General features: G+C 44.6%; 1 protein-coding gene across 3 annotated transcripts; it reads left to right on the top strand.

Moving 5' to 3' along the window:
- Nucleotides 1-40,458: 40,458 nt before the first annotated feature.
- Nucleotides 40,459-71,644, top strand: HOPX (HOP homeobox). Of its 3 annotated transcripts, none has more exons than XM_036084287.2 (3): nucleotides 40,459-40,826; nucleotides 64,246-64,402; nucleotides 70,860-71,644. In XM_036084287.2, exons 2-3 carry the CDS (start codon nucleotides 64,259-64,261, stop codon nucleotides 70,935-70,937), a joined length of 222 nt encoding a protein of 73 aa, XP_035940180.1. In that variant the 5' UTR covers nucleotides 40,459-40,826; nucleotides 64,246-64,258; the 3' UTR covers nucleotides 70,938-71,644. The 3 variants fall into 3 exon arrangements, with proteins under 3 accessions (XP_035940180.1, XP_035940177.1, XP_035940179.1); XM_036084284.2 differs by lacking the exon at nucleotides 40,459-40,826 and adding an exon at nucleotides 63,501-63,789; XM_036084286.2 differs by lacking the exon at nucleotides 40,459-40,826 and adding an exon at nucleotides 63,504-63,683.
- Nucleotides 71,645-71,932: the final 288 nt, after the last annotated feature.

Here is a 71,932-nt window from a genome sequence, read left to right as displayed (position 1 = left end):
AGAATATGGCAACAATGATGGGATGCCACCCCTGTGATTAGGTTACAAAAGGTTGTGACTTGGGTTTTGCTAGCAGACTCTCTCTTACTGTTTTTGATGATGTCAGATGCCTTGTTGGAGAGGCATATACAGCAAGTAACTGAGGGAAGCCTATGGCCCACAGCCGGTAAGGACCTGAGGCCCTCAATCCAGAAGCCTGTGAGGAACGGCCAATACCCACTGAGTGAGTTGGAAATGGATCCTGACTCATTTGAAACTTGATTGTAGCTTTTTGAGATCCTGAAACAAAGATCCCAGCTCAGCTATGTCCAGATTCATAACCGCAGAAACTGTGAGATAATATGTGTTGTTTTAAACCGCTAAGTCTTAGAGTGATTTGTTACATAGCAATCGATAACTAACACAGTCATGTGCTAAAGTAGGAACTTGGGAACTGAGCCAAGGGCAGCGATCCAGCTGTAGGACATCAGGTGGTTGGGGAGGGCTTGGGGAGGACAGTCACGATAGAAGGAGCATCCTATGGTCAGCACTGGAGAAACCATACCCCAGGTCTATGTGCAGGGGAGTGACTCAGGCTGAGCCCTTGGGGTTGGGGTAGCTGGGGCTGTCCTAATGCTTCCCGCTTCAGGTGCACAGCAGTCTGGGAACACGTAGTTCTCATCTTGCATCAGTGACCTCTTCAGAGCACTTGCAGGTAGATTCTTCTGGAAATGCCTCCTTATCTTTATGGAACCACTCCATTTGTTTATTAATTCATGCAACAACTATGAGCTGGAAACTTCTATGTGGTACGGATACACCAGGAACAAGAAGAAATGGTCCGCACACACTTTGCAGTTTCTTTTAGCTTTATTCCTATCTTTTATTTTTTTAAAGATTTTCTTTATTTGACAGAGAGAGACCTCAGCAAGATAGGGAACACAAGCAGGGGGAGTGGGAGAGGGAGAAGCAGGCTTCCCGCTGAGCAGGGAGCCCGATGCGGGGCTCGATCCCAAGACCCTGGGATCATGACCTGAGCAGCTGAACAGGCAGACGCTTAATGACTGAGCCACCCAGGTGTCCCTATTCCTATCTTTTAAACTGCTCCTCTGTCTCCTTCACTGGCGGGGGGCGGGGGGGGGCGCATTTGATCACATTCCTCTTAAAGTCTGGTGCTCTCCATGGCATAGTCCTCTCTTTTCTTCTCATTTTACATGTCTCTCTGAATGGACTCCAGGCTTTCTCTAGCACTTATGTGTTGATGATCCTAAATCTACATATCTAGCTCAGAACTCCGAATGCCAGATTGGACATCCGACTATATGTGTTATTTCTATCCCATAGATACTTCAAGTACAAAAATGACCAAAATTAATTTTCTCTACCCCTTCCCTCTCCTGCCCAAACCTTCCTTTTCTCCAACATGTCCTCTCCTAAATAACAGCCCCATCATCCACCCAGACGGAATATGGACGTCCTCCCAATTCTTTCCTCCTGGCCTTCCCCTTCCTCCTCCAATCTCACTAAGTCTTATAGATTTTTACCTCCTCAAGAGCCATTTCCTGTTCTCCATCATGTCTGGGATGGGCCCATTTTAAGCTTGTATCTTTTAATTTTTTTTCCCAAAGATTTTATTTATTTATTTGACAGAGAGATAGAGAACACAAGTAGGCAGAGAGAGAGGGAGAAGCAGACTCCCTGCCGAGCAAGGAGCCCAACGTGGGGCTCGATCCCAGGACCCTGGGATCATGACCTGAGCCGAAGGCAGACGCTTAATGACTGAGCCACCCAGGCGCCCCTAAGCTTGTATCTTCTTTTAGTGGGTCTGATGCAATAATGCTTACATTGATTTCCTGTCTCTATGCTCACTCCTTCTGCCTCACCTTTCACACTAGTGCCAGCATGAGGTTCCAATGAGTAATAATCACGCCTCAGATAAACCTCATCGGCTACAGTACTGCCAGCACAAAGCTTCAGGGTGAGCTTTCTAAATGCTGGACTATGTAGTTCTGGCTCAAACCCTACAATGATTCCCCATTGTCCACAGGGTGAAGTCCATATTCATTAGCTTGCCGTTTGCAGCCCTTCACAGTCTCAGCCTCATCTCCAGCTACTTCCGCACATAAACTCTGTGCGCTAGCCACACCATTTGCTGTCTTCCTCACATGCTGTGGCTCACTCTCTCTCGCTTGAGAGGCCATCCCCTGATCTTGTCTATCAGGTGAGTTCCAAGTCATCCTTCAAGACTCAGGTTCAAATATTTCTTGGACTTCTTCAGGTAGAATTGATGTCCCCTACTATCCTCTACATTATCTTTATTATAGCCTTTTTCATATCTTATTTGCGTTCAATTATTTCATGTCAGTGTTCCCTGCTTGTGAGCTCCTTGAAGGCAGAAACCCTGTGTTTTCATCTTCAACTCCAGTACTGGTCTTTTACTAGGCATCTAGTGAAAGATTGCTAAATGAATAAGTGAATGAATGAACAAATGAATCAACTGATCAGTGCAGGCCTGGGTCTGCAGGTGGGGAGATAAATGGGCCCAGCCATGGGGAGTTCTAGAAGGAGAGCAGAGGAAGTGGAGCTATTCCTCTCCATTCTCAGGGCCCATAGCCCAGACTTGTGTTCACTCCCTTATACAAATACACCTGCCACAAGCCTTCTAATCTAGTGAATTCAGCCCATATGGTATGAATCACATAAAGTCAAAATTAGCCTCTAGAGAATCCCTTAAAATGCCTCTAAAGTACATTGTGTGGTTATACCATTTCTCAATCCAGTACATCTGGTTTTTTCCCTAGCACAGGAACAGATCTATCTCTTCAGTTGAGAACCAAATGAAGAAGTTGGCTTACATTCAGGGGCCTTGTTGAAAGATAAATGATTATCCTCCTCATCATGGTAAGATGCTCCTCACTGCAAGAAGTAGGAGAAAACGAGAGACTGAATGAGACCAGTTGACCCTCATCCCACATACCTTGCTTCCTCTCAGGACTGCATGTACTAGGTTAACACCCTACTCGCCTCCCTACTTCAGCCACCCAAGTCCAAGTCCACTTCTTGACCTCAAATCCCCTCTCTAGGCCTGGCCTCTCCTGACCAACTCAGCCATGTGAACTGCTTCTCTCAAGAAGTACTCTCTGCTCAAGTGAGGTCAGTGTTCCCCCAGATCGCTCTCAAAGCTCTTTCCTATGTTTCTGTCTTTGTTCAAGCTGTGCACTCTGACAGGAGGCCTCTTGTGCCCCTTCCTTCATTCAAATCCCACCGACAGGTCAAAGCCCCACACATTTCAACCTCTCCCAAGCTTTCTCTCTCCCATGTCGGTGCTGATCTCTCCCATTTCTGAGTTCCTGTTGCCCTTAGGGTCAGGACTGAGCATTTAAGTTAAGACTTTAACTATTGGTCTGTGGAATCTTTTCCATGGCTAGGAGTCTTGCAGTCCACTCACAAATGTCTGTATCTCTTTGAGAAGGGTATTTGACAAATCAAAAAGAGTAGAGAATTAGAAGGACTGATAAAACCCCCATTGGCAAGACTATGTAGCAACTGAAACTCTCATACCCTGCTAGTGGGAGTGAAAACTGTTTGGCAATACTTATTAAAGCTAAATATTTATATATCCTTTGACCCAGCAATGCCATTCTTGGGTATACACACCCAAGAGAAAGGAGTGCTCATGTCCACCAAAACACATGTACAAGCATATTCATGCCAACTTTATTCTTAATAGTCAAAAACTGGAAATAACTCAAATGTCTGTCAATAGTGGCTTAGATAATATTCTATAGAATGAAATGTTACACAGCAAAGAAAAAGAATAAACTACTCCTACACACAACAACATGGAGGGATCTCACGGATGTAATTTTTGTTTTTATTTTTGTTTTTAAATGTAATTATTCTTTAGGTGGCCTAATTCTTTGTGTACTCTATTTTCATCTTAACCATTTTTTTAAATTAAAGTATAGCTGACAATGTTACATTAGTTTCAGGTGTACAACAGTGATTTGACAAGTCTATTTGTTATGCTGGGCTTACAAGTATAGCTGTCATCTCTCAAAATGCAATGCTATTATAATACCACTGACTATATTCCCTATGCGGTACCTTTCATCCCTGTGGCTTATTCATTCCATAAGTGGAAGCCTGTACTCCCACTCCTGTTAACCCTTTTGCCCATCCCTCCACGCCCCTCCTCTCTGGCAACCACCCATTTGTTTTCTATATTCATGTGTCTGTTTCTGCTTTTCTTTTGTTCATTTGTTTTGTTTTTTAAGTTCCACGTATAAGTGAAATCGTATGGTATTTGTCTTTCTCTGATTTATTTCACTTAACATAATGTCCTCCAGGGCCATCCATGTTGCTGCAAATGGCAAGATCTCATCTTTTTCGGCTGAATACTATCCCATTGTATATTCACAGACATAATGTTGAGAGAAAGAAGCCAAACACAAAAGATTCCACTTATATGAAGTTCAAGTACAGGCAAAATAATCTATGGTGTTAGAGGTCAGAGTAGTGGTTATCTTTGGGGAGTTATGATGAGGAAAGGGCACAAGAGAGACTTTGAAGTTTCTGAAAATAATACTGATTTGGGTGGTGATTATCCAAGTGTGTATGTAAAAAGTTATCAGGTTGTATGGTTAAGGTTGGTATAGTTCACCTGCTTTAAGTGATACCTCAATAAAGAGTTAAAAAACAAGAGTGTGCTGTAGATATGTTGCTTTTACTATCCAGCATTTATTTATTCTTTTCTTAAAGTAATTTCACCCTGATTTACCATTGGGCTTCACCTTCAGGGGTTGTAGACAAGGCTGATATGTATAGGTCACATGATCTAGGACTCTTCAATCAGAATCTTCCACACCCCAGCCACAGTAACTGGTTCAGGGATGGACATGTGATTTTAACCAAACCAATGAAATTCAAATGCAGAACTTTTTAAATTTTTTTAATTTTTTAAAAGATTTTATTTATTCATTTGAGACACAGAGATAGGGAGAGAGAGAGAGAGAATGAGCAGGGAGAGAGGCAGAGGGAGAAGCAGGCTCCCCACTGAGCCAGGAGCCCAATGTAGGGCTCGATCCCAGGACCCTGGGATCATGACCTGAGCTAAAGGCAGACGCTTAACCATCTGAGCCACCCAGGCGCCCTGCAGAACTTTTTTTTAAAAAGACTTATTTGAGAGAGAGAGAGAGAGAGAGAGAATATGAGTGGGAGGGGCAGAGGGAGAGGGAGAAAAAAAAATCCCAAGCAGACTCCCTGCTGAGCACGGAGCTCCTCCACAGGGCTAAACCTCACAACCCTGATGATCAGGACCTGAGCTGAAACCAAGAGTTGGTCGCCCAACCGACTGCACCACGCAGGTGCCTCAAACCCAGAACTTTTTAAACATATCCTAAGTTTACATATACATTTACAAGAAGATGAGAAGTTCTATCAAAACATGTCAGCTTCCTGTTGTTAGATCTAGCTCCTCAGAGGGAAAAGAACAGAAAAAGGATCTCCTAATCCTCACGGTTCCCATGCTGAAGCTATTGCCTGACTTTGAGGAAACTCCCTATGTCCATCCTTCACTTGCCTTGAGGTTGTTGCCTCCCTGGTGAAGTGGATAGGAGTAGAAAGAGTACGGTTTGTGGGTTTGTCAGATGCCTCCATGAAGACTCAAGGATCACATGACCACAACCTTGCTGCAAGAGAGGCTGGGCAATGTAAGAGTGTTGAAACAAACATATTTGGTGGCCCACGTTATGTTGTGTTGGCCACCTCTGAGCTCAGCCATGGCTACTCTCACCAACAGCATCCCTCTTGTAAGCGTGAGGTCTTGTCCTTCAGCATCCTGCCCCAGGGCCTTCTCCAACACCATGAGACCTTGCTCAGCCCACAGGTAAGAATAACCCAGGTACAGGAGAATTCATGTCCCTCTCAGTAACTTCCAATCCCTGGGAGATGGAAGCTGGTGATCAAGGCTCACCTTTAGGTATAGTGGTGGGAAACCTGTACTTTTTCACCTTGACAACACACTTTCCTTCTGACATCACCTTCCCTGCTCCAGCACTCCTACTTCAGATGATCTCTCTGGTAAATTCCCTACGCCAAGTGCTTCTGTCAGATTCTGCTTTGGGGTGGAGGGGGGCTCAAACTAAGAGCTCATGGAAAATCTGGGGAGCACTAACTTTTCTCAACCAGCAGTCTGCAGCGTTTTGCCAACATAAGTAAAGAAAGGTTTGGAGACGTGGGAACCTCTTACAGAATGACCAGTTAGGCCTCAGGGGTTTAGAGAGTCCTTAGGAGGGGCAGCAGTACCACAACACCTTAGCCTCCCTCCTTCATGGATACATCTTAGATTTTACTCCAAATTTATTTTGGATTCCCATTTATTGTCTTATTGGCTTATGTTAAAGCAGATTTTTGCTGAGAGGGCAGCCCAGGGCTTAGTTCCTTCACATAAAGGGCAGTGGTATGTTGTAATTCTGTTGTTTTCTTTCCTGTTGAGATAATGTGATCATGTGGCTTTGATTTTTACATAAGATTATGCCCTCATTTCATCCCTAATCTATAGCAAATCTGGTTGACACATATAAAGTCTAATTATTATTACTTAGCTGTTATCTAACTTTGGCAAGGCTTGCCTCAAAGGTAATTCTGATCCCATGAGTATCTAATAGGGCCTAGAAGTTTCTGGGCTTTGCCAAGTAGATTTAAAAATTTAGATCCCACTACGTTGGTGGTGGTTAAAAAGCTACTTCTTGATAGGAATTTCCGAGTTTCTCTGATTAAAAAAAAAAGGCAACAATTAGAAATATGTATTTAGCTTTTACTCTGTGCCAGCCCCACTGACATTGCTAATCCCTGCCGCGTTCTGGCAAGGGGGTAGTCATAATCTCCCCCTTATAGCCAAGGAAGCAGGAAGCTCACGGAGCCTCTGGTCGTATGGCAAGTACATTGACAAAGCAGAGATCTGACTGTGGATTCAGTGGATTCCAGATTTCTTGCTCCTCCCTCTGTAGGTCATACTGGTATCTCTCTAAGTAAGAGAGTCTATGGGAAGGAGAAAAGGAAGGAGTGTCCCACAGATGAATCAGAAGATCAGAGGGTCTCAGACTTGGAAGGAAGTTTAGAGGCCATCTATCCATACCTATGGGCAGGACACATGGGTCTGCAGAGCTGCGGGCAGGTCAAGAATCAGGGGAAGGAGGCTGGCCAGGATGTAGGGCTGGGCCTAAGTCCTGGGCAGGTGGTGGTGGTGGTGGTGGTGGCAATTATAATAAATGAAACACCTGTGCTGGCTTTCCCCGAATTTTTCCACAGCCTCGAGTTGTGTGTGTGTGTGTGTGTGTACGTGCACACTTGCACACAAATACACAGAATAGAATTCACCATTTTAACCATTTTATAGTGTATAATTCAGTGGCATTCATAGTATTGTGCAACAATCACCACTATCGAGTTCCAGAACATTTTTATCTTGCCACAAGGAAGCTCACTTCCTTTGTGAGCTGAAGAAGTCACTGAAGAAGTCACTCTTGGGGCACCTGGGTGACTCAGTTGGTTAAGCATCTGACTTTTGGTTTCAGCTCAGGTTATGATCTCAGGGTCATGGGATCGAGCCCCACTTCCGGCTCCATGCTCAGTGCAGAGTCTGCTTGAGATTCTGTCTCCCTCTCTCTCTGCCCCTACCCTGACTCGCATGGACTCTCTCACTCTCTAAGTAAATAAATAAAATCTTAAAAAAAAAAAAAAAAAAGTCACTCTTCATTTCCCGCTCTCCCCAGCCCCTGGCAAAAACTGCTTTTTCTCTATGGATCTGCCTATTCTGAACATTTCACATAAATAGAATCATACAGTATGTGGTCTTTCTTGTCTGGTCTTTCCTACTTGGCGTAATATTTTCAAGGCTCATCCGTGCTGTAGGGTGTAGCAGTACTTATTTCTTTTTATGTTCACAGCCTTGTCTTTTTTTTTTTTTCAAGATTTATTTATTTCAGGGATGCCTGGGTGGCTCAGTCTGTTAAATGCCTGCCTTCGGCTCAGGTCATGATCCCAGGGTCCTGGGATTGAGTCCGGGCATTGGGCTCCTAGCTTGGCAGGGGAGTCTGCTTCTCCCTCTGCCTGCCACTCCCCCTGCTTATGCTCTCTCTGACAAATAAAATCTTAAAAAAAAAAAAAGATTTATTTCAGAGGGAAAGAGAGAGTGAGAGAGCAAGGGGAGGGGCAGAGAGAGAGGGAGAAGGAGAAGCAAACTCCCCCGAAGAGTGCAGAGCCCAACAGGGGGCTTGATCTCCCAACCTGGAGATCATGACCTGAGCTGAAACCAAGAGTCCGATGCTTAACTGACGGAGCCACCCAGGCGCCCCTAGAATCATTATGTTGTACATCTGAAACTAATATATGTCAGTTATAGCTCAATTTTTTTTAAATTTTAAGTTAAAAAAAAATCAACTAATCAATCCATCAGCACCCTTCCTTATCTGAGCCCACACCTGTGCTGTTCTGAATATGAACAGAGAAACACTCCCAACCTCAGTGAGTAACGCCTATTTCTGTGGGGTTCTTGAGCTGTCCAGTGACACTTCTTCCCTATGTCCCTGGGAAGGGCTTTCTTTTGCTCCCCTGGAGCTATTTCAAGGTTCTCTTGTCAAAATTCATTCCGTGAGAGCATTTCCTCCTTTGCTTGCATGGAATGACCTTGCCTCCAGCTTCTTAGTGAAAAGACACCATTTGAGGGAAACCCCATGGTTCCCTGCCATTCCCCCAGTGCAACTCTCACCCTCCTCTTCCCCTTTAGTTCAAATGGAAGAGACTTCCCTCCCGTCAAGAAGCATTCTGTTCTCTGGATCCCACCTCTTCCAGCGTCTGAAAAGATCCCGCTTTCACAAGGCTCTCAGATTTCTAAATCCATCTATGCTCCCTTTGGCTGAAGCGTTTACCAATCCCTTCTTATCCCAACCCCTGAGGATTCTGAAAGATTTTCTCTCACAACGTGTGCTCTGGCGCCTTTTTCAGAATCCCTTTCTCTGCTCTATGTCCTCACCAGGTAAGGATCTGTGGAGCATCATTTTGGGTCGTTTGCTTCACGTAAACCTTAAATACACGTTGTGTACTGTTTTCCGAGTGTGGCGGGATAATACATTGAACCTTTGTCCTGGTATTTCCTGTCACTCTTTCCCGGCCCCACTGTTTAGGCGGCCAGGCATTTTGTTCCGTTGTCTCAGGGAAACGATGACACAGCAGAATGTGAACAAAGGACACTCATTTTTGGCTTTGGAATTTCAAAATCCCAGGCCTCAGGGCAAACACAATAAATTGGGAAGAGAATATACAAAAGCCAGGCTATCCCTTCTAGACTCGATAAAGAGTCTACAGTCCGATGAGTGAGGAGAGAGAGGGGCCAGGGGCACAAAGAAAGCTCAGAGGCCAGTGGGGGATGCCGTGGTGGCTGCCCACATACCCCCTTCAGGACTGAACACTCATTCCCTCCAGCTTCCAGGAGCACGGACATCTCACCAGGAGTCCCTCCCCAGGGCACGCAAGAGGCTGCCTAGCCCAAGATTACACTCCCTCCCTAGAGAAAACCAATAATGATTCTTCTGGCCTACTAGCTTTACCTTAGGACTCTGAGGGGTCATCCACCTTCAGAGCCCCCTTAGGAGCTGGAAGAGGCCTCCGCTGCATCCATACCCCAATTCAAGCTCCATCACAGCTGTCGTTCCGAAAAAACCCCCATCCCCACCAGCTCCTGGCGCACAAATATTCATCCACCTATGAAGGTTGTTCAGATAGGGCTTCCTAGGAAGATACACCTGTAAACTAAAGAATGAAAGGAACAGGAAGAAGACCCCAGAGTTCCTGAAGCTCAGCCTCATGCAGGAGAGGAGAGGAGGGGAGAAATGGTGTGTGGCTCATATAGGTTGAGAAGGCCCGAGCTGGCCCAAACATCTGCCAGAACAGGACAGGATCAGTGATGTGGCCAGGAGGGTCCCAGTCATGGCACTGGCAGACAGTGGACCTGAAGAGGCCTCGGGTTAGGATCTGCATGGACACAGAACTGAAGACCAGATGGGAACAAGGACATCTCAGAAGGTGCCACCATGATGGACGCGACACAGAGCACCCAAATCCAGCCCCTTTCCTCAAGGTCTTGATTCTATCTACACCCCCCTGAACTTCCTCAAGAAAAGGAAATCAGGCTGGGTATGAACAGAAATATCACTCACAGGAGCACCTGGGTGGCTCAGTCAGTTAAGTGTCTGCCTTCGGCTCCGGTCATGATCCCAGGTTCCTGGGATCGAGCCCCGCATCGGTCTCCCTGCTCAGCGGGGAGTCTGCTTCTCCCTCTCTCCTGCCCCTGCTCATGCTCGCTCGCACTCTCTCAAATAAATAAAAGCTTAAAAAAAGAAATATCACTCACATAAGCTATGAAATCATGTTTATCAAACCTCCATGCAACCTCCAAGCCAACAATCAAAACAAAAAATAAACAACAGATTGGGGGAAATATTCAACAAATAAAGACAAAGGACTACTATTTTTAATGGAAGGAGTCCACACAAATGGACTAGAAAATTTCAAAGACCCCAAACGGGAAGCGAGAGAGGAGAAATGGGCACCAAACAGTTGTAGTGAATATCTTGGGTGGTGGGGGTGGAATTATGGAAGATTTTTACATTTCTGTAATGTTCAAGTTATTACAAACTGTCACAATTTAGTTATAATCAAAGCCAGTCTTTTATTGAGTGTTTACGGTCAGACATTACATTCTATTTGCATAAACTACATCAGCTTGTCTCAATGGTCTTTGGAAGCACATTCTATCTTTTCCCTGTGTGAGAAAAATGAAGCACAGGGCACCACAGTTAGTGGTAGAGTTAGAATTCATACCCAGAACCGCACTCTAGCCTCTGTTTTGACCAGTATGTTACATTGGCATATATTATATATGCCAAAGCAGCATATTCACCATTGTATATTTTATATATATATGTTTTATATATATTTATCTATAAATATATTTATCTATAAAACATTCTATCACTGGAGGCATATATATAAACATATGTGTTTTAATTTGCAGTTAAAATATTTATGACGACAACTATAGACATTAAAAATGCCAATGACATCATATTACCTGAAAGGTGACCCACGAAATGTGTGTACATAGTGATATGTAATTTTCTACATACATAACATACATCTCTGAAGAGGCTCTCATCATGACATGGAAGACAGTGATCTTTTCTCTTTGTCAAAGTGCATATAGTAAGTACCACAAGCCAAGGGTTGAATCCGTTTATATGCAGTCCCAGTGTCCAGCCTAGACCAGCTCCCTCTCCTTCCTATACCACCACCAACCCCCCCACCCCACCCTGCCGGCTCATCCTGCCATGCTATCTATCATGGTCAGGGTCATTGTTCACTTCCCCCAAAGTCCACTAGGAATTTGTGAGGGAACTGAGTATCAGAGAGGTGAAGTATCTTGGCCAAGGCTGCACAGCTAGGAAGAAGCAAGCATGGACTTAAACCGAGCTTCTCCAGGTTTCACTCTAGTTTTTCTGACCCCTATTATAGTTGCGGTTTCCATTTCATCATACCACTTCCTTCTCACTCTAGGAATTGAGAGTTTTTGAGAGCGAGCGAGCAAGCTTGTGCACAAAGCACGCACAAGCAGCGGAGGGGCAGAGGGAGAGAGAGAGAATCTTAAGCAGACTCCATACCCAGCTCGGAGCCTGACGTGGGGCTCGATCTCACGACTCTGAAATCATGACTTGAGCTGAAACCAAAAGTTGGTCACTTAACTGACTGAGCCATCCAGGTGCCCCGAAAGTTTTTTTTTTTTTTTTAAATATACTTTTTATTTTGGGCTAAGTCTGGACCTCCAGGAAAGCTGCAAAGATAGCACAGGTTCTGTATACCCATCACCCAGGTTACCTTAACGTTAACATCCTTCGTAACCATGGCACAGGTCAAATTTAAGAAATCGCTGTTACTATGATTATTAACCAAACTCCAGACTTTATTCAGATTTCACCAGTTTTCCTACCAAGATCCTTTTTCTGTTCTAGGATCCATTTCAAGATACTACATTTAGTTGAACTAATTTTTTTTTCTCTTCTAATTTTTCTTTCATACACTAAAACCATCAAAACCCACTCTTTAATTCCAGTGGAAAAGACTGCATGAACCTGCCTGTGGTTTCCCAAGTGTGCTCAAGGAAATTTTTGCTTTTTCAATAGCCATCTTCAAGAATATACAATCCAGTCAGCTCTTCCAAGTACAAGGAACAAAGAACCCCTCAGCTTAGCTCAAGGAAGGCTGTGGGGGAGAGCTCATGGGGGTTCATGGACAGGCAGCAAAGACTCAAGGCTGGGGACTGGAAGAGCACTCAGGAATGGAGTCCATTATTCCGGTTTGTCTCTGAGTCTCTCTCTCCCCCCTGCTCCCCACCTCCCCATCTTTGCCTCCTTCCACCCCTCCCTTCTCTCTCCTAACCCACTTCCTCAGCGTAATTGTCCTACAAATACCCACATTAGCCATCTGGGCCCACAATCCTCAGGATTCAGCCTGTGCCACCAATTGTAATTCACTCCAATTAAACTCCAGCTCATATATTCCAGCTAAACCCTGACTCTCATGGGTGCTAGTCAGTCAATGAATGGTGGTAAAACTTGGGTCTCCTTTCCAACCTAATCAACCTTGTAAGACATTTATTACAATGTTCTGTTTACTGTGGCATAAAAAAAACAATTTATAATGCAAGTTATCACTAATCTTTGACAATAGATCCATTAGAATCCACTCAAAAAATAGAGAAAAGGGATCAAAATGGAATTTTTAATTGAGGGTAAACTAGACAAGAATAAAATCTCTAGGGATTGTTAAATATAGCTTGCGGAGACTATCTCAAAGGATTTTGGGGAAACTGCATGGGATTCAAACATTTCCCAGAATTTCAGTGGAAACAGAATTGAGCTAATGTCCTAGAAAAGAAAGTCCACAGCTAATCCAAATCTGCTAATTAATCTAATAGAACATACTGGCTTTTGATGGTTTTCCCCTTTGGGAGAGGAAAAAATAACCCTGCTTATAAATCAATGTTTCCTTAAACAGACAGACTGAAATTTACTACAGTTCTTCAGGGATTTAAGGCTTCAATAAACCAACAAGAAAGTTCTTCATTGAATGTACTTACACACCCTGTTCTGCCATTGACACTTTCCACACTTCCTCTGTCTCTCCCTCCCTCCTTCTCCTTCACTCCTACCTGAGGGCCTACCACATGCCGCATACTCTTAGGTTTTGATGAAATACCAGCAAACAATAAGTAACAAAGGGGTTCAGAACAGACCACCTCAAAATATGCTGCTTTAGAATATTATTTTGAGCTGAAGTCACTTGAAAAACGACAGGTGCAAGGAAAGCACTCTGACCTTTCCTTTTCTTCCTGAAAACAGGAGATGAAACTCCCAGTGTGAAAGATGCCCTCCTAATACCGTGAGGAAAAAGAAAATTTTTATTACCAAAGACGGCGTCGAGGTTGAGGGAAATTTGTACACACAGGACTTATTAAAATAACTCTTATCTTCTTCTAGTCTCTCCATATATTTTAGTTACTTTTCCACAATTGTCACTCTTTTTTCCAACTTAGTATAGAAGTGCACTTGGGCCTAGATACTTCTTTGGGTCTGTGTTTTCCTGTGAAGACTCCTGTGTACAGGCAAACTTTTATTAAAATGAAATTTGTATGCTCTTCTCCTCTTAATCTATAAAAGACAATCCCAGCCAAAGCCCTAGGAGGATAGAAATTTTACCCCCTACAGTAGTAAATAAACAAACTAGAATATTAGATGTGTAACATGTTTGGGGAAATATAAAGCAAGGGAGGGGCCAGGGAGTGCTGGGGAGGGACACTACGACTTTAAATAGAGGGTCAGGGAAGGCTCATAAGAAGGGGATACTTGAGCAAAGCCTACAGCAGGTGAGGGGGAGAAAGGCTTGCCGGTATTTGGGGCAAAAGCAAATAGGAAAGTGCTGGGAGTTTGAGAGCAACAAAGATCAGACCTGGCATTAGCAGGAGGCGGGCTGTACAAATGCAGGGTTGAATCCTGCCTTGTGTCCAAGTTTTTATACTTTGTGTACCATGGATTATTTTGCATTAATTTTGGTATTTCATTAAAATGTTCTTTATCTTGATTACTGAATTTCTTGGCACCTCAAGGCTGATGCCTCATGAGCTTCAGTCTGGTCCAGGCCCTGGAGTGGATGGAGGGGGTGAGGGGAGCCTGGGGGAGAGTAGTAGGAAATGAGGTCAGAGAGAAGGGGAGGTGGGGATTCTGAGGAGCTTGGTTTTTACAGAGTGGGACTGAAAGTTGCTGCCAAAACATATTGCTACAAATCTAGTGGCTTAAACAACATACATTTGTATCTTACAGTTCTATAGATCAGAAGCCTAACACTGTCTTGCCAGGATAAAACCAAGCTATCGGCAGGGCTGCATTCCTTACCCTGGAAGCTCCGTGGGAGATTCTGTTTCGTTGCTCTCTGAGGGGTGCTAGAGGAATTCAGTTCCATGAAGTTGTACACCTGAGGTCCCCTGTTCTTGCTGGGGGCTTGGTGGCCCCTTCCTGCATTTTCAAAGCCAGTAGTGGAGGGTCAAGTTCTCTCAGTCTTCGGCTTTCCTCTTCCACTTTTAAGGACCCATGTGATTAGATTGGGCCCACCTGGTAATCCAGGACCATTTCCCCGCCTCCCATCCCATAAACACACCTGCAAAGTCCCTTTTGCCATTCAAGATACCATACTCACAGGTACTGGGGATTAGGACGTGGACATCTTTGGGGAACCATCATTCTGCCCATCAACAGGGCTTTGAGCAATGGAGCAATGATCCCTCCAGCTACTCTGCTGAAAACAGTTGGGGGAGGGGGAAGGGCAGGGAGGATCAGAGCCGAAACAGGGAAACTGGTAGAGACGCTGACGCAGTGGTAATTCAGAGGAGAAATGATGGTGGCTTCGACAACGGGGTGGCAGGTGTTACGGGTCAACTTAATTAGGCTACAGTCAGCAGTTACTCAATCAAACACTAATCTGGGTGTTGCTGTGAAGATATTTTGTAGATGTGATGAAAGTCCCTAGTGGGTTGACTTGAAGTAAGCGAAATTATCCTAGATTCAGGGTGGGCCTGATTCAATCAGTGAAGATCCCTCTGAGCAGACCTCAGAACCTGAGCAGGTTCCCGGATGAGGAACCAACTCTGCCAGTGGACAACAGCTTCACCTGGCGCCTCAGCATTCTTGCTTGCCTTGCCTGAGGGCCCACCCTGCGGACTTCAGACTCTCCTAACCAGCCCCACAATTATATAAGCCGACTCCTTGCAATGAATCTCTTACTATGCCTCTCCAACTGGTTCTATTTCTCTTGTTGAACCACATGTGGGTATAGATACTGACTTTTATGATTTAGGTGGTTATTGATATAGATACCTACTGATACAGATACTGAAGAAATTTTGAATGTGGAGCCGACGGGATATGCTAGTGGACTGGAAGTAGGAAGGGAGAAAGAGAGGAATCAGGGATGATTCCAGGGTTTTCTCCCTGAGCAGCTAGAAGGATGGCTCACTTGTCTCCTTCTAAGATAGGGAATCACTCCATCATGAAAGCCACTCCAAGAGCCCATTCAATTTCCCCCCAAGGCGGCCCCTTTCAGAGAGAGGACATGCACAGGCAGGAATGGGTAGGTGAGCCTGGCCAGCCCTGAGGTAGGCAGGCTCCCATCCAAAGGGGGAAATAGAGAATAAAGTCACCGCTGTGCTCATGCCACTCATCCAGAAATATTGTGGTTTTCCATTGCATTCTGGAAGAGCAGGTCTCTTTACTGTTCTCTACTCTGAACCTCACCTCCCCCGCTGGTTTTTGCTCTGTGGGAACCAGTTAGCTAAACCCTGAGCCAAAAACAAGCAAGGAGAGCTGAATAGAGACTTTATGAATAAATGTTGCTCTGTGGGCTTCTTTTTTCCTTGTGAAGGAACAGGGTGTGCTTGAAAGTAAAAAGTGAGTTGGGTTTTTTTTTTTTTAATCTTCCTGGAAGGCAGAAAAGAAAAAGATAAAAAGGAAAGAACAACATTTATTTGTCACTTGGTACTGCTCTGGTTAACACAATGGTTGAGTCCCTGACCCCTCTCCAGGCCTCCCAACCTGGCACTGAATAAAATTGAAGAAATGAAAAGAACTTTTCCAAGAGTCTGGCAGCTCAGACAGATACTGAGGTAGCAGAGCTGTGTGGTACCAGCCCACACGCAGAGGCCCCCATTTCCTCCTACCTTCCAGAACGCAGCAACCAGGGCTCCACGAATCTGCAATCCTGTTCAGGCAAACCTCCACTGTGCATCAACTGTTCACAGAGAATCTGAACCCCCACCCCTGAAGGGGGCAGGGTGGGGTCAGTTTCTAGCCTAGTCATTGCCAATATAAATGTTTGAGGGGCTCTCTGATAAGTAAACCAACAGAGCATCTTTAATCCGAAGAGGGCCAAATATTGTGCTTCTTTGGTTTCATACAAAAGGCAAAAGATTTCATGTCAGGAAGTACTTGGTTATGCCAGCTAGTTTCCAGAGCCTCTTCCTCCTTCTCCCTCTCTTCTGTATTGGCCCACCACTAGTCAGACCTGATCCTTCCTCCCAGAGAAGTATCAGGTATTTGTTGTTCCTTCAAAAGCCAAGTTCTCGAGTTTCTGGTGGACTTCCGGTGATTCCTGCAGGGTCTTTGCTTTCTCTCTCCTCAAACGTTCACTGGCTGAGGTAAAACCAGATGAAGTCCTTATCACCTCAGACCCATACTGCAAAGAAAGTGAAAAATTTTTGTCCCATTGCCCCCTGACCTTGATCTCTACAGGAAAAGGAAAAAGCCCCCAAGGAGTCAGGTTTGGAATGAAAACATGCACCACACAAGATTTTTGTGAGGATTAAATAACTTGGGTCAAAATATTTTGGAAGCAGCCAAGGGCTCTACAGATTAGATATACAGAAGTATTGGCTGAAAGCCAACCTAGATGGACAAGCATAATGCAGATGTAAGAAGCTGAAGCAGACTCTGAGTCCCTGGTGGGTGGTAGCCAGACAAAGGATGTACAATCATGGTTTCATGGAAAAAGAAGTCTCCCAAGAGAAAGAGACAAGATGAGATTCTTGGCCCAGCAAACAAGCTCAGGAAGAGGAGAAATGGCAAGTAGCAAAGATATAAGAAGATCTGTGGGGTTTTCTTTCTACTAGGGCTATAGATGTATGAGAGACACACCCCATGCTAAGGGCACACCCCAGGGGCCTGTGGGACAAGCAACCCCCAGAGTCCTTGCCACCTCTATCTCAGTGCATAGGGTAAAGGACATCCAGAGCGTGGGATCTGGGGAGTGAAGGGAATTTGGGCTTCTATACGGTGTTTCCAGATAAGATATTTGTTACTTTCTCTTAAACTCCTTTTCTGATGATCTTGTGATATGCGCGCTAACAAGAGGATTGAGCTGACTGTGTCTGTCCCACATTTCAGCTATTCCCAGAAATGCTTGGCAAAGGAAAATGTAGGTGGAAAGTGTGACAGCAAAATGCCTTGGAAACCTGGGGAAGGGCACATTGCTGGGAGGATGAAAACAAAGCTAATGTTTGATTGATGACTTGCTGTGGGCCAGGCACTGTTCTAAGTATTTTCAATGTATTAGCTCATTGGATCCAATTTTAGGAGGCAGGATGATTATTTTCCCATTTAATGAATGATGTAACTGAGGCATAGAGAAGTTAATTTGCCCAAGGTCACAGAGGTAAACCAGGTTTCAAATACGGGTTACTTAACTGTATAATATTCCATGAAGTGGGTATAGCATATTTCCCTAACCTGTCTCCAGTTAGAAAATGGGGAAGAACATGCTAGCAAGGGCGAGATACATTTGTTTTGACTAGGGTAACCTATAGCATTACAACTTTGAAGGTTGAAATGTTTTTGGCCACTGCACCAGTAAGGATGCTTTTGGTGACAAGTAACGGCATATCTAACCAAAATTAATTAAACAATAAAGACATTTATTACTTCATATACCAATAAGTTGGATTCAGTCCAATTTTAAAAGATTGGGTCAATGATGTCATCAGGAACCAGATATCTTCCATCTCTTGGCTTTGTCCTTCTTCAGTATGTCAATCCTGTCTGCCTCATACTAACAAGATAGCTGCAGCAGTTCCAGGCACCCCATGTCAACAAGATTATAACCAGTGGAGAAAGAGTTTCCCATCAGACTCTTAGCAGACTTTACAGGTTAATTGGACTAAGCTGGGTCTCATATCTATGCTCCAACTACAAGGAATCTGAGAATGCGAGTAGCTAGAACTCACAGCTCTGGTGAAAGGACAAACTCTTCCAACAAGCAAGAAGGAGGTGGGATGAGGGGGTGTTGTGCCACTGATTTGGGCACCTACTTAGTGTTTTTATGTTTTACTTTCCTTCATTTCTTAGGTAGATGCACAAAGGACAGACCAAGGTCATGACTTAATGCAAATTGCTAAATCATAGCCAAAACAACCCATAGCTAGCTCCAGGCACGTTTCTGACCTGAGGCTGGACTTAAGATCTACACAGCTTGAAACAGCCACGTTATTCTCTGAAGAGACTGTGTCAACAGTGAAACCACATCTGCCCCAGCGTCCCCAGGGGGTTATGGTGGCGGCAGCCTAGGGTCCCTGAGTTTAGTCCAATCCCGCCTCCTCCCCGCCTTTTTGGAAAGAATCTGTATCTGTTTCTGTTTCTCTCTCATTATTCTTCAATCTCATATCCTCCTGCTCACTCTAAAGAAAAGCTGACCAATGTAGGAAAGACTTAAATTGGGTTATTCCCTCCTAATAGAATTTTTTGAATACTAGAAATGAAGTTCCTAGCGGTCACTAGAGAGAAGTGCTGCTATTTCCAGCACCAGAGTGACAGGAATCGTGCCTGTTAGAATTAAGTTCAGCTGCAACAGGGATATTAAACATGGCTTACACGTGACTGGGGTGAGCTTCTCTCTCATGGAAAAGTCCTGATTCAGGGCTGGTGAGAAGGCTCCAGAGCTAGGGCAGAGCTAAGGCATGATCTATTACCTTATAGGGTTGTCATACAAATTAAATAAGGTAATTTATTTGGTGTCTAGCACATCATGCACTCTCTCTTTTGGTTCGATAATAAAAGTAATAACAAATAATATTGATTGAGCTTTATCTATGTGCCAGGCCCTGGATAAGGGCTCTCTACATACCAGCTCATTAGTCTTCACAATAGCTCTATGAGGAAGGAGCAGTCATTGTCCTAGTTTTATAGATGGGGACACTGAGAGATTAGCTGTCTTGATAAAGATTGCCTAGTTAGGTAGTTAATGCAGAGCTGTGATTCAAACCCAGGCTGTCTGATTCCTGAGCCCAAAGGCCTAACCACCAGGCTATACCACCACGTCCCTGTCAAAACCCTCCCACCATCCATCTCCTTCACTCCCCTGGCTGTAAGGCAGTCACAAGGTACTTGGGAAAACAGAGCATGTACAAACAAAGAGCAAATTTATAATATAAGGCAGTGGGATCTAGGTGTCAAATGAGGGGTATAAGTCAGACAAAGGAGAAGATTCACTTCCCTGGAGTGGGCATGGAAGGTGTCACAGTGGAGAGGGTGGTCAAGTTGGGTTATGATGGACATACAGGATTTAGAAGAGTGGAGGAGGATGGGCCAGGCATGAGGAATGGAGTGGGTAAGACTTGGAGGTGGGAAAGGAAATAGCATGGTTAAGGAATAACAAGGAAACAATCTTGGCTAAATCATAGGATTCTTTTTTTTTTTTTTTTAAAGATTTTATTTATTTATTTGACAGAGACAGAGATAGCGAGAGCAGGAACACAAGCAGCGGGAGTGGGAGAGGGAGAAGCAGGCTTCCCCTCGAGGAGGGAGCCCGATGTGGGACTCGATCCCAGGACCCTGGGATCATGACCTGAGCCGAAGGCAGACGCTTAACGACTGAGCCACCCAGGCACCCTAAATCATAGGATTCTTACAGAAGAATCCTGGGAGAGCAGTTTGGAAATAAAGATTGGAATTAGATTAAGAAGGAATTTGAAGGTCATTCTAAATAGCTGAACTATAGTCAGTAGACACTGGGCAGTCACAGGGTGTGTGTGGCGGCGGCAGGGGCGGGGGGGTTTGAGTGGTGAAATCATGTGATAGAAGCAGTTTCTTTAGGGATAATGTGGTGATTGCAGGAGGGGTGACTTAGAGACATGGAGGCTGGGACTCTAGTTAAGAGGCTTTTGAAATGATCTAGACATGAGGTAATGAGAACTTGAAATGGAGTGTTAGCACAAAGCATGAATGGAATGGCAGGGATGTGAGAGACACCACTGGAACAGAATTGAGGGGCTTACTGACTAGGTCTGGGAGTGAGGGAACAGGAGGGGTCGAGGATGCCTGCCAAAGCTGGGGTGGTGGGAGAACATTGTTGTTAATAGGAGCTCTAACTCTTCTAGTTAGGCGGGAACTCCATTTGCCATCCATCCTCTGCAAGGTGTCTGTATCCACTTAGCATCTTCACATACTTGGCATTTAACAAAGGTACCTGGAGCAGATGGCATCTTCTCTTTCTTCTTTGCTGCCAAATGTTACTTCTACCAGGGAAGACTCTAAATCAGAGGGGAAAGCATAGACTTTGGGTCAAAGAGATAGGAATTTATTTTTAATTTATTATTTTTTTAAATGAACGTACTTTTTCTTTTTTTGTTTAAGATTTTATTTATGTATTTGACAGAGAGAGATTGAGAACGAGCAGGGGGAGTGGCAGGCAGAGGGAGAGGGAGAAGTAGGCTCCCCGCTGAGCAGGGAGCCCGATGTGGGGTTCAATCCCAGGATCCTGGGATCATGACCTGAGCCAAAGGCAGACACTTAACCATCTGAGCCACCCAGGTGCCCCAGAGATAGGAATTTAAATCCGCTCTATCCATCACCAGCATGGTAACCTTTCTTAATTTCTTTGAGATTCAGTTCTCTTTAAAATAGGGGTGATAATACCTACTTGATGGGGTGCTGGGGGGGATAAGATAACAGAAAGCATTTAGTACTGTGCCTGACACATGGTAGATGCTCAGTAATAATGGCCAATGTGCTGAGCTTACTATGGGCATGTTCTAACCACTTGACTTATCTTCACTGTTCATTACTCACAACAATCCTATGAGGAGATACCACCATTACCTCCAACTCACAGAGAAAGAAATGAGGTATGGAGAAGATACAGAACGCACTAAGGTCACAGGGACAAATATGAGGCTGAACCAGGGTTTGAACCCAAGCAGTCCAGCTTCAGAATCTGTATTCTTCACCACTACCCTGCCTTTAAAAGAATATTGTTTATGGGATGCCTGGGTGGCTCAGTCGATTAAGAATATTGTTTGCAATCGCTTGGCATCAGGGAAATCCAAATCAAAACCTCAATGAGATACCACCTCACACCAGTCAGAATGGCTAAAATTAACAAGTCAGGAAATGACAGATGTTGGCGGGGATGCGGAGAAAGGGGAACCCTCCTACACTGTTGGTGGGAATGCAAGCTGGTGCAGCCATTCTGGAAAACAGTATGGAGGTTCCTCAAAAAGTTGAAAATAGAGCTACCATACAAGCCAGCAATTGCACTACTGGGTATTTACCCCAAAGATACAAATGTAGGGATCCGAAAGGGTACGTGCACCCCGATGTATATAGCAGCAATGTCCACAATAGCCAAACTGTGGAAAGAGCCAAGATGTCCATCGACAGATGAATGGATAAAGAAGATGTGGTATATATATACAACGGAATATTATGCAGCCATCAAAAGGAATGAGATCTTGCCATTTGCAACGACATGGATGGAACTGGAGGGTGTTATGCTGAGCGAAATAAGTCAATCAGAGAAAGACATGTATCATATGACCTCAGTGATATGAGGAATTCTTAATCTCAGGAAACAAACTGAGGGTTGCTGGAGTGGGGGTTGGGGTGGGAGGGATGGGGTGACTGGGTGATAGACACTGGGGAGGGTATGTGCTCTGGTAAGCACTGTGAATTGTGCAAGACTGTTGAATCTCAGATCTGTACCTCTGAAACAAATAATGCAATATATGTTAAGAAAAAAAAAAAGAAGAAGATAGCGGGAGGGGAAGAATGAAGGGGGGGATATCGGAGGGGGAGACGAACCATGAGAGACGATGGACTCTGAAAAACAAACTGAGGGTTCTAGAGGGGAGGGGGGGTGGGAGGATGGGTTAGCCTGGTGATGGGTATTGAGGAGGGCACGTTCTGCATGGAGCACTGGGTGTTATGCACAAACAATGAATCATGGAACACTACATCTAAAACTAACGTAATGTATGGTGATTAACATAACAATAAAAATTTTTTAAAAAAAGAATATTGTTTGCAAAAAATTAGTGCGAAGCTATTGTTAGCACTAAAGGGATGCAAGAGTAGCAAAAACCTTCCCTCTAAGGGGAATATTTAAATACATAGCCAGAACGACAAGACTACCAACATGAGAGAATGGCAACTGGTCATAGTTTGGAGTTGGTCCTTTAGGGCCCCTTTGGTTGCTGGATCCTGGAGAAGGTGAATAAGGGAGAGGTCCCAGGGGAGGTGCAGAGTTCAGTGCCTGTGGTAGGTCCTCAGGAGACTTAGGACAGTGGCTTTAAACAATTCATACAGAGATTTCAGTATCTTAACTTCCAGTATGACAGTATGAGTGTGTCCAGCAAAATAACAGAACTGGTTATCTTTTACCAGTGTTCTCTAGTCAACCTGTGAACAAAACACAATGATTTTTTTAAAAAGATTTTATTTATTTATTTGACAGAGAGAGAGACACAGTGAGAGAGGGAACACAAGCAGTGGGAGTGGGGGAGGGAGAAGCAGGCTTTCCACTGAGCAGAGAGCCCGATGCGGAGCTTGATCCCAGGACCCAGGACCCCGGGATCACGACCCGAGCTGAAGGCAGACGCCCAACGACTGAGCTACCCAGGCACCCCAAAACACAATGATTTTTAAGGAAATTCTCAGTGTTGAATATTATGTGTTTTATTTATTATTAATAGCATGTTTACATTATTTAAAAAAAAAGATTTGAGGTGATTGTAGTAAAAACTCTTTAAAAATAAAATCATTAAGACATGTATAAATAATAAACATTGTGAATGTAAAAGTTTTATACCTGAAAACCTAAACTAAGATGAACTGAGAAATGGGATGAGTTTCCTAGTATTGATTAGGAAAATAGACCTAAATGCTTAGATCCCTGTGCTTAGAATTCAGGTGTGCAGGACCAACATGGCATTTTGATATGAAGATGCGAAGCCTGAACTTATTTTCTTGCTTAGAAAGAGGTCCACATCATATGCTATTCCACCCGAGTATCCTACAATCAAAGCAAAATATACCTTACTAGCTATACTTCTGCCAAGTAAAGAGGCAATCACGGCTTTAAAGTGAATGACTAAAGAGAAAAGAAGGGAAAGGGTATGCTTGGTACCTCGGCAGGGGAGCTTGTAATTTGCATTTGCTTTTTGCTTTAATGGCCTGCCTAAGAGTAAAATGCTGGTCTGGGTGGAGTCTTGAATTACCTTAAATAAGATAATTTGCACGCCACTAATTTTCCTGCACTCAAGTATAGGACCAGCCAATGATATGCAATCTTCTCTCATCAGAGGAAAAACCAAGAACTCTGCAAATACTACAGAGTGTTATGGGGCCTACAAGTCTTCCTGGGGAAGCAGCCACATAAGATGTCTGGGAGTCTGTCTGGCAGCACCTTCCTAATTTAGGAAAGACCGTAAAGTTTGCTATTATTGTTTGCTGGCTTAAGACTAGACCAAAGAATTTCAGAGGGCTTGTTTCCAGTGGAGTCTCTGATCAAGAAGATCACAGGTTTCTAAGACTAGAAGGAACACCTCCTATACCATTTTTAGTATTGATACATGTCCTGATTTTCCCAGACCTCACCACCCAGTGGGTAAAGAGATTGATTGCATTGGGATGCCCACCTGCTGACTGGGGCTTCATATCCCAAAGGTTCCTCTTCTGATTTCGGAGACTCTCCAGGGGGTGTTTTAGAAACACTGAGAACAGGCCTGCTTCAAGTGGTATCTGCTAGGCCTTGGCCTTGTTTGCTGGGCATCTGCTAATTCCTGCCTCATCTGCTGCTTCCCCAGTGACTGCAGAGCAGAGGGGAAAGTGGGCATCTGGCTTCTGGGAAGACGGGAAAGGGATGCGGTTGTGAGAATCTGTCCCTGGATTTGCACAAAATAAAGTTTTAGTTCATGACATGGCAGACACTTGGCTCTAGTCCTGATTTGTTATACCGCCTTTGCTCTACAGGTCACCTTGGCGCTTTTTGCTTCAAATTCCTTTACTAAAAATGGCAAGAAACCTCACATCTCATAAAGATGCAGCGGAAACTGGCTATTTAAGGCTTGGACGGTATTTTGAAAACATCAAGCACAAGATAAGTGCTCGGTCAGGAAAACCAAAGACATGCGGCTTCCCTAATGAGGCAGCGGGAGGTGACTGTCTTTCTTTTTGCTTCCAACATCCAAAGGAAATACATTTTTAAATGTCTGCATAATATTAAGAGAGAACAATTTCACATTGCCCAAGTCAAGAAATTGTTCTCTGAGCCTCCTTAAATGAACTAAGTTGCTGCATAGATATGAGGCCCAGGTTCCAAAGAGGATAAGGTCTTGAAAAATCTTAGGCAATTTGAAGTTCTATAACTAGCAACATTAGGATTATAGAGAATTTGGGAGGGAATGAGGTTCCATAACCAACATCTGATAATGACATTTAAAAATATTTATTTATTTATTTATGGACATTTTAATAAAAAACACCGTTAATCCTAAAATATTCTAATGACATTAATAGCTTTAATGAAAACCTTTCCTTAAAATTTGAAGGTGTTTAGGAGATAGGAGAGAATGGCAAGGGCCATGGAAAGAAGATAGAAAATTTGAAAATGTTACTTGCAATTGGGTGCTACTCTCCCATTCATACTCTTAGAAACCATATCAAAAGAAGCTCTTTCCTTCAGAAAATAAGAGACATGCTGTGGGTTGAATGCCGCCCCCGCCCCCCCAAATTCACATGTCGAAGTCCTAACCCCAGTAGCTCAGCATGTAACCTTATTTGGAAATAAGGTCATTGCAGATATAATTAGTTAAGATGAGGTCACACTGGAGTAGGATGGGCCCCTAACCCAATAGGACTGGTGTCCTTATAAAAAAGGGGAAATTTGGACAGAGACACATGCATCAGGGAGAATGCCATGTGAAGATGAAGGCAGAGATGGGAGGGATGCTTCCACAAGAGAAGGGACAACAGAGAGTCCCAGCAAACTGCCAGAAACTAAAGGGGAGGCATGGATCAGTTGTTCTCTTACAGTTCTCAGGAAGAATCAGCCCCACTGACACCGTTATCTGAGACTTCTAGCCTCCAGAACTGGGAGACATACATTTCTGTTGTATAAGCCCCCCAGTCTGTGGTACTTTGTTATGGGGGCCCCAACAAACTAATACATCACATTACACCCTATTGTTTGACCCTGAAGAATCAGAGGTAACGTGGAGAAGAAGGGGTCGAAGGTAGTGAACACTAGGTTTTTCAGTACATATTTCACTAATTTAGAGATCTATTGGGTTAACATCATTTTCTTAAAATACAAAAATTTCTTTTAAAGGTTAGGATCATCAGTTATTCATATCTTATGGCGTATTGTATTTTCCAAAGATGGCCACAATATCTCCCACCCCACATCGCTCTTCTGGAAGCTTGCTGTTTCTCTAGTAGGAATTAAGAATTCTCCACTAATTCCCCTTGAGTTAGGTGGCCTTGTGACTCACTTGTAACCAATGTGAGAATGTGATAGAAGTGATGCCACATGACTTCGAAGGCCGTGTCATAAAAGTTGATGCTGCTGCCTTGGGAGCTGAATTACTTGCACTGGTGCACTTGGCCGCCATGTTGTGAGGAAGCTCAACCAGCACTTGTGGAGAGACTGCATGGAGAGACCTTGAGACTACATGAGGGAGACCCCCAGTAAGACTGCAGCTTCTCCAGCTCCTCTGCTGTTCTAGCTCCAGCCACTGTCTGACTGCAATCATATGAGGGGCCCCAGACCAGAATCTCCCCACTGAACCCTCCCTGCATTCCAGACCACAGAAACTGGAAGAGATAATAAAACGATTGTGGTTAATTTAAGTCACTAAGCTTTGGAGTGATTTATCATGCAGTACTAGTTAATGGTCATGGCTTAAGGCATTACTCAGATAATCAAATTTCTTGACTTTTGAATTAATTGTTCCAGACTTTAATTTTCTTTAGAAAGCGGTGGGAAACACAGGAGAAAAATAACTTGGTAACCTAGAAACATCTACTTTGCAGGTTTCCCCAGAGTCTGGTGGACAGTTTTGTGTGCCACCGAAAGCCAGCAATATCACTGTCCTTGGCATCCTGCCTGTCATTAATTTAGGATGTAAATATGAGGGAGGCACCATTGGATTTGAAACCAACGATTACACTAATATTTATGTAAATCAGTAAATTCCTTTTTTTTTTTTTAAATTTTATTATGTTATGTTAGTCACCATACAATACATCATTGGTTTTTGATGTGGTGATCCACGATTCATTGTTTTCATATAACACCCAGTGCTCCATGCAGTACGTGCCCCCCTTAATACCCATCACCAGGCTAACCAATCACCCCTCCCCCCTCCCCTCTAAAACCCTGTTTGTTTCTCAGAGTCCATAGTCTCTCATGGTTCATCTCTCCCTCCAATTCCCCCCCCATTTTTCCCTTCCTTCTCCTAATGTCCTCCATGCTATTCCTTATGTTCCACAAATAAGTGAAACCATATGATAATTGACTTTCTCTGCTTGACTTATTTCACTTAGCATAATCTCCTCCAGTCTCATCCATGTTGATGTAAAAGTTGGGTATTCATCCTTTCTGATGGCTGAGTAATATTCCATTGTAGATATGGACCACATCTTCTTTATCCATTCATCTGTTGAAGGGCATCTCGGCTCTTTCCACAGTTTGGCTATTGCGGACGTTGCTGCTATGAACATTGGGGTGCATATGGCCCTTCTTTTCACTACATCTGTGTCTTTGGGGTAAATACCCAGGAGTGCAATTGCTGGGTCATAGGGTAGCTCTATTTTTAAATTTTGAGGAACTTCCACACTGTTTTCCAAAGTGGCTGTACCAACTTGCATTCCCACCAACAGTGTAAGAGGGTTCCCCTTTCTCCACAACCTCTCCAACATTTGTTGTTTCTCTCCCTGTCCATTTCTGCCATTCTAACTGGTGTAAGGTGGTATCTCAATGTGGTTTTGATTTGGATTTCCCTGATGGCTAATGATGATGAACATTTTTTCATGTGTCTGTTAGCCATCTGTATGTCTTCTTCAGAGAAGTGTCTTTTCATATCTTCTGCCCACTTTTTGACTTGATTATTTGTTTTTTGGGTGTTGAGTTTGAGAAGTTCTTTATAGATCTTGGATACCAGCCCTTTATCTGTAGTGTCATTTGCAAATATCTTCTCCCATTCTGTGGGTTGCCTCTTTGTTTTGTTGACTGTTTCCTTTGCTGTGCAGAAGCTTTTTATCTTGATGAAGTCCCAAAAGTTCATTTTTGCTTTTGTTTCACTAGCTTTTGGAGATGTATCTTGAAAGAAGTTGCTGTGGGCCATGTCAAAGGGGTTACTGCCTATGTTCTCCTCTAGGATTTTGATGGATTCCTGTCTCACATTGAGGTCTTTCATCCACTTTGAGTTTATCTTTGTGAATGGTGTTAGAGAATGGTTGAGTTTCATTTTTCTGCATGTGGCTGTCCAATTTTCCCAGCACCATTTATTGAAGAGACTGTCTTTTTTCCATTGCATGTTTTTTCCTGCTTTGTCAAAGATTATTTGACCATAGAGTTGAGGGTCCATATCTGGGTTCTCTATTCTGTTCCATTGGTCTATATGTTTGTTTTTGTGCCAGTACTATGCTATCTTGGTGATCACAGCTTTGTAATATAGCTTGAAATCAGGCAACGTGATGCCCCCAGCTTTGTTTTTCTTTTTCAACATTTCCTTGGCGATTCAGGGACTTTTCTGATTCCATACAAATTTTAGGATTGTTTGTTCCAGCACTTTGAAAAATGTCATTGGAATTTTGATCCAGATGGCATTGAAGGTATAGATTGCTCTGGGTAGCATAGACATTTTAACAATGTTTATTCTTCCGATCCATGAGCATGGAATATTTTTCCATCTTTTTGTGTCTTCTTCAATTTCTTTCATGAGTGTTCTGTAGTTCCTAGAGTATAGATCCTTTATCTCTTTGGTTAGGTTTATTCCGAGGTATCTTATGGTTTTTGGTGCTATTGTAAATGGAATCGTTTCTCTAATTTCTCTTTCTACAGTTGCGTTGTTACTGTATAAGAAAGCAACTGATTTCTGTGCATTGATCTTGTGCCATTGGTCTATATGGCCACATTACTGAATTGCTGTACAAGTTCTAGTAATTTGGGGGTGGAGTCTTTTGGGTTTTCCACATAAAGTATCATGTCATCTGCGAAAAGAGAGAGTTTGACTTCTTCTTTGCCAATTTGAATACCTTTTATTTCTTTTTGTTGTCTGATTGCTGTTGCTAGGACTTCTAGTACTATGTTGAACAATAGTGGCAAGAGTGGGCATCCTTGACGTGTTCCTGATCTTAAGGGAAAGGCTCTCAGCTTTTCCCCATTGAGGATGATATTCGCTGTGGGTTTTTCATAGATGGATTTTATGAACTTGAGGAATGTTCCCTCTATCCCTATACTCTGGAGAGTTTTAATCAGGAAAGGATGTTGTATTTTGTCAAATGCTTTTTCTGCATCAACTGAGAGGACCCTATGGTTCTTCTCCCTCCTCTTATTAATGTGTTCTATCACATCGATTGATTTACGAATGTTGAACCACCCTTGCATCCCGGGGATAAATCCCACTTGGTCGTGGTGGATGATCCTTCTAATGTATTGTTGGATCCTATTAGCTAGGATTTTGTTGAGGATTTTGGAATCCATATTCATCAGGGATATCGGTCTGAAATTCTCCTTTTTAATGGGGTCTTTGTCTGGTTTGGGGATTAAGGTAATGCTGGCCTCATAGAATGAGTTTGGAAGTTTTCCTTCTGTTTCTATTTTTTGAAACAGCTTCAGTAGAATATGTATTATTTCTTCTTTGAATGTTTGGTAGAATTCCCCAGGGAATCCATCAGGCCCTGGACTCTTGTTTTTTGGGAGGTTTTTGATCACTGCTTCAATCTCGTTACTGGTTATTGGCCTATTCAGGTTGTCCATTTCTTCCTGTTTCAGTCTTGGCAGCTTATAGGTTTCCAGGAAGGTCTCCATTTCATCCAGATTGCTCAGTTTATTGTCATATAGTTGTTGATAATAATTTCTAATAATTGTTTCTATTTCCTTGGTGTTAGTCGTGATCTCTCCCCTTTCATTCATAATTTTATTAATTTGGGTCCTTTCTCTTTTCTTTTGGATAAGTCTGGCCAGTGGTTTATCGATCTTATTAATTCTTTCAAAGAACCAACTTCTAGTTTCGTTGATCTGATCTACTGTGTTTCTGGTTTCTAATTCATTGATTTCTGCTCTAATTTTAATTATTTCTCTTCTAATGCATGGCTTAGGCGTCGTTTGTTGCTTTTTCTCTAGTTCTTTAAGGTGTAGAGTTAGTTGGTGAATTCGGGATTTTTCTATTTTTTTGAGTGAGGCTTGGATGGCTATGTATTTCCCCCTTAGGACCACCTTTGCAGTATCCCATAGGTTTTGGACCGATGTGTTTTCGTTCTCATTGATTTCCATGAATTGTTTAAGTTCTTCTTTGATTTCCTGGTTGACCCAAACATTCTTGAGCAGAGTGGTCTTTAGCTTCCAAGTGTTTGAATTTCTGCCAAATTTTTTCTTGTGACTGAGTTCCAGTTTTAAAGCATTGTGGTCTGAGAATATGCAGGGAATAATCTCAATCTTTTAGTATCGGTTGAGACCTGATTTGTGACCCAGTATGTGGTCTATTCTGGAGAAAGTTCCATGTGCACTCGAGAAGAATGAGTATTCTGTTGTTTTAGGGTGGAATGTTCTGTAAATATCTATGAGGTCCATCTGGTCCAATGTATCATTCAAAGCTCTTGTTTCCTTGTTGATTTTCTGCTTAGATGATCTGTCCATTTCTGAGAGTGGAGTCTCGAGGTCTCCTACAATTAACGTATTGTTATCAATATGACTCTTCATTTTGGTTAACAGTTGGCTTATGTAGATGGCTGCTCCCATGTTGGGGGCATAGATATTTACAATTGTTAGATCTTCTTGTTGGATAGACCCTTTAAGAATGATATAGTGTCCTTCTGTGTCTCTAATTACAGACTTTAGTTTAAAATCTAATTTGTCTGATATAAGAATTGCTACCCCAGCTTTCCTTTGAGGTCCGCTGGCATGGAAGATAGATCTCCATCCCTTCACTTTCAGTCTGGATGTATCTTTAGGTTCAAAATGAGTCTCTTGTAGGCAGCATATGGATGGGTCCTGTCTTTTTATCCAATCTGCAACCCTGTGCCGTTTTATGGGAGCATTTAGGCCATTCACATTGAGAGTGATTATTGAAAGATATGAATTAATTGTCATCATGTTGCCTGTGAAGACGTTGTTTTTATAAATTGTCCCTGTAAATTTCTGTTGTATATCACTCTTGGGGTCTTTCTCCTTTTATAGAACCCCCCTTAATATTTCTTGCAGGGCCAGCTTAGTGGTCACATATTCTTTCAGTTTCTGCCGGTCGTGGAAGCTCTGCATCTCTCCATCCATTCTAAATGAAAGCCTTGCCGGATAAAGTATTCTCGGCTGCATGTTCTTCTCATTTAGTACCCTGCATATGTCTTGCCAGGCCTTTCTGGCTTGCCAGGTCTCTGTGGATAGGTCTGATGTTATTCTGATGTTCCTCCCTCTGTACGTAAGGAATCTCTTCCCCCTAACTGCCCTTAAGATGGTTTCCTTGGTTCTAAGATTTGCAAGTTTTACTATTACATGCCGGAGTGTTGGCCTGTTTTCCTTGATCTTGGGAGGGGTCCTCTCTGCCTCTAGGACACGAATGTTTGTTTCATTCCCCAGATTAGGGAAGTTCTCAGCTACGATTTGCTCAAATACATCTTCTAGTCCTCTCTCTCCACTCCCTCTGGGATTCCAATTATTCTGACATTGGAACGCCTCATGGTGTCACTTATTTCTCTGATTCTATTTTCATGGATTCTGAGTTGTTTTTCCCTGGCCTCCTCTTTTCCCTTTTTATCTATTATACTGTCTTCCAGGTCGCTTATTCGCTCTTCTGCCTCAGTTACCCTAGCTGTTAGATTATCTAGATTGGATTGGATCTCATTGATAGCATTTTTAAGTTCTGCCAATTCACCTTTCATTTCTGCCCTTAGAGACTCTATGTTGCCATTAATTGATTTCTCCATTCTAGCCATTGTCTTCACAATTGCTAGCCTGAATTCCATCTCTGACATCTTGGTTATATCTGCATCCATTTGTAAATCTGCAGCATAAGTCATAATCTCTGAGTCTTTTCTATTTTGGGGGCTCCTCCTCCTAGTCATTCTGTTGATGGGTGTTTGAGGGAATGTATAGTCCAAATTATTGACCAGAACCCAAGCAAGATGCACGTGTTTTCTTGGGACCTTAGGGTTGCTGGCCTCTTGTTTTCCCAGCCTGTCTTCTGCGGGAGGGGCCTGCTGCGCTGTTACTCAGGCAACCCTGTTTGGGCGGAGTTGCCCTGCGCCCCTGTGGCGGGGGATGGCCTCAGCGGGAATCAGTTTTTGGGGCTTCTGTTCTCTGGCGCCTTTCCCTGGCGGCTTTCCACGTCTTTTCCGTGAGTCAGAGCAGAAGAGACCGTTTCCAACCCTCTGCCTCAGAGCAGAGAGACCGCAGTCTGTCCTTCAGTGAGCTCTCCAAGCCACACCATCTCCATTTCTGTCCGTGCTGCTATAAACTGCAGCGTCCTGGGTTGTGCACCCCTCCGCAGCGCCCCCAGTCCTGCCTCCAGGTCGGGGCACGTCTCTGCCCTTTGTGCTTCTGAAACCGCCAGCTGCACCCAGTTCGCGGGGGCGACCCCACCGCTCTGGGTTTCTGCCCCGGGGGCTGCAGTTCGCAGGCGCGACCCCGCAGCTCTGGGTTTCCGTCCCGGGGACTGCCCTAAAGTCCTTTCCCCGCTGCTACTGGTTTGTGAGTCTGTGCCCCATCCACAGCACGCGAGGCTGTCGCTCACCGGTGGTGTAGGATCCCCACGGCCAGGCACCCTCCCGCTGCCGTTTATCCTCCGATATCTGCCCGCGGAATCAGTGCTCCCCACTTCGTACCTCCAAACCAACCTCTTGTGATACTCTGTTTGTAGAGATCCAGATCTTTTTACTTCTCAGGCTGGTTTCGTGGGTGCTCAGAGTGGTCTGGTAGATATCCAGCTCAATTCCGGGGACCAGTTGAAAGGGTCCCCTACTCCTCCGCCATCTTTCCCCCCTCCCTAAATCAGTAAATTCCTGATTGGAGAGTTCTTTTTTTCTCTCCTCCCAAATGTGTCTTAATTACGCAAAATTGTGCCATCCACTGCCTTGGACTAGTTAGTTATCCCAGGTGCCAGAGTCTTGCATGTTGAATTTTCCACTTCTGCAAAATTCTATTTTCAATCAGGATCTGGCACTAATTCTGATGTTTCTGACTTCATTTGTGGTGGGGGTGGGAGGGCTGGGATGGCAAAGACGGTCACACTTGGAATAATCTCCAACCCTTGGCACCTTCCTCATAGGAGCCCCCTCGTGTTGTTAGTGCTGACATAGCTCTGCTCAACTAGGAAGGACCATTTTCCCCAGTCATTTTGTTCTGTTCAGAATAAGCCTGGGTCCCTTTGACACCGTCATGTTCCAAATACTCCCTATCAGCCTGCGGCTTGTTTTCTATGGTGTCTTTGATTAAAGCCTTCTTCTATCAGGACATTTGAATATATAATTCCCTTGCCTCTCTTTTGTTGTGGGAGTTCTTGCTTGCTGCCTCTGGTCTCCAAGACAGCCCTCAGCCTCTACTGCCAGGGATCAAGACGCCTGTGAAATTCACCCTTGGGCTGCAAAAGGCTTGCAAGGGAGTCTCTGGAAAACATTAACTTCTTTTCCTTTTTCAGCCCTGAAGCAATAGTTACTGGGAAATAGTCACTCAGAACACAGCTATTAGTTAAGAATCTCTGCGCACAATAGCTGAGGGGCAACAAGGATGCTGAAAAGAAAAGGCTTCATAATCCCTTATTTGTGACTCCTAAGTAGTGGCTGCTAAAAGTGACTTCTGCAAGCCTCTGCCATTTACACTTAGTCAGATAATCACAGGGCTGGGAGAGACCTTAACCCAGCTTTCTGCGTTAGCCAGGGCCTGCAAGGTTCTGGATTATTCCAGAATCCTCAAGTGTTGTGCTCACACCTACACTTGGAAAGGTCAAAACACATGGGGGAGAGGAGCCCTCTCCTCCTTGGAACAGAGGCACAAACACATTACTTTTGTCACCTAATCCTCTCTTTTCTTCCTGAACAATCTTTGGGTGGATATCAACCCTACTCCTCAAATATCACATGAGGTGGTGATCATTATCTTCATTTCACATATGAGGAAACTAAGGTTCAAAGAGGTCAAATTACTGGGGTGCCTGGGTGGCTCAGTCGGTTAAGTGTCAGACTCTTGGTTTCGGCTCCAGTCGTGATCTCAGGGTTGTGAGATCCAGCCCCACATTGGGGTCTGTGCTCAGTGTGGAGTCTGCTTAAGACTCTCTCTCCCTCTCTCTCAGCCCCTTCCCCTTCAAATAAATAAATAAATCTTAAAAAAAAAAAAAAAAAGAGTTTAAATTACTGACTACGATGTAAGAAAACTAGGACAGGGTGACAAACCATCCCAGTTTGCCCAGGACTGGGGGGTTTTCTAGGACATGGGATATCCAGTGCTAAACCAGGACAGTTCTGGGAAAACCAGGACCATTGGTCACCATAGGTCTGAGCCAGGTCCACACTGTCTCCAGAGCCTTCCCTCTGAATCCTGGTACCACCCTAAATTCTCTTCAGCCTGAGATTTGGCCTTGGGACAGATGGGGTAACTACGGGCAGCATCATGAAAAATGCAGAGTTTATTTCCCTTTGAGTCAGGGAACAGAGTCAGTGGTATTGATGTGAAATGTGAACGAACAGTCAAGAAAATTCTGGAGACATCTTCAGTGCTAAAAGGTAAAAGGTAGTTTTATTATGACACAGGGACAGGACCTATGGGCAGAAAGACCTGGCTGGGGTTGTGAGGAGTGACTGATCATATAAGGTTTTCTATCCTATGGAGGGGAGGGTGATGTTAGGTCCTCAGGAAATTGAGTCTGTAGGTTTCTGGAGGTCTGGCTGTTGGTAAGACTGCTTTTTTTTTTTCCTTGTAAATCATTAAGACTGTTGTAAAGCGTTGGAGGCTCATATCCTGCGTGACTGTGATCTCTATTAGTTGACCATTGGTTTTTCCCCTTCCTTTGTTCTTGGGCAGTCAGGAGTGCCTGCAGAATATCACAAATATCCCACCTGGGAGGGGGGTGTGGGGTGTTCTCTTGTGCTTTGCCCTCAGCCTGCCTTTTGCTCCCTCATCAGTTCATCTTTGGGAAGTCAACTCAGGACACCAGGCCCTCTTGTAGGTTATTCAGAACCCACTGGAAAGACTAGTCTGGGAGCTGACTCTCCAGAGAGGTAAAAGTCATATGCGAGAGTGTGCACCACCATTTATGTAATTCACCACAACAGAAGCCGTTGTACAAGAGACCTTAAATCATTGCTCACTGCCCTGCCAGGGCCTCGTTACAGAAACCTCAGAGAAGGCCATAGAGGAGGGAGGTTTTTGCTGAAATGTGCAGAGCAGAATTGCGCTGAATTAGTTAACAAAATCAGACCAGAGCATATTTTTGCCAAAAGCAGAAAGTAAGAACTTTAGACATTTTTTTCAGGGATAATGTATGTACAGTGCTCCCTCCCTCCCTTCTTCACCCACAACCCCCCCAGCCCCATCCCCCTAAAGTCCCCCACCTCGGGGGTTTCTCTTTTAAGATGTCTCTAGACTGTAGTGGAAAGTCAGGCACTGACCAAACACATGCTTGAAGCATTGTAACTGGAGCTGAGTCCTGGTTGTTCTCTCTGCTACACACACACACACACACACACACGCATGAATGCACACATGCGCACGCTCACGCATGCGCACATATACACACAGCCAGGTGTTACCTCTAATTACTGGATCCCGGGAGGTTTGGGGAGGCTCGGGTTGTTGAGGAGGGGGACTAGGGAGCCTCAGGGAGCGGATCCTTACCAATGGTAGTGTGTGGAGGGTTTCAGTGTCACAATAGTTGCTCACATTGTACCTGATGCTTCCTCTCATTTCTCTCAGCCCGAAGTGGGGGGTCCATCCTCCCCTGTGGCTGCTGGGGGTCCCTCCTCTCCACCCAGTGGCCCCTGACCCTCTCCCCTTGGAGGGCAGAAGATTAAAATGGAAAGGACCTCAGAGGGATCATCTAGTTCAACTCCCTCCTCATGCAGACTGAGGCATGGAGAGGGCATGGGAGCTTCTGGAGTCACATGCTGAGTCCACCCTGTGGCCTTGGAGGTGGAGGGGAAGAGACAGGAAGGAAAAGGTCTGTAGCTGTTAATCAAAACTTTTCTCTCCCTTCAGCTGATCCACAATTTTAGCCCAAAATATGTGCAACCCTTTTCCCACAGTATCAGACATACATTTTGTTTGTTTGTTTTTTGGTTTGTCTGCAAGCTTTATATTTTTGTTAGCTCCCCTTTTTCCTTTCTTCTTCCTCTGTGTTTCCAGGCAAAATCACTCACAGAAGAAGTCAAGTATCTTAAATAGAGGGAGCTTGGGAGGGCGTACCCCTGGGGAGGAGGTGGGACCTGCTCTTGCTCCCCTCCTTGGAGCTCCAGTGAGTCACCCTGACAAGTGGCCGCAAAGGTCATGCTGTGTGGTGATTGGTAGCATGGACTGGGCCTGGGTTTGACACCCAGTCAGGCAAGTTTTTACCAAAGGATTTTGTTTTTCTTCACTCCAGCTCCCCACCTGCTGCTTTCTAAAAGCACAGGGCCCATCCCTGAAATTTCATGGGTGTGGGGACTCTCTTTCCTCACCCTGTGTATTAGGGGATGACAATCAGGCTGAGGTGGCCCCAACCTGCAATACTTTCCTGTCACTCATGGAAGGTTAGCCTCTTAGGTGAGGCTCCACCCCTCTTGAGAATGTCACCCCGCAACTCCTGCTGCCAGCCGTGAGTCCTCATGCTGAGGGAGAGCAGTGGACGCGTTTGGAGGTGTTCGTGGGTGAAGACAGATGCCCCCTCCCCCTCCCTCCTTCCACAGATGGCTGATGCTCCCCATTACCAAGGCCCTTCCCCTCCTCTGATCAAGAGCATGAATGGGGTTTCTAGGGAAAACGATGCTTTGTGACCTCCCCGTTCATTAGACTCTGGATGAAACAAAATGGAATGAGAGGAGACTATGACTTTTAAGTCAAAGAGCAAAGGCGACATGGACCACACCAGTCAGAACAGCCTTCCGCAGCACCTTCCACAGTGAGCACTGGGCACGGGCCACAGCGTCCTCACTCCTAGGCATCCACTGACTCAGGAAGCCACCAGGACAGCTGAGGGATTAGGTAAAATGATGGAATCCACACTTGGAAATAAATACCTGCAGTTCACAGAAAGAATGACCTAATCACTACCAGTTCACAACAAGCTAGAGTGTGGTTCTGTTATAACTCTCAGTCCCTCCTCCCCAGGGAGCGTGTGAAACCCTCTGCCAGGAGCAGCCAAGGGAAACATCTCCAACCCAGGTTAGCTGACATCCTTTTCTGCATCCAGGTTCTCTGTCATTGCTGATCCTCTGCTACTGGCCACGCTGGTTTGCCTCCCAGCCAGGCTGGGCCCAGGAAGGGCCCGCTGGGAGTCAGCATTTCCACACTATCTCTGCAAGTTCACACCTTGGGGGGTAGAACTTTCAGCTGGTATATGCTTCTATACTCTGGTCACCCTTCTTCCTAATTTGCTTCTGTCCAAGTCAGAGTTTGGCCCTGGGGAGGTTTATATCCCTCATGAGCACTTTTCTTAAATGTCTTTGGCAGTTTTCTGTTTCCCAGGGAATGGCTTTTCTCCCCCTTCACCATTGCATGCTCCTTATACATAAAGTGGCCTCCTGCACTTCAGTGATCTCTGGCTTAGAGCAGGAAAGAAACTGCTGCCCACGGTCCAGATATCACCGCCTTCTATGTAGCTCTTCCAAACACTCCCGTTTGCTGTAGCACCCTGGGCTTTAGGTTCACTATTTTGTGCCCACCACGTGTGGGCTCCACAAAGATGACTAAGGAAAATTGGGCTTATTATTGTAACTATTAGCAGCAACTACCATTTATTGAGCATATACTATGTTCTAGGCATTATGCTAAGTGCTTTACATATATTATCTCTAGTCCTTTTGGCAAACCTATTTTATAGATGAGGAAACTGAATCTGAGAGAAGTTGTGTAACTTGCCTTGGCTCACATCGAAGGGAAGTGGCAGAGGTGGGACTTGAATGAAAGCCTGCATGATTCAGAAGTCCATACTCTTTCCTTTCCACCATTCTTCCAGGCACTCAACACACACTTATTGAGCACCCAGATACTGCTCTCTCTTTTTTTTTTTTTCCTTAGAGAGGGAGAGAAAGCATGAGCAGGGGGAGAGGTGGATGGAGAGGGAGAACCTGACTCCCCGCTGAGCAGGGAGCCGGATGTGGGACTCAATTCCAGGACCCCGGGATCACAACCCGAGCCGAAGGCAGACGCCTAACTGAACCACCCAGGTGTCCCCCAGATACTGTTCTTTCCACCACATCTTTCATCCTAATTCTCTTGATCTGTGACAATGGAGAGGAGAGTTCCTGAAGCCCACCACAAGGAAAAGGTCTAGAACAGTGAAGAGAAGGAAAACAAAATTGCCTATCTGCGTGTTAATTTGAAGTTTGCTCATCACCAGGAGAAAATACAAACTAGGTGAGAATTACTGTATCAGCCATCTGTTTCCAGCTTACAAATCCGAAGCAGTAGCTGGAGCTCCCAGATGCAAACGTGGGAAGACGGGACTCCACTGACCTATAAGAGACAAGAAGAGGAGCAGGAAAATGAGTCTTAAACCCTTAGAGACTGTTTGGCAACATTTTTATGCTTAGTTGCAGTATTAGGCTTGGTGTTTCTGAGAACTAACAGCATCATCAATCCCATCAGACATAGGAGAAGATAAGAGGCTGCTAGATTATATGCTATTCCTTGGATATGCAGAAAATCAGTGGTGATAGAGACTTATAATCTAAGCCCATAGACAAAAAAAATCACTGTAGCCAGCTACTTCCCTTATTTGTGGGTTGTTGAAATAGTTTTAATTTTGCTGAGAGTTGAAGTAAGCTTTTTTTCATTTAAAAACAAAAAAACAAAAAACACGTGCCACAGCCAAAGAGAGCTGCTAGAGTGAAGCAAAATTCTCATGGCCTGGAGTGGCCATGATGGATTTAGCCAGTGTGGTGGCCATTTGACCCCGTTCTCTGCAAGGAGACATAACTGGAAGTCTGCTGATGGCTTCTGGACAGACTTTTCTAACATAGAGGGATACTAAGGAGAAAGCCCATCTGCCCTCCTACTTGTCTTTGATTTTTTTCATTTAAGGATGGCATATACCAAGCTACCGCATCAACCTTGCCGCCATGACAGGAGGCAATGCTATCACACCGAAGACTTCAAAATGGAACACAGAAAATACCTGCGTTCTGGGTAGCCTCATTGCACCACTGAGCAACCTGAAACCACATACCCACAGAGTTTTTAAGTGATGTCAAACTGCCCTGTGATTTCTGCCACTTTCAGTTTCATCTCCATGATACACTGGATAAAGAGGAATCGCCTGAAGCCAACGCATTATGCGAGAGTGAAAGAAACATGTGTGAACCAAGATGGGACTGCTGATTCCAGAACTTCTTTCTGTTGGGTTGCACATGCTTCAAAGGAATTTAGAAACTAAGCAGACAGCACATATCTGTTGAACACCTACTATGGGCCAGATGCCGTGCTGGGTGTTGGGGTTACAAGAGTGGGCAAGGTGGGCAAGGTCACTGAGGTCGTGGAAGTCACATTCCAGAAGACAGATGATAAACAAACAAATAAGAATAGTTGAAAACATTCTGAAGCAACTTTCTAAATATTGAGTCCAATCAGTCCTGAGTGTAAACCCAGACATCATCATCACCATCGTCATTGTCATTGTCCTCATCATTCGTGCCAGCTCTGTAGGCGTCAAATGATAAACAAGACATAGACCCTGCATTCAAGAAATCTGAGAGGCAAGAGTCCAGATTTGGCCATAGAACAGTCAGAAGTTAGGCAATGAATTCGGCAACAAAAGAATTCTTCTGGTAACCAGGGTTGGGATAGGCCAGGCCCCCTGTCTCTACAATTCTCCCACACATGTTTTATAACCATTCCCCCCCTTTCTCAAGAGAGAAAGAAATATTCTTAATGATTGCTCTTCTTTCATATAGAGCCACTGTTCCCGAGAGAATCAAGTGGGCTTTTTCTTTGTCCAGTGAAGTGAAGAATATAGGCTGTGTAATCTGGGTGGAACTTACCAGTCTGCACTACGTACCAGCAAATACACACAGATACTCCCATAAATGATCTCACCAAACCCTGTCTCTCTTCCTTCATCCTCTCAAAATCATACCCAGCTAATGTGTTTAGCAATGCTGCAATTGACTATTAACTGCCATATCTAGCTATAAAAAACAGATAAACATCGGCTAACTGGGTCCCCACACCCACACACATACCCTCACCCTCAGAAACGTTTCCACTGACGATCACATGAACCACGGAACACTTCTCACGTTTGGAGTGCATCTTCCCACAGGCTGGCTCACACACTGGCTTTTTATTTGAGCTTTCATGGGGAATCTTTCAACTCTTAGATAGGAATTTCATTAACAAAGGAAGGGGAGGGGAAGTCAGGAGGAAAGTACAGACACAGAAGAAAGAAACTAAAATCGTTTTTGAAGGGGACCTAAAATTGTATCATCCTAGCCTGGACCTCCCCTATAACTGTTCTTTATTTGTACGTTCTGTGCCTGGAAAAAAAAAAAACCCACACACACATACACCACAACTTTTCATTGATTGGGCAACTGTCCAGGCGCTTAACTTGGCATCCAGCCCACAGAGCTGTGAAATCAACCTCACCAAGCCTAGGGTTTAAAATACGGCAACATCTAGCTGGAAGCCCATTCAAAATAAGGAACTTGGTGCAACGGTCAGAGTCCTTTGTTCCTTCCTCTCCCAGCTGCATCTTTCATGTTATCTTGGTGAAGAGTCTTGCCTGGCAAAGAAAGAGATCAGGGACAAGAAGGTGGTGCCGAGAAACTTCCATGAAACTCAGAAGTCGCCGCCTGCCTATCAGACTCGAAGAACCGGGAGAGATGTAACCTGGGCATACTTTCAGCTGTTCCCCTGCTGCCCACACTGCAGGTTTTTCAGGTCCTTGCTTGAGCGTGCACTCATAGGCGTAAATAAACGTGCTATCAACAACCCGCGTCAGCCAACCCAGCTATTTAAGTGGGCTGGCATCAGCAGACTCGGCTTCCAAATCCAGAGCTTGCCTTTGCCATTTCCACGTAAGTAACTTTCAGAGGCTTGCCTTTATTGCAGAAGAATGAAATCGTGTAGACACTGGACTGCAGTGCTGTAGTTGCCGTATGTGCTAGTCTGCTGGGGAAAAGGCAGGGCTGAAAGGCAGAATAAAAGTGAAGAGCTGGTCCCGAGCAGGGAGCCAGACAGCCCGGCCGGGTGGAAGATAGCAGACCCTTGCAAACATGCAAGGGGTTAGGGGGACTGCGGGCAAGGTGGAGCCCATTTTGGCCTTTTGGCCAGCAGATGAGATGTCTTTCTTGCTCTCTCCTCTCTCTGGAAGACACTTTGAAACCCGTGTTTGTGTGACTGTGCCAGATGCGTATGAATCTATCATTTAGAAGCTGATGTTGCTATTACTCATCTCGGTCTCAAATCAGACAGTGTATTATTTTTTTTAATATTTTTTTGTGTTTGGTAGAGGGGAATAAGAGGAGGTATCTCTGGATGAAGCAGAGGCTGCTCAGTGGAGAATCTGCAGTGCTATTTCTTGTTATGTCTGGTTCTTATAATACTTATTTACAACAATGCAAACATTGATCTTGTTTAAGATAAAAAGGAATCCCATGCTCCGGGGTTTTGAGGCAATGGAACACAGTGGTATCCAGGTATTTAGGTGAAGTGTTAGGTAAGGTGGGATAGGAATCATTAAATAAAGAGGCACAGCACTCCACATAACTTAGGTGAGAAGGTCTTGAAGAGAAGAGGAATGCGAAAATTTCCCGGGGGACAGCACTGCCAACTCCACAGGCCTTTAGTGGAGCAGGGAGAGAACAAAATAAAGGTACTGAGGAGAGGGGGAGGGAGGAGGAGAGGGAGCAGACAGTAGAGGAGTTACAATTGGGCATCATATTAATAAAATACATGTAGGATATCATAGGAATAAAGCACAACATAAATTCCATAGTTCCTCCTTTGGGGTCAAGAACCTGGTTTTTAAGAATCTGGCGAAAACCAAGGACCTTTCCCAGGTAGTTCGCCCTGCCCCCAACATATACCTTGACACTCATTTTCTGGAGCCCTAGAACTCCACGGACCCCCAATGGATACATTTAAGCTAACATATTATTTTTAAACTGAGCTGAAACTGCTGGCTAGGAACCTGCAGAGGAGTGGGGAGTGGGCCACCCAACTGAAGCTCGCTTGCAAGGTCACCAAGGTCTGATTCCCATCAAGCAAAAAATGATTAAGGGGTTTCTCTGGGCAAAGATAAGTTGGGGGCCTGGAGGAAGAGAAAAGAAATACAAGGTGGGCTCCTGTTCTCAAAGAGCTTGATATCTAAAGTTTAAGGACATAATAAGAAGCCAGGTGGAAAATAGAACATATTGTATGATTCCATTGGTATAAAGTGATAGAAAATGCAAACTATAGTAACAGAAAGCAGATCAGTGGTTACCTGGGGAAGAGGAGAGGGGAGAAAAGGGGCGGGGGGTTATCAAGGGGCACGGGACATTTTGGGGGTGATGGATATGTTCACTATTGCGATTGTGGTAACCATTTCTTACGGGTGAAAATTTATCCGATCATACACTTTAGACACATGCAGTATTCTATGCCAATTATGCTCCAACAAACAATTCTTTAACAATCCATCTTTTCTATATAATTAAAGGCATTTCTAAACGTCAGCCTATGCAACATACTGAAAATAAAAAGTAGGTTTGGGAAAAAATTAATTCAATAAATAAAATGGAGGATCAGACTGTCAGGATTGCGGGCTTGTATAGAACCTCGAAGGTTCCAGAGATCATCTAGCTCAGCAACTGCCGATCTGGAAAACTGTTTTTAAAAATACCCAGGACTGGCCCCGCCCTGACCAATTAAATAAGGATCCTGGCATTGTTTTTTAAAGCTCCCCAGGGGATTCTAACACACCGCCAGGGATGAGAACCAGTGAAACCCCAACCTCTCCCTTGACACATGAGGCTAGGGAAGCCCAGACAGAAGGTGGGTCTGCCCCTGACCATACAACCACCATGTCCCATGGCCCGGGGAAGACAGCAGCAGGATCTCAGAGGAAGAGGAACCCCTGAGACCACGCTACTGGGTCCTCCAAACCACACGTGTGGCTCTAGCTAGGACAAGGCATCTGGCTCATTTCAAGCAAATTCTTGGAACTCAGACATGCTCGGGGCAGCCAGCGGGAAGAATTACTCAGAACCTCAAAGGTGCATTATTGAAGGATTGTGCTAACACGTGAGAAGGGATGTTTCAAAATGAAGGCTTCCTTTTGTTCCCTCCAAAAATATCTGGGATAAGCCAGAGGATTATATGCCTTGGGAGAATCGCAGCAGACACACCAGGCTCTCTGCTGAGATGCCCGGGACGGCCAAGTTGTTCTTGTAGGATTGAGCGCGAGTTCTCAGCCCTGGAATGAGTCGATTCGGCACCACAGGGGCTTTTCATTGTGAGTTCTAGGTCGGTTCTGGGCAGCAGCGTGACGGGGTGACATTTGTTTCTGTGGCTACTGCTGTTCCTGTCTGCCCCTCACTGTGGCCCCTGTCTGGGGGCAGGGGTGCCCACGGGACCACCCACCCCCCCTGCCCTGCCTGTGCCGGCTCTACGTGTTAGGTGGTTTCTCAGCTCCCTTCCAGTCTAAACACATCTGATTTTCAGGGTCTCATCCCCTCGGGGCTTTGCTTCTCCATCTCTGGAAAACTCATTAAAGTTATGGTATTAATAGACAATAATTGTTTAATGAGTTATGTCCCAGGATATTAAATAGGTTCCAGCAAGATAACGTATCTGGGAATTCTTTGAAATGTTATCTAAATAGGAATTACCATTTGGGGCAATCAGGAGGATCAAAGTTTTAGGCCAAATGTATAATCCCAACTGGTAAAAATTCCAAGCAACTTGCTGGGGGATAATATACCAGGATTGGGGGTTTGGAGTAGAATTCCTCAAATCCCATCCCTCACGGAATTCCCTATGGACTGTGGGGCCTGACAGAATGCTTTGTCTGAATTGGTCTATTTTGTGTTAAATGCATTTGTACTTATTGGAGACCGCTGCATTTACCTTTGTGAAAAACGGAGCGCCACCTTAAGAACACTACAGTGGAGATAAAACGTCAAGAAATTCTGCTCACAGGGCTTTAGAGAAATTACCTGGTTCCCCCTCCTGTGTGGACGCTGGCTCTGGCAGGGCAGCCGGCCTAGCCTCCGTGACAAGGAGCCTCCTTCCTCGGGGACCCAGGCCTGCAGCCGGGGACAAGGGGCCCCCTCAGTTCCTGGGACTCTGGGTCCTTGACAGCCCTGTCTCCATCCGAAGGCTGAGATTGCTGCAGCGGTCGGTCGTTGGCAAGTGCCAGTTGCGTGTGGCGCGTCCTGCCTGTGAAGAGGGGTGTGGCCAGGTGTGTGATTAACGCCCCCCACCCCCATTAGGGAAGCAGAGTCTGCAGGTGGCCGGGAGCCCAGAGCAGCTGGGCAGCCCGAGGGCACAGAGTCTTCCCTGGTGAGCGTAGCATTGAGGAGAGGAGGGAGAAAGTAAACACCGTCCTGGCTCAGGGGAGACGGGCCCTCAAGTCCCTCAAGTTCAGAGGAAAGGATTAGGCTGTTGGCATCAGGTGGCCAGCCCACACTGGTTTAAAGCTGCTGTCGGGAAGCCTGATTCTTCCTCTGGCCATTCAGAGCGTCACCACAAATAATTTTTTGAAAAATGAGTGGCATGATTGCACAGCTGATAAAATAGATTTGTAGAACAGTGACAGAATTTCTGCCTTCTTTGGATGGCTTTTCTTTGAACATGTCCCTCTCCCCTTTGTTTTCTTTCTTTCTTTTTTTTTTTTTAAGATTTTATTTATTTGACAGAGAGAGAGAGGGGGAGGGAGAGAACACAAGCAGGGGGAGTGGGAGAGGGAGAAGCAGGCCTCCTGTTGAGCAGGGAGCCCGATGTGGGACTCGATCCCAGGACCCCGGGATCATGACCTGAGCCGAAGGCAGACGCTTAACTGACTGAGCTACTCAGGTGCCCCATGTTTTCAAATTCTCTTAGTTATGGAATGGTTTAGTTCACTTGGACATTTAAAAAAATTTTTTTTATTGTTATATTAATCACCATACATTACATCATTAGTTTTTGATGTAGTGTTCCATGATTCATTGTTTGTGCATAACACCCAGGGCTCCACGCAGAACGTGCCCTCTTTACTACCCATCACCAGGCTAACTCATCCTCCCACCTCCCTCCCCTCTAGAACCCTCAGTTTGTTTTTCAGAGTCCATCGTCTCTCATGGTTTGTCTCCCCCTCCGATTTCCCCCCCTTCATTCTTCCCCTCCTGCTATCTTCTTCTTTTTTTTTTTTTCTTAACATATATTGCATTATTTGTTTCAGAGGTACAGGTCTGAGATTCAACAGTCTTGCACAATTCACAGCGCTCACCATAGCACATACCCTCCCCAGTGTCTATCACCCAGCCACCCCATCCCTCCCACCCCAACCCCCACTCCAGCAACCCTCAGTTTGTTTCCTAAGATTAAGAATTCCTCATATCAGTGAGGTCATATGATACATGTCTTTCTCTGATTGACTTATTTCGCTCAGCATAACACCCTCCAGTTCCATCCATGTCGTTGCAAATGGCAAGATCTCATTCCTTTTGATGGCTGCATAATATTCCATTGTGTGTGTGTGTGTGTGTGTGTGTGTGTGTGTGTGTGTGTGTGTGTATATACCACATCTTCTTTATCCATTCATCTGTTGATGGACATCTTGGCTCTTTCCATAGTTTGGCTATTGTGGACATTGCTGCTATAAACATCAGGGTGCACGTACCCCTTTGGATCCCTATATTTGTATCTTTGGGGTGAATACCCAGTAGTGCAATTGCTGGATCGTATGGTAGCTCTATTTTCAACTTTTTGAGGAACCTCCATACTGTTTTCCAGAGTGGTTGCACCAGCTTGCATTCCCACCAACAGTGTAGGAGAGTTCCCCTTTCTCTGCATCCCCGCCAACATCTGTCGTTTCCTGACTTGTTAATTTTAGCCATTCTGACTGGTGTGAGGTGGTATCTCATTGAGGTTTTGATTTGGATTTCCCTGATGCCAAGCGATGTTGAGCACTTTTTCATGTGTCTGTTGGCCATTTGGATGTCTTCTTTAGAAAAATGTCTGTTCATGTCTTCTGCCCATTTCTTGATTGGATTCTTTGTTCTTTGGGTGTTGAGTTTGATAAGTTCTTTATAGATTTTGGATACTAGCCCTTTATCTGATATGTCATTTGCAAATATCTTCTCCCATTCTGTGGGTTGTCTTTTGGTTTTGTTGACTGTTTCCTTTGCTGTGCAAAAGCTTTTTATCTTGATGAAGTCCCAATAGTTCATTTTTGCCCTTGCTTCCCTTGCCTTTGGCGATGTTTCTAGGAAGAAGTTGCTGCGGCTGAGGTCAAAGAGGTTGCTGCCTGTGTTCTCCTTTAGGATTTTGATGGACTCCTGTCTCAGATTTAGGTCTTTCAACCATTTGGAGTCTATTTTTTGTGTGGTGTAAGGAAATGGTCCAGTTTCACTCTTCTGCATGTGGCTGTCACTTGGACATTTTTTTAAGGCTGTGTCATGACCTAACCTAGATTAATTTTTAGATGTTGTCGATGGCTCCCTCAAACTTTTACAAAGCCAAGTGAATGGGGATGGTCAACAGAACTATGCAAAGATGAAACTGTTGGCAGAAGGATAATGTATGGCCCACAGTAATTTATAAAGTACTTACCTGCCCATTTAAGAGCCAGCACCTGAGGATCCCAAGGCAGCCAGCCCCTGGACCACAGCCATCCTGTCTGCTCGCCCTGGGCAGGCTAGTGGAGAACTGGCTTGAGGCTGCAAATATGAGGGATTCTCCTGATGCAGGGTGTGTGTGTACCTGCCCTCTTCCTGGCCCTGGCTCCCTTGACCGCCCCACCTTTCAATGACCCCAATGTGGATTTGGCATTCCAGTGCTGTTGATTTTGAACACACGTGGGGTTTGGCTGTGTGGATACGTGACCAAACAGGTACAGGTCATGCTGTCCTTTCTATTTGCTGGGAAACTCCCTTCATCACTCTTCAAGTGATATGTTAAACACTCTTCCACAGAATCCCAGTGTAGATAAGTCCCAGCAGACAGCAGTCTAGCCTAGGAAGCAGAATACGGGTCTAATGTTCAGGAACCTGGGTCCTATTTTCAGTTCTCCTTCAGCTGTAATGGAATTTTATTATTTTTTTTAAAGATTTTTTATTTATTTATTTGACAGAGAGAGACACAGCGAGAGAGGTAACACAAGCAGGGGGAGTGGGAGAGGGAGAAGCAGGCTTCCCGCAGAGCAGGGAGCCTGATGTGGGGCTCGATCCCAGGACCCTGGGACCATGACCTGAGCCGAAGGCAGATGCTTAATGACTGAGCCACCAGGCACCCCTGTAATGGAATTTTAAAGCAGAGGAAGCCCAAAATATCAGTTGTCCCGGTAGATTATGATAGTACCCCCTTTCATTTTAAAAAATACTTGGCCTGAGCCATAAGCTACACGGTTTATGAATACCATATAATACATAAAGGTTCAAGAGTAAAGTGAATTGTCTTGCATCTTAGGATTAGTTGGTGGCTGAGCTCTGGAACTAAGGCCTCCCCACCCTTTATTCCGGTCTCTCTGCCAAGTCACTCACTCCCTCTGTGACTCAGGTTCCCAGTGGGAAGCATTGTATCCGTATAGCCCAGTTGGAGAGCTGGTATATTTATATTGGCTTGCCAAACAGAAGTTCAACGTGAATGCTAGGGGTTCAAGGACAAGGTCAAATTACTCTATTTGCTTCAGGTTCTAATGTTAGCTTATGGCCATGTTTGGATAATGATAGAACCTCTTTTAAAAGTAGAGAAGTGGGGTGCCTTCATGGCTCAGTTGGTTGGGCGTCTACCTTTGGCTCAGGTCTCGATCCCCCAGTCCTGGGATCGAGCCCCACATTGGGCTCCCTCCTTGGTGGGAAGTCTGCTTCTCCCTCTGCCCCTCACCCAACTCGTGCTCTCTCTCACTCAGGTGAATGAATAAAATCTTTTAAAAAAAAGTAGAGAAGTTAATTTTTACCCATCCTCATATAATTTCTTGTAATTTGCTTCTGGTAGTTTTGATAAAATGTGGCCAAACATGAAAACCCTCCAGATCTTTCAGAACTACTCTGTTCTTTGATGTTGAAAACAAAACCAGAAACAATCTAAGGCAGACATTGATCAGTTCTAATCTCTTAGTGTGTCCTGGGCAGTAAACTAATGGCTGCCATTGTAGCCACTAGATCTAGAGGATCACAATGGAAGTTTCCTGGAATTCTTGAGGACACAACGGATCTGCTTTGGATAGTCTAGTCTTCACTGCTGTATTTTTGTCTCCTTCTTGTGTGGTTTCTCCCTAAGAAAATTTATATAAACAAGTCCCTAGCTCTTATGCCCCTCACTCCTTTCCAAATTTCTAGTCTACTGGTGCCCAGGAGTGAAATCTATTTTAGAAAATACTCTAATTCGATAACTTGTGCTTGGAAGTGTCTGTCCCTTTATTATGTGTTCTTCATGCTCTTCCTGGGGAGTAGAATGGCATCCTTTGGAGGTGTCTGGCATTGGGGTGAATGAAGCAGGACTAAAGAAAGGGGGATGTCATCTCCTCTTTCATTAGTATTATACCTGGTTCAGTTTCCACAATTTAAAAGAGTCTTCTAGTCCTTGGAACTAGCTCAGAAGAGCTCCTAGATGACTGAATAATAATAAAACCATATATAGTGTTTATAATTTATAGTGCTATTCATAAACATAATCCATCTTATCAAATCCTACAACAACCCTGTGAGATAGGTGGGGGTAGGATTACTGTAGCAGGTGGGGGTAACTTCAATGGTAGATGAAGAAATGGAGGTTCAAAGCAATTAAGTTGTCCAAGGTCACTTGGAGATTTAAGTGACATCGCTAGAAGCAAAGTGAGGGTCTTCTGAGGCTCCATCCAACGTTTCTTTTCTTTTCTTTTTTAAGACTTTTTTGAGAAAGAGAGAGAGAGTGCACCCGCGAAAGAGCATGAGTCAGGGGGAGGGGCAGAAGCAGACTCCCCGGCTGAGCAGGGAGCCCTCCGAGGGGCTGGATCCCAGGACCCTGGGATCATGACCTGAGCCAAAGGCACACGCTTAACTGACTGAGCCACCCAGGCGCCCCCCTATCCAGCCTTTCTGCAACATCTCTCTAATGCTCAGAGAAACGACCTATAGTAAGTTCAGAGTTATCCCCTGAGCTGGACTTTGTAAAGTATCTGTCCTTTTCAATTATTGTGTGATGTTAATAAGAAGGATCTAGCTGCACAGGCTCGGTGTATCCCATTAGTTGAACACCTGTTCATAAAGACAACTGGGTAAAAAAATAAGGCCCATATAACTGAGTCTCATGGCAACAAGCAGCACGCCTGGTTGGACTTTGGCATAATTTGGAGCACTACAAAGTACCAGGTGCATGTCATCTTATTCATTACCTAATTACAGTCATAAAATAAGAATGGTGGCTGGACCATAAAAAGTAATAATTGATTCAAGTATATTTGTGTAGAGATAATTCCATTCTTCAAAGAGTCTTTTCTAGACATTTCAAAATGCACTAACGGCCTGAGGAGGTCATGCCTGCTTGCATTAGGTTACAACGGCCTACAGACAGGCCGCCTAACCATCTACCCGTCACACGTGCACAGTACCAGGACAGTCCCTAACTCCTGTTTCTTACTGTGTAATTAGGGCTCAGGCAAAAATATCATAGAACCCACTATACAGTTTTTAAAAAATAAATCCTGATGAAATGTCCCCAGAATGACAAATGAACAGCCTTTTTCAGAGCCAGGCACTGAGAATACGAACATCTTCAGAAAAAAACTCTAATTTTTTTTTGACATCCTAAAGTGAGTAAATGGCTACAGCGCACTATGACAGTTCTACTTGACTCTCGGTTATCTGCGTGTGGCTTCACTGGACTCGATTTTTAAAATACCAGACTGATTTCTATCATCAGTGTTTAAGTTTTGAAGGTCCCCTTCTCTTCTAAGAAAGAAACCTATTTCTCCCTACCCTGCAGCCTATTGATCTAATTTAATTAATGTTCTCCTAAATCAAGCAGAATTAGGACACTAAATGGGTTACCCAAAATGAATTAACTTAAAACATAGGATATTTATAGGGGTGCCTGGGTGGCTTAGTCGGTTAAGCATCTGACTCTTGATTCTGGCTCAGGTCATGATCTCAGGGTCCTGGAATTAAGCCTGGAGTTGTGCTCCTCAATCAGCTGGAGATTCTCTTTCCCTCTTCCTCTGCCCCCCCCCCCCCCCCGCCTCTCTCTCTCTAAAATAAATGAATAAATCTCTTTTTATAAAAGGATATTGGGGCACCTGGGTGGCTCAGTCGGTTAAGCGTCTGCCTTCAGCTCAGGTCATGATCCCAGGGGCCTGGGATCAAGCCCCACGTCGGGCTCCCAGCTTAGCAGGGACCCTGCTTCTCCCTCTCCTCTCTGCTTGTGCTCGCTTTCACTATCTCTGTCTCTGTCTCTCAAATAAATAAATAAAATCTTTTTTAAAAATTTAGAAAATAAAAAAGGGTATTTATAACCTGCCATTTTGACTTGTGCCATTTTTCCTCTCCATAAACTATTTAGAAAGTTGGTCTTTATGTTATTTGCTTCTAGCCTTAGTAGTGTGAATTTTTCTTTGTGTTCAATGGTTTTCTTTAGAAAATATTGCGATTTTTTTCCCCCATAGCAGAAATCTGCTTGTCTGATTTCTTGGTGTATTAGGGCATGAGACATTTTCAGAGAGATTTGATAATTCAATTTACTTCACAAGTTTCACCCCTCCTGGATTATCTGGTTTGAAAGGCCCTGAGCACATGGCTGGGCCTGTGGAAATCTCTAGTACAAGCCGTTTTTGTTCCTTTGTTTATATTTGATCATAGGACCAAACTCTGTTTGAGATGTAATGAATATTCACACTTACTAAGCATTAGCACAACCATACTAACAATACCCAAAGCAGGCAGAGACCCAAGCACATTCACCCCATCAGACAAATTTCTATCCTACCTATTCAAAGTGGAATAAAAAATGAAAGGTCAGGAAATTTGAAGCTATAGTGTATTCTCTGATCTGTAACCACAAAGCTGCAACTATATGATTTCTTAGGAGCAAAAAGCAGCCTCCTGTTCACTACCAAGGTTAGGAGTATGAGTTTCTGTCCTCCAAGATTCTAACAGAACTGCGCCTTGCTAATCTGTAACAGCAGTACGGATACCTAACTCCAACAGGAATATTTTTACTATCCCACATGTAAGTGAGAAATTGAATGTTTTACCTATAATAAGGGGACCAGATATCCAGGTTTGCCTGGGATGCTTCTGATGTATGCTGTTGTCGTGGTGTAATTAATCATAGCACCCCCTTTACACATAGATGTTCCAGGTTAGATGGCAAATTATTTGGTCACATTAACAGACAGGCTGAAATTAAAAAGGACCTTGGTTCAAAATGTTTCATGGGCTCCTTAGGGGTCCTTTGAAGTAGAAACTAGGAACAAAGTGTTCAGCAAACCTGGAATAGGCCCCTGTGTTTCCCTTTCTCAGGCCAGTGACATTGGTAAGCTGTTGTCGAGGAATAGCATGATCATTTAAACCCAGGCCAAGCTGAGCGTTAGAGTTTTAGAGGAGAAATGATCTCAGAGGTCATCTGGCCCAACATCTTCACTTTTCTGGATGAATAAATTATTACACTCCTGGAAACGTGAATGTCATTTTATAGTTTTCTAAGTTATTTCCTGAGCAAAATCTCACTGGATCACAATTGAAGTAGGCAAGGAAGGTTTTAGCCACATTTTATAGAGAAGAAAACTCAGTTTCAAATAAGTTAAAACAAACAAACAAACAAAAAACTAAACACCTCAGCCAAGGTCATGTGACTATTAAGTAGAGGAGCTAAAATTGAAATGCAGGTCTGACTCTTTGCCCAGTGCTCTTTCCAATATCCCATACCAGTTTAATATTTTCATTCATTAATGAAGATTTAAAATATGTCCCCTCCATATAATACAATAAAGATACACAACACTCCCTCTGTAACTAATGCTGTACACTCAAAATAATTTTATTTCTGCTTCTCTCTTTCTCCTCCCACCTGCAAAGAGCTCTGGCCAGCAACTGAACTGCTCCGGCCTGACAGCGCCTCTTGGTGGCTGGACCAGGAAATGCAAGGCCCCAAACCTTTCCTATCTCCTTCTTCCTTGGCCCTTGGGTAGAAGAATGAGGACGTGAGGACTGCGCCAAGTAATCTCTGGCTTTTTCTTTATCGTTCATTAATTATGTCTCAGACAGCTTGCTTCTCACATCAGTGCTTCTCGGCATTCCCCTTCTCCCTCCTTCCCCCTCTTTATTTCATCTCTGACCCGAAGACAGCTCTAATGATTATGCCTTTATACGATATGGCGAAGTCCTACTTCTTGAAGTGAAAATAAAGTTCAATCACCCTGCATCCAATATATATTCACTGCACATCCCACAGTGTGTCAGGGACTGTTCCTGACTCTTGGGATACATTAGACTTGGGCTTTAAACCTTTAGCCTCCTCCAAGTTTCCTGAACCCCCTTCAATATCTGCACCAGAACCTCATTTCCCTGAGCCAAGGCTTAATTAAAACTGCTGTTTCTTAAGCATTTGCCTTCAAAGTGAAATGATAGCTTATTAAATTTCCCTAGGATACTTCAACAGGATGATTTTTCTACTTCTTTTTGTTCTGTAACAAATACATAGCATTTTAGATACATTCCCTCCTGTGGGTTAGCTTAGTATTCTATCTACAATGTATAATGTTGTGTTTAGAGAAAACTTTTTCTGAATTCGTAACAATCACTATAGAGACAGGCTTTTGGAAAAGCAACCTGAACAATAGGTAGATCTCCCATGAGGAGATTATGGAAGTGGGGTTGCCTTCTTTCATTTGCCCATTTATTTCTAAGGAGGTTGACTAAATCCTCCACTTATTTCATAGCACAAAGGTGCCCAAGGTTTTATTATTGTCTTTAATCATTTCCCCCATGTTTCTACGTACAAAGTTTCGACTTTGAGCATGAGTTGGGCTACCAATGAAAAGAACTCAGCCAGTATACAAAGAATTTTATGTCCAGGGTTAATTAATGATTAATTCACTCCTGGAAGTCCTTCCCAGACACCGCCCCCTCCCTTTTCATATCTTGCTATTTTCTGTAAGTAGCCATAGAAAGTCTAGACCACTGAGGGACCTGGTTCAAGAACTGTCTCAGGAGATTCCTTAATCAATTCGACAAAACTCTGTAAATCTAGGGAGTGAGTAGCAGCCATAATCACTAAGATCCAGCTGATCTGGTTGAAGCCAACCTTTCTGTTCCATTCTGTCAGATGCTGACACCTTTTCTCATTTGTCCACTATATTATTCACATAATGTCATCATTCAATTATGTCTGTACCAATTAAAGAAGAGGATGTGGGGAGAAGAAAGCCAGCCCGGCTGATGGTGTTGGTAGTATTCACTGAAATCACTAGCTAATCCATTTCGCTGGGTCAGAGCCATGTCTGGTCACCATGTTTCTGTTTTGAAACATGCTACAGGGAGGGAGACATTGCGGCCAGACTGGCTCCGCCCCGCAGGGGAGCCGGCATAGATGCAGGACACTGCCTTCCTTTTGTCCCAGGAGGCACCACCAGGCTTTACTTCTCCTCTTTCCACAACCACCCTTCGAGGCTCTTGGGTCTACATGGCTACTTCATGCAAAGAGGAAATCTAGTGTAGTGGCTAAGAACATGGATGCAGAAGCTAGACTTCATGGGTTTGAATCCCTGCTCTACCACTCACTAGGTTTGTATTTGGGGAAAGTTATATACATCGCCTGGGGAAAGGTATATAAGTTTCCATTTACATCATTTACTATGTGTATAAAATGGAAACAAGAAGAGTGCCTGTCCCATAATGCTGCTTCCTCTGATGGTTACATGAACTAACTCGTCTAAGACGAAGAACTGTGCCAGGCACAGAGTAATTGCTCAATAAATATGTTGTTATTGTGCTAGCAGGGATGAGGTTTCTGTATGCAATTCAAAAATAGGAATCAGCTCTGTGTTGTTTCAGGCAGTGGGGACTAAAACATATTAGAAGGCTGGAAAGTTATTTTTTCCAATGTAATGTTTTGGTTTTGAACTTAGTCAGTCCTGGTTGTTGAAAACAATGCCTTTCCAACTTATGTCCTAAATCAAGTCATACCAGACGCCATTGGTTAATTTCAGTTCAGCACATTAGTTACGAGCACTTATTCAGTGCCAGATACTCCTAATGAATGCTGGTGAGATATAAATGTATAAGACCTATCCCCCACAGAAGAGCATATCACTTAGTGGGGAAGACAGGCTCGGGGAACAAATTATTTTAAAACAATTTCAATTTGGTCATTATTCTCACAGGCCAAGACCACCTAGAAAAATCTACTCACCAACTCATAGAGTATCTGTTCCTGCTTATTTTTGACTCCTCACTACTCATCTTCTGCCCTATTAATGCTTCGTCATTAATAGATGAAAGGATAAATTGAGAAGTGTAAGAAATGAGAAAAAAAATACCAACAACTAAATTCAAGTCAACACACAGTGTAGAAGTGCTAATGAGAAAACATGCTAAAGATAGGACATCCTCACCCCCACCCATCCCCACCTCATTAGTTTTTGGGTTTTTTTAAAGATTTTATTTATTTGACAGAGAGAGACACAGTGAGAGAGGGAACACAAGCAGGGGGAGTGGGAGAGGGAGAAGCAGGCTTCCCGCGGAGCAGGGAGCCCGATGAGGGGCTCCATCCCAGGACCCTGGGACCATGACCTGAGCTGAAGGCAGACGCTTAACGACTGAGCCACCCAGGTGCCCCCCCACCTCATTAGTTTTGAGAAATTCCATCCAGGGATACATCTTATGACGAAGCAACACAGGCAGCATTTGATTTTTTTTTAAAAAGGTTCTGATTTAAACCTCATACTTTACCATTCCAGAAAAAAAATTTTTTTAAATAAATTGCAGCCCAGAAAGACTGAAACTATAAACTATTCTTACCAGTTTGCCACCCAGGAGACGCCCAACTGAATGCCTAGCTCACAGTCATTGAAAGAACAATAATATCTTCTGTAAGCAAGCACATTACTGTTTAGAAATACTTCCCTACAATTAAATATCATATGAACTTTACCACAAAGCTGTGAGCTAGGTGAAGGTGTGTATTGTATCCCTTCTTCCCATTGAGAGAAATGGAGGCTTGGCAAAGTGATGTTTTCTGTTGTTGTTTTTAAAAAAATTTTAAAAGATTTTATTATATTTAGGGGCAACTAGGTGGCTCAGATGGTGAAGCGTCTGCCTTTGGCTTAGGTCATGATCCCAGGGTCCTGGGATCGAGCCCCACATCGGGCTCCCGGCTCAGCGGGGAGCCTGCTTCTCCCTCTCCCTCTGCTTCTTCCTCTGCTCATGCTCTCTCTCTCTATATATATATCTCTATGTCTTTATTTGAGAGAGAGAGAGAGCACAAGCAGGGGGAGAGGCAGGGAGAGGGAGAGGGACAAGCAACCTCCCTGCCGAGCAGGAAGCCTGATGTGGGCCTCGATCCCAGGACCCTGAGATCATGATCTGAGTCGAAGGCAGACGCTTTACCAACTGAGCCACCCAGGTGCCCCCAAAGTGATATCTTGAATAATCAGTACTTGGGACATCTAATTGTTTGTACTCAGGACTGTATTAACTCAAATTTCATTTTGCTCTTAATTCTGCTGGGTTTCCTGGAATAGAGGGACTTCTAAGGCAAGAGGAAAGCAAACTGAAAGAGGAATGCCTGGGAAGCAGTGCACTGAATTAGCAACTCCACACAGCATACCTAACAGCGCACATCAGATATGCAGAACTTAAAAGAAGGCAGCACTTCATATTTTTAAGCCTTGGATTTCCAACTGCCAAGAGAGATGCCATCCCAGAACAGGGCTGAAGCCTCGAAAACCAAACCTGATGACACCTGTGCCTGACAAAACCCCGGGGGCACGAGAGGTCCTTGGGATGGCGTGGGCACTGGCAGCCGGCTGGGCTGGCACGTATTCAAGGACGAGCTGGCCTCTCAGTCTTCCTGCCTCGTTGAGTCAAGTGCAGCATGTTATGGGAGGACAGGTGCTTGTCATTGTGAGCTGCCAGGGGCTTCTGCATGCGCCTGAAGCTGTTACACTGAGTCCAAAATTAAGAGCTCAGATCTTACTGGACAAACTTAAACAAATCTCCCCAATTTATCAGTACCTCAAACGATGGAGTCAGAACAAAACTTTAGAGGGGCAAGTCCATTATCCCTGTGACCTTGGTGTCAAGCAGATACCAGGCTTTTCCAGGAGACATGGGGAGGTCTGCAAGAAGACTGCAGAAGCAGCTAAGGGAATGAGGCTGGAGAGGTCAGCAATGCCTGCCCCACACTGGGAAAGACTGGCTGCCACCAGCGCCAGCCCTTCACTAAAATAATGGACAACTCCAATTAGAGCTCAACAATCCGAACAGGTGATCCAGTGATATCTTAGAATCTCTGACATCAGTAGAGCATAAGGAGAATATATATTTTTTAAAGATTTTATTTATTTGAGAGAGAGAGAGAATGAACAAGCACAAGCAAGTGGGGGGAAAAGCAGAGGGAGAAGGACAAGCAGACTCCACGCTGAGCTTGGAGCCTGATGCAGGGCTTGATCTCATGACCCTGAGATCATGACCTGAGCCCAAATCAAGTCAGATGCTTAACCGGCTGAGCCACCCAGGCACCCCGAGGAGAATATATTTTAAAGGTATAAATTAATCTTGTTGCTCAAGGTACCACAAACTGCCTTTACTGCTAATTCCAGAATAAAAGGTAAGATTCTGAGTCTTCCTGTGATGCTAGAGACAAGTTAGTTAACCTTTCTCAACCGTAAAACAGGACCAGTTCCATTCTGATTACTTTGAGAGGATTGTGAGAGACCCAAAGAACTAATAGCAACCTGCTTCTGAACTGGAATGCAGCACCCCGTGCTCATGTGCAAACACTTGAGCACATTATTTGGTTTTACATGTTTATACCTGTTTTAAACCCACAACCTAATAGTCTCTTTTACACTTCCTGTCTATCCCTACATCCTTTCTTCTTCTTTTACTCAGTCATTTTAAATCCATACCTGTTGTTTTCATTCAAAGATTTTGATATTCACTTTGCAGGGGTGGGGATGAGAGGGTAGAAAATTGATATGGTTAACATGTTATTTTTTTTAACTTTTTTTTTTTTTTTTGAGTGCAGAATCAAGTCCTGACTTCCAGGAATTCTGTAAAAGGGAAAATAGGAACATTTTTAGCATCAGACAGACAAAAGATCTACTAAAATTGGTTTTCCATACATCTTTTGTATTGTTTTTGGTGACCCATGGAAAGAGCAAGCTAGCCTAGAGACAGACCCTAAACTCTCAAAAAATACCTCAAATCTCCTGCTGGGCTGGAACAGGAAATACTTTCATACAGTAAATAGTAAACATATGGAATCTTTTAGCCCCCAAAACTTATGCAAGCTGAATATATAAATAGCTGAAAGAGGTTTAGGTATTACTCATGAATGAAAAGAATACATAACAATTTTGGCAAAAATTAAAAAGTTTGACAGTATTGATGAGGATGTGGGGCAAAGGAAATGATATACATTGTTTGTATAGTTTTGTTCAACAACTTTGGAAAAGAAGTTGATATTATGTTGTAAAGTTAAAACCCGCGTATCTTGGGGCACCTGGGTAACTCAGTTGGTTAAGCAGCTGACTCTTGATTTTTGGCTCAGGTCATGATCTCAGAGTTTGAGATCAAGCCCCAAGTAGGGCTTCCTGCTCAGCAGGGATTCTGCTTGAGATTCTCTCTCCCTCTGCCCCTTTCCCCACTCACACACACACTCTCTATATATAAAATAAATAAATCTTTAAAAAAAAATCACATATCTTATGAACCTGTTCCACTCGTGTATACCCTAGAGAAACCCTCCTAGATGCACTTCAGAAGGCAAAATGTTCCAGGACACCTGGGTGGCTTAGTCGGTTAAGCATCTGTCTTTGGCTCAGGTCATGATCCCAGGGTCCTGGGATCGAACCCCGTGGCAGGCTCTCTGCTCAGCGGGAAGCCTGCTTCTCCCTCTCCTTCTGCCCCTGTTCGTGCTCTCTCTCTCTCAAATAAATAAAATCTTTAAAAAAAAAAATATTCCAAGAGGCAATGTTCATAATAGCAAAAAACTGAAAACAATCCAAATATCCACCAGCAGGAAAAGACATAAATAAATTATAGTATATTCACAAAATGGAAGCAGCACTGAATATGAATGAACTTCTCTATATGCAGAAATATGGTTGAATCTTGGAAACATGTTGATAGAAAAAAAAGCAATTCACAGAATAATTACATATAATACTACTTTACACAATTCAAAAATATACAAAGCTAAAATAATAAGTTCTTTTAGGGATCCATACATATGTGATAGAGCTAATTTAAAAATCAAAGGAATAATTAATACAAAAGTCAGAATCTTGATTTCTTCTGGGAGCAAATAAGCCGTAAGGGTGGGATTGGGAAAGAAATACAAGTAGCTTCCATAGTCTTGGTAATGATTTAATTTTTAACTTGGGTGGGGTTCACTAGTGTTAATTTATTCTTCATAACTTACATGTATATTACAAATATCCTTTTAATACCTAATGATCTTTGAAAATGAAAGTGCGTACTTCCCTAATCTTCTAGGTGGACTTGATGGAAAACAACTTCCATGCTTTCCCTGAAAATGTAATTTGGTCCCAATAATCAGATGAAACTCTGGGCAAGATGGATCATTGGTCTGATCAGGGATATCTTTTTGAGAAAAAATAAACTTCCTAATTTCAAAATAATAAATGCTCATTATAGAAAATGGAGAAAACCAGAAAAAAATATAAAGAAAAAATTTTACATCATCTGTAGTCCCCTAATTTAGATATAATCACTGTTAGCATTTTGTTGTATTTTTCTTTAGTTTTTTAAATATGTAAAGCTGGAGTTGACAATAGCATTTAAAAATATATTTTTCTATTTCTGTTTGGAATCTTCTTTCCCTGAAGACAGTAATGATGCTATGTGTATATGGTGTATTCATAGTCTAATGTTCAGTTTTAAGTTCTATTATACAAGTTGCCCATATAAATAACTTAAATTTTAGCAGTTCTCTCACTGGAGACTTTAAGAAATAGGAGAAGGACAATCATTTGTCAAGTTTGTCAAATATTTTCCACTATAATTTTTGGCTTCTAAATCAATTACAGGTATTTGTACGAAGAAGTGGAGTTTTTCTTCTGATGTCCTGCTTTCTTAAACTCTGATTTCAATATAAAAATACATTTTTCTGAAAGATTTTTAAAGGGTTTTATATTATTTCTAAATTTTTGAAAGCAGGGGAAAATTTCTCTTGATAATTCATAATTTTATTAAGATTTTATTTATTTGTGTGAGAGAGACAGAGAGAGCACAGCAGGGGAAGGGGCAGAGGGAGAGACAGAGGGACAAGCAGACTCCCCGCTGAGCATGGAGCCCAAGGTGGGGCTTGATCCCAGGACCCTGAGATCACAACCTGAGCCAAAGTCAGAAACTTAACTGACTGAGCCACCTAGGTGCCCCAATAATTCATAATTTTAAGGGCAATTTCCCCATTCCTGACCATTCATACAAAAAGATTAATAACATGGTGTCTAAGTGGTTTTTTTTTCTGCTGTGTATTTGTATATTTTAAAAACTTTATTCCTTTAAGGGCGCCTAGGTGGCTCAGTTCATTAAGCATCTAACTCGGTTTTGGCTCAGGTCATGATCTCAGGGTTGTGGGATCGAGCTCTGCATCAGGCTCCACGCTCAGCAAGGAGTCTGCTTGGGATTCTCTCTCTTCCTCTCCCTCTGCACCTGCCCCCAATCTCTCTCTCTCAAGTAAATAAATAAAATCTTTTTAAAAAAAAAACACCTTTATTCCTTTAAAACCCTCAACCTACCATCTACTCAATGTTGAGAGGATATACAGCATCAGAGGTAGAAGATATTTTAATGCATTTTTACAGGTATAAAGTATAAGAAGTTCTAAACATTTATCACTGATTTTAATGATTAAATTACAAAATCTTGTAAGAGCTGAGATACTTTTTATATCCCTTCCCCACTGGATTCCTAAAGTGGTTTCTGACTCAGGGGGACTGTGGGGGGCCTGGACATTTCTACAGGTGATTCTGAGGCTCAGCCAGGCATGAGAGCTACTGCTCTAAGCTTAAGGACATTAATCAAACAAAAAACAAAAACACACAAATAAAAAACACATACAAACAAAGCTCTCTTTTGAAAACAGACCTCCTGTTAGCCTAGAGAGGCAGATCAATATTCTACTCGTAGTTGTTAATTTTTTTTTAAGATTTATTCATTTTTTTGAGAGAGAGAGAGAGGGTGGGGCAGAGGCAGAGGGAAAGGGAGAGAGAATCCCAAGCAGACTCTGCGCTGAGTGTGGAGCCAGATCCCAGGATCCTGAGATCATGACCGGAGGGGAAATCAAGAGTCAGACGTTCAACCCACTGAGCCATCCAGGTGCCCCCTATTTGTCAATTCTGAGACACACTGACAGCTTGGGTGGTGCCCCTTGCACCCTGTCTAGAGTAGTTCAGTAAGTGATGAATGAAGAGCCTCCACTTCTCTTGGGGATAAGGAAGCACAGTATTTTCCTCACTTAAGAAAATACAATGCTTCAAGAGCCCATTGCTTCGTGGAAGTCCGGAGTGAACATGAAGGAAATTTGGACTAAAGAAAACTGGGAGATGGCCCTAAAAAATGATTCCACTGCTTTTTTCTCTTTTGGCCAGCTCACCATGGGACTGTTTTTTTTTTTTTTTTTTTGGTTTTGTTTTTTAAAGATTTTATTTATTTATTTGACAGAGACAGCGAGAGCAGGAACACAAGCAGGGGGAGTGGGAGAGGGAGAAGCAGGCTTCCTGCTGAGCAGGGAGCCGAATGCAGGGCTCGATCCCAGGACCCTGGGACCATGACCTGAGCTGAAGGCAGCTGCTTAACGACTGAGCCATCCAAGCGCCCCTCATCACGGGACTGTTGATGAGGAGTATCTACCACCGATAACCATTTGGTTTGATACTAGAGGTCAGATGGCTGGGAGAGGGAGATGATAGTAAATGTGAGCTCATAGCAATCTCTGCAGGTTACTAGTTTGTAGCACTCTCCATGAGCTAGTTCATACAGGGAAATACCCTTAAAATAACTCTAGGGTTAGGGGACAAGGGTAAAACTGCCTAACCAGGTATTGGGTTTAATTTAGGAAAAAGACAGCTGTTTTCATTTAACCTCTTGAAAAGGTTTATGCATTGTCTTCCCCCAACCACAAAAGAAAACACAACCACAGGACAAATTACTCTTTGAATGTTCTGTAAGTTATGAATATAACCACAGGAACAACAGAACTTGTGCTGAGATTAAAGTTTAAGGACCTTTAAAATATTTGTAGTTCTTTTCATCTAAAAGTGTTTACCTTCAGAGAGGCTTTTCAACAGTTTCCTTACTGGAAAGAGTTGAGAAGCTTTATAAGGGCAAGGTTACCAGGGTGATTTGGTTTTTAAATTTCCTCGAAAAGAGAGCGAAGGAGAGAAGAAATGAAGCAACAACTGTAAACACCTGTCAACCGAAGAGGGCTGAAAGAACAGAAACTGAGTTTTGTGAAGAAACAACAGATAGTTCTCACTCTAGAGGTCAGATCTTTCATCCTCATGTCTAGAAATCAAGCTTGTTTGTTTGGTGTACCTTGGAGAAGTAGGTACTTTCGAATGGACCTCCCACAAGTCTCCTTAGCAGCCAAACGAGTCCAGTGGCCGTCAGCCAACTAACCCAAGGAGGACTTTAAAGGCAACCGGAAGCTACCCGTGAAACCTCAAAGTCCTGTAACAGGAAGCCACACAAATAGAACAGAAAATGCACCTGATTAAATGTAAGGACAGTAGTAGCCCTTGAGTTATGTAATAGTAAGTATGTAACAAAAAGAGATAAAGAAGTACATGCAGAACAGTCCTTGAATCTGAGTCCAGTTTAGAAATCTACCCACTTGGTTAATATTTCTGAAGGACTGAGAATTCTACAAAGCAAAAATTTTCACTGAAAAGAGGCAGCATAACTGTGTCCATGGAATTAGATCGAAACTTTCCAAAAAATAGAATCAGCAGTAGTAGTGTGCCCTCCTATATTCTTTTAGGCAAAATGAGCAGTGGTGGGTGGTTCCAGGGGGCAGCTTTGGCTGGAGTTGGTATCCTATGAGGACAATCAGTGCTCATTCAAAAGTCCCGCCTTTATAAACTGTTGCCCTCCTGATCTTTTCTGCCAAACTAAAGACAGAAAGGCCTGCTGAGAAGGGTCCTGCCGAGCGCAGGACTGAAACCAAAGCTAAGGCTTTCCCTTCTAGGGTGCTGGTCATTAACTGGGCAACGCTGGGACAGTAAGTCTTCCTGTGCCTCATTCTCCTGGGCTGTTCCAGGAGAGGACTGAAAACGTTCATCTCCAAGGTTCTTTCCGGCTCTGAACTTCTGGGTCAAAGAAAAGGGGAGATACGTGTCAAGAGGAGAGGAGGCGTTTCTGTCCTGGCCTGATCTTGTGAGCACTGCGATAGGAATCACTGGTACAGATTTTTAAATGGGGGAGGGGGCATATAACTCATCTAAAAACAGGGATTTCCTGATGACCTGACAAGTGCCTTGAGCCCAAGACTCCCTCGCAGTAGAATGGCTTCTTGGCCTCCCCGCAAGCCCCTTCAAGTGACTCAGAGAGGTAAAGACATTTGTTAGGGAGCACGGGAGGCAGGTCACAGTAGAAAAGGTCCTAACAGCATCAGGGACATTATGCAGGCTCATCGGTGGAGTGTGGCTCCTCCCCAGGCACAAACCACATCAAAACCTACTCAGGATTATGCCTGATGGTTTTGCAATTGTTTGTTTCAACAACAAACCAACCTGATTCCCACACTTGTGCTTCTCTTTTACTGTCAGCCAAGTCGAGTCCTGACCTGTCTATGCCAAATCCTCCACCAGGATCTTCAAGACTGTAACTTCGGATACCTCAATACATCTTAAAGTGGAGGACGGATGCACATCTGCCTTTTTTTTTTTTTTTTTTAGATTTTATTGATTTATTTGACAGAGAGAGCGAGAGAGGGAACACAAGTAGGGGGAGTGGGAGAGGGAGAAGCAGACTTCCCGCGGAGCAGGGAGCCCAATACGGGGCTCGATCCCAGCACCCTGGGATCAGGACCTGAGCGGAAGGCAAACTCGTAGCGACTGAGCCACCCAGGCGCCCCAGCCTTTTTTTTTTTTTTTTGCCCAGTTCCGAGGCTATTTAGATATGGAGAGGATGCAGCAGGAAGTCATGTTACCCAAAATCTGCTAGAGCGATGTTTGGCTCTGAAGTAAGGAAATACAAGAGACCTTGAAGCTGGTAGTGAAGTGGGCTCTCTGCGGTAGCTACGCAACAATGTCCAGACAACGCAGGGCGGCGACGAGCCGCGCTGACTGGAGGCTGTGGATTCTGGGCTTCGGAAAAATGGGGGTGGCGGCGCGGGAGGGATGGCAGAGGAGCTTGCAGATTGCAGAGTGACTCACACCAGCCCTCCGGTGGACACTTCTCCTGATGCTCAGTTCCCGGTCTTAGCAACTCCAGGAGTAACCGACAGCTCGGTGGACGCTATCTCCACCTCTGTAAGAGGGAGAGATGAAAAGTGCCGCTGCAGTTCCCCAACTTTAAAAAGTAACTTCCGTCCTTGGGGTCATTTCTTTGAAGTGGGGGTGGGGTGTACTGCCCTCCTTGGCTATATAAACCACTTTAGAGGCAGAACGACGCGCGGACCGGTGAGGTGTGTTCCCACCCCTGCGACCTGTCGGGACTGTCCCAGGACAGCTCCCTCTCCCGGGGGTGGGGGGAAGCTTTGAAGGCGATTTTCCAAAATCGCCGCCGCGCTTCCTGCACTCCTTCCTTAGAGCCTCGGGGCCAAGAGGGCGCGCCGCGTCATCTTCCTCCCGCCGCCGCCCCGGGCCCCGGCCCCAGCGGGAAAGTTGCCGCGAGAACCGGCCCCGGGCAGGCCCAGAGGCCCGGAGACGCGCGGCTCAGCCGTGAGACCCTCGGGAGCGCTCGGCCGGGAGCCCGGGGAGGCGCCCGCCGCCGCCTGCAGCCGCCGGGGACTCGCGCGACCGTGCGCCCGCGGGAGGGACGGCCCCGCGCACGGAGGTGCACGGCCGGCCGCGCCCCGGATCTCTCCGTCCCTCCCCGCCCGCCGCCGAGCTCACGGCCGCCGCTGCTTTCTTCCCCGCAGCCGCCCCGAGACCATGTCGGCGGACACCGCGAGCGGCCCCACCCAGGACCAGGTGGAGATCCTGGAGTACAACTTCAACAAGGTCAACAAGCACCCGGACCCCACCACGCTGTGCCTCATCGCGGCCGAGGCCGGCCTGTCCGAGGAGGAGACCCAGGTGAGCCCGGCACGCCACCCCACCCCCCAACCCGACCCCTGTGGCCGGGGCCGTCTCCCGCACGCGGGGTCCCGCTCGCCCTCCCGCGATCTTCCATCGCTTCTGCCCGCACCCCGGGAGCCCGGACGCCGCGGCGCTCCCACCGCCGCATCCCAGCGTCCCGGCTCCGCGCCCCCCGTCTGCCCCTCCAGCCCCAGCCCGCGGTGGCTCCCCCAGGAACCATTCAGAACCCTCACGATCACCCTTCCTTCTCCGCGCTAAGCTGCTCTCCCCGTGGGCCGGGAGAAGCGCGCTATCCTCCCTCCGGCTCGGGAGCCGCGTCCCTGGTCCACTCTCGTCTCGCTGCCTCCTCCTTCCCCCCGCTCAATTACTCCCCTGGGCTGTGAGCGAAACCTTCGGAAGAGGTGCCTTGTGCGCTCTCTGAGCACCCCCGCTCTCAAATCTTTTCCCGAGGGAGAGTGTCAGGGCTGGAAGGGACTTTAGCGATCAGTTGTAAATTCAGTCCTCGGTTTGGCAAATGAGGAGCCTGAGGCCAAGAGGGAGAGAGTTGCCAGGACAGCAAGGGTATAGCTTGCTCCTTGATAGCTTGCTCTTCCCACCATAGCACGCTGCAGCTTCCCCTTAGCTGCAGACAGCCAGGGAGATTTCACGTTTTAAAAAATTCCCGGGCTCTAAGATGTAGTCTTTTTTCTGGAGTTTTCCAAGAAGGAAATCATCTGACATCACAACTGAAGGGAGTGGAAGCAGATGTCCCCTTAAGAGCGCTGATTTTTTAAAAGCTCCTATGTTATTCCGAATATTGTTTAGGGTAGAGAATGCAACACTGCCCATGATTATTAACCTCCAGGTGCAATGTTGGCTCCTTCAGCTGACTTAAAACAAACAAACAAACCCTATCCAGAGTTTACTCTGACTTCTATTTTCCCCTTGGTCGTTGAAAGACAATTAGTTATGGATGATAGTACTATTTGGAACTGCCCTAGCATCTCTCCCACGGGAGCCCAAAGCACTTCCACACCTCTAGTCTCAGCTCTAAAGCAGAGATGTTCTTATTTTTCCCATTTTATAGATCAGAGCATCAGGCACTTTGGCCTCTCCTCGCCTTGAACCATACTCAGCTGAGGCTTACGAGCTTGTAATGGGTGCTCCAGGATATCCTAGAACCAAGACCCTGGACCCCAAGCCTAAAATGATTTTTACTAATTAAGCCAGATGCACTTTGGAGAATTTGCCCATAGAAAATCCTCTCATTCCTAGGTCAAATAGAAAGTCAGGCATATCTGGTTTTAGCAAAGGGAACAGCTGTCAGACTAACCAGAACCAGAACTTAATGGAAGGTGATTTAATGTAACCCAAGTCCAGCAGTTCATGTTTCTTGGAACCCCCTGAGGAGGCATCTTGCTGAAGCTTTCTCACTTAAAAGCCCACACTATATTTAGAAAAGAGGAGTGATCAGACAGATAATAATAACTTGTCATTTAAAAAGGCTGTGGGTTTACTGTGGGCACAGTACCAGCTAGGGGTCTAAGCTCCTCTCAGCCTCTGCTTCTCCCATGGTGAATCCCCCTTACCTGTGAGGCAGAATACTTATGTTGCCCTCTGTGATGGCCAATACTTGCCAGGTATTGTGCAGGGCACCCTCCAAGTAAATCATTTGTCACACCAGGGCTATGCGGTAGGTAGCATTAGCCCAGTTGGACAGATAAGAGAACCAAGGCACAGAAAGGTTGAATAACGGGCCCAAGGCCACAACTAGGAAGTAGCAGAGCTAGGATTTGAACCATGGCAGTCTGGGTCACAATCCAGACTCCTCTCACTACCTTGTTTTCTTCATAGATAGAAAGGATGGGAACAACTAGGGGATGGAGGGGACGACTGAACATTCCATTTCTGTTGTATTTTTTCCCAGAAAAAAAAATACATGTATTACGTGACAGCATCCCAGCTATGTTCAATCTTTTCTTGAGATTCACCTTCTATTAAAGAACTGGAATGAAATCAGGTGAGGTGCAGGAAGAAAAGGCACCTGATTCTTTTTGTGATTGAGGTCCACCAATTCAGACTTCTGACAGCAGGTTCACCTGCCCCCCTCCCCCTGGCAGGCTCTCCCCATTGCCCCTCTGCCATCGTCCTCAGATGAACAAATGATGGATGCAATCCTGAAATGAGTGGGTGTAGGGGTGAGTCAGCCTCAGAGCAGGGCCCCTGGCTTCCTTTTCCTGCCATGGGGCCAACACCTTCTTCCTCTCTGAGGCTGCCACAGTTCTGCTTGCCCCTCTGCCTTCCTGTGTAGGCCCGCAGGGAAGCGTCAGAGACCCCAGAGCTCAGAGGGAGGCCAGGTTTAGCAAGTTCAGGGGAAGAAGCTGCCTCAGGGTGTCACTCCTTACTTGGTTGGGTCCCATTTTCCAACTTCCCATCCTTTCCACCCAAACTCTTTTCCAGCTCACCCCACCCCCATGTGCACTGCTTCGTAAGAATGGTTTCTTCTTTAATCTTCTCAGGCAACATATATCTATTTTAGAGAGCGGGAGGGGCAGAAGGACAGGGAAGGGGAGAGAATCTTAAGCAGGCTCCATGCCCAGCGAGGAGCCCAACGTGGGGCTTGATCTCACAACCCTGAGATCATGACCTGAACTGAAATCAAGAGTTGGATGCTTACTCGACTGAGCCACCCAGGCGCCCCCTCAAATAACATTTATATTTTTAAAAGTGTCTTCTGGAGATCTAATGGCCAATGGTGAACTTTCAGGCATAAATAAAATTATTTTAATTTATAGCAGGCTTTGCAGGGCGTCTTCAAATAACTCCAGGAAGGCCAGGGTCTGCTGGACCTGCGTAGAAGCTGTGCCTGGTATCAGCACATCCCGTTTCTAGTCTCTATCTGTGTTGCCCCTTTTTCACAGGGAGAGATCTCCAAAGCCAAAATAATATTTATTTCTTATGCCTGATCCCTCACCCCTAACACCACCCACCTCCAGGATTGGAGTGATATTCTTCATTGTCCTAGAACAAGTAATACTTTAGTAGAAAAAAATAAGCACGAGATGCTCCTTTGAGATAATGAACAAGAGCTGATTCACATTGCTGATACTTTGGCAGGGGCAGGAGAGACTGGAAGTTTGAAACATTCTCTGGGGGCTTTGATGACCTCTTTGTGACTGTCCCACGGTAGGACAGTGTTCTCTGCTATTGGGGGGACACCTGTAGGAACCGGGAGTGAGGGGAACAGAGCTTTAATGTTAAGAACTTTCTAAGTTGCATTTGCTGGGATCCTAGAATGAGTTCTTTTTTTTTTTTTTTCTCATGACAGTAATAAGCTATCTCCTACATTTGCATTAGATAAACCTAGATATAGATAGACCCAACCCCTGTGTCTTTTATTATTTTGAAGTCAGTGTTAGAAGGGGCTGGGAAAGGTCTTTTATCAATCCCTGGGGAGGTCGGGCAGATCTGGCATTTTCTAGAATCACAAACTCAAGCCCCGTGTAGCCAGTGTTGGTTCCCAGTATCTTTATCTCTTCTTAATGCCCTGGGACTATTCCCAGAACTCCATGGTTTTAGTTGTTGGACATTTTATCAGTGGAATAAAGACCTCTAAAGGTCTCCCCCTGAAAAGAATAAAATGTTAGCTACTAGAGAAAAGGACAGGAACAATGTTATTTTGCCTCCAGCCCTCCCCATCACAGTGTCTAATTATCATCTGTTCACTCAGAGTAAATAAATCTCCATCAATGGGGTGAGGTAATGAGGGCATTCATTTATAAGCCAGTGAGGGATGAATGTCTTTCTCAGGGGATGACTGGAACAAGGAAGAGAAGAATAAAGCCAGGTGGAAAATTCGTATTGATGTGAGTGAGATGTGATAAGATTCAGCTCTGGAGGGGAAAAGAAGCAAGCAAGGTGTTTAATGGTTTTTGTTGGACAGCACCTGGTTTGCCAAACTGTCATATATACATACCTGATTTAAAATATGTATCTTTAGAAAATCGTTCTGCTTTTCTTGAATCTCGTCCCACCCCCCAGCACTAGGGCTCACCATGTTAGGCATTTGGACGCCAACTCTCCAGTTCACAAATGTGGTCCTTGCTGAAGTTATTTTTGGTAACTGTACATTAATATTCATTACTAGTATAAAGATATGGGTGGCTCTTCTGAATGAGGCCAGCTCAAGCATTTTGTCTTAAATGAATCCTGGTAGAAAATGAGACTTTCCTCCTCCAAGTTTTAATTAGTCAGTCTTTAAAACTTTGCCATGTATTCAGCTCTAGTAACTGGAAGTCCTATTGAATCAGACTTTGTAGTCTCAAAACCCCCTCGGAGCTACCTCGTTAGTGAAACTGGAACCACGCTGCTCTCACACCAGACTCCAGAGTTACCGAGACACACACGGATTACAGAAGAAAATGCACCTGCCTTTAGCAGTGGAACTTTGGTTAAAGCCACCGAAGTTAACGTGAGCTCTCTTCTCCTTAGGGCTAGTGATTTCCAGGAGTAGAATATGGCACCTGGAGATCCACTACCCCAGACAGGTAGTCTGCTGCCCTTGGCTTTAGGTTATTGTCTCTGTTGCCACCTCACAGTACAAGACAACTGACCTTGACAGCCACGTAAGGCATTTCAGTGTGGAAACTCTGTTACAGTTACGGCAAGTTGTAAATATGGTCCCATGCTCTTTAGCCAGCTTGGCATTGGTGCAGAGCCCTAAATGGCCCTTTGGCCCCACTCCCTTCTGGCTCTACAGACCTCGATCCCTAGAAGCACTCCTTCCCTGTGGTTCTCACCCTTTCTTCTGATCTTGGGCTTCGGCTGCACTGCCTGTCATCTCCCTAGATCTCTGCAGAGATGAGACCTTCCCCAGCAGGACCCTAGAGTCCACCCTCTTTGTCCCCAGGTTGAATCTGCAGCTGGCCATACTAAGTCACAGCCCTCTGGATGTTTCTAACCATCTCCATCAGCACATCCCAGGTGTGGGGTCCATCCCATAGCTGTGTTCTTTCTGCTGCTTTTCTGCCCCCATCATGTGCTTAGCTCTGGAATAGGTGAATTATAAAAACCCCAGAAGGGACAGTAAAGACCCCCTAAGCTTTCCTCTTCAGGTACAGTTGAGCTGACTGGTGCTGTATTTAAGGGGTTTCTTCAAGTTCCTGTAGCCAACTGATCACCATAGAGCTTCCTACTGGCAGGGTCCAGGACTGCAGAGTCCCTGGTGGTCACCTACCCAAGCAACTTGCCTGTTTGTCCCAGTGTGACATGAAAATATCATCATTCCCAATGTTTGTCATGATGTGTGAAAGGCTGGGAAACACAAGAGAATAAAGCCTGAGGTCTGACTTCCCACAGGGCCCTCTGACTCATCTTCTCCCATGAGGATCAGTGCCTGCCTCTTCTGTTTTCTCACTAGTCCCTCTTCAACATTGTTTTTTAAAATCCCCAGTTTCCTCCTGGCCGACCTGATCCACACCCCAGCCTATTCACCAGCGTGGGTCTCCTTGTCTCCCGTGTGCAGAATCCCCACCCCTCGTAGCATAGTAAGGGCAGCCCCACGACATAGAAAAGTGTTTTAGCCCTCACAAGGTGCCATGTCTAGAAGCATCCCATCTGGGGCCTTCCCTAAATCCATGGTCTCTTTTGTGGGATGTGACTATTTGGGGCATAGAGAGCTAGAAGATTCTGAGTAAACTGGAAGGCCCACTGTTTCTTTTCTCACTGTTCAGCAGCCCTGCAGTAGGAGAGTTTGGGCTAGCCTGCCCCATAGATTCCCAGGAAGGAGTGCCTGGAGGTTGTCCAGGCTCAGTTTTCCATTCATTTTACTTAACAAATACTTACTAAGCACTACCAATGACCAGGGCTCTTGATGAGATCACCACACATTGGTGAGACATAGTAGCCATAGAGATTTATCTGGGGCATCAGGGAGATGCTTCAATTTCTTTCATTCGTTCAACAAACACTGATTAATCTATGTTATCCCTTGTGGGAGGGGCAAAGGATGCAATCAGTGATGATAAGATGAATACAGTCTCTGCTTTCATGGATCTTATATTCTAGAAAGAAATGTAGACTAAAAGCAAGTGAATAAACATAGTAATTACAGATAGTAAAAGTTCTGTGAAGGTAACAAAGTATTAAAATAGAGAATAAGGAGTTGGATGGAGAACCTGCTTTAGGTTCTCACAAAGTGGTTAGGGAAGACTTGATTGAGAAAGTTCTATTTAAGCTGAGACCTGAGCATGAGAGGGAGATCATCAGATAAAGAATGAAGACAGAACACGCTAAGCATAGGAAATAGCATGTGCAAAGGTCCTGGGGCAGGGAAGGTAAGTGTCACTGTGAGAAAAACCATCCCTGTGGACACATTCCTTTCCGGTTGGGCCACAGGGGCTACCTTTTAGAAAAGGAAGGGATGTTCCAGTTTGCCAGTATGTGACAGGTAATTTTGCACATTTCCCTCCTCCAGAAATGGTTTAAGCAGCGTCTGGCTCAGTGGCGGCGGTCGGAAGGCCTACCCTCAGAGTGCAGATCCGTGACAGACTGAGGAGATGGTGGATGCTGGCAGCTTCCCTCCATGAAGACCGTCTGCCATTTCTCTCCTCGGCTTAACCAAGCTTTTTGGTTTTTCAGTGTAGTGCTGTGTGTTTCATTGTTAGCTATCCTGCTATTTAACACAATGTTGTATTTTTTTAATGTACATAACCAGAAAAGAAAGTAACCCTAGGAAGCTATATATGGCTTCTGTATAAAGCAGTGGCTTGGCTGGGAAGTCTTGGGGCTTGCCTTTCCTTTCAGGTCTTGATAATAGATGGTGTGAAAATCATCTAAGTTTGCTTTTGACCATCACCTCCCAGTACCAGTTTATTTTTACCATCCATTTCAGAGTGGCCAAGGCCTCTGTTGAAAAGATAACATGAGGGGGAAGCATTTCCTTCTGATTCTACTTCCCTAAGTTGTTTTCCTTATGTTGCAGTAATACACTGAGATTGAGTGAGAATACAGAGGTATATTTGAGTCCGATTTCATAAAGCAGTTCCTTGGATTATTAGCTGCATTCACTTGGAAAGAACCCAGTTAGGCTGGGAGACAGAAACTCCAACTGGCAGAAAACCAAGTAACTAAGAAAAAGATCCACAGAAGTCTTCAATTTACCGTATTTAAATGTATTTGTTAAATTTATTTTACTAAACAAAATGAACTGCTTTTTGTCTCTGAAATGATATTCTAAATAAAAACCTTTTTTGTTGAAAATGCACTGGGTCCTGTGCAGATTTTTAACTGAATAATACATGTGCCAAAGAAAAACAGAATAGCTCCAACATAGGAGCAGACTGACAAAAGAGCTGTCATTTTTCAAATCCTTGCTACCAAAGTGTGGTCCCGGACTGGCATCTGAGAAAGGCAGAATCTCAGACTCCAATCCAGACCAACTGAATCAGAATCTGCATTTTTAACAAGGTCCCCAAGTGTTATATAGGGAAGTGTGAGCAGCACTATTGTCTTACAGACCCGACAGGCAGTTTGCATCCATCTTCTATT

The sequence above is a fragment of the Halichoerus grypus genome, chromosome 3 (assembly GCF_964656455.1).
Source record: "Halichoerus grypus chromosome 3, mHalGry1.hap1.1, whole genome shotgun sequence".
Classification (NCBI taxonomy): Eukaryota; Metazoa; Chordata; class Mammalia; order Carnivora; family Phocidae; genus Halichoerus; species Halichoerus grypus.
This window is presented reverse-complemented; position numbering and strand designations above follow the sequence as displayed.

Bases quoted from the DNA above. Each gene is read 5' to 3' on its own strand.
- HOPX (XM_036084284.2), top strand. From the start codon at position 63,503: ATGGCAGAGGAGCTTGCAGATTGCAGAGTGACTCACACCAGCCCTCCG. The intron at 63,790-64,245 runs GTGTGTTCCCAC...TCTTCCCCGCAG, and splicing joins ACGACGCGCGGACCGGTGAG to CCGCCCCGAGACCATGTCGG. The intron at 64,403-70,859 runs GTGAGCCCGGCA...TCCCTCCTCCAG, and splicing joins TGTCCGAGGAGGAGACCCAG to AAATGGTTTAAGCAGCGTCT.